The following is a 72,089-nucleotide window of genomic DNA, read 5'->3' as shown; positions in this document are numbered from 1 at the left end:
ACTAACCATTTATTTTAACTGTCTGCACAAAACCCCTCCAGCTAAACACTTAGCTTCTGTTTAAACTGCTTCCAGCTGCTTACTCTGCAAGCCCTCTCCCCAACCCCATAGCTACTAAGCAAGATTCCAGGATGAGGTTTCTGTCTTTAAAATTTCTGTGTTCAGAACACCTGGAGGCCATACCTAGGTCCCTGAACACTTCAGTGTGGTCCCAGCTGGCTGCAATAAAGACTTTCAACTGGCTATAAACTCTCTTTGAGTGATCATCTCTAGCCAACTCCTAGTAATAACATGAAACATTTTGTCTCTGCTGTTAGTCTGCCTCCTTCATACTGTACTTGGAATTCAACCTCTCTTGTGACTTTAATCTTTCTGCAACAACTAACTTTTAATTTTTTTAGTTTTCCTTTGTTCTTGAATTACAGGAATGAACCAGTCACAACTAGCACATTATATCAAGCTTTTAGATGAGCCATGCCTACTGGCACAGGGTTGTGTATAAAATCAGGTACTCAGGAGGGTTACAAAGGAGGGCTACAAATTCAAGGCTTGTCTGAGCAACTTACACTCTGTTTCTGAAAAAAAGCAAAAATGAGACCAAGGATAGAGTTCAGTGGTAGAGTACACATGTTGAGGCCCTGGCTGCAATCCTCGATACTGAAAACAAACAAACATACAAAAACAAAAACAAATGGCCATGATGAGTACCTTCAGGTCATATTCCCCTAATGCATTAATTTTGGGGGTGAGGATTACTAGAGGCAGCAGAAACTTATGATGCATCTCTACTAGGTTAGAAACTTGGTCTTTTTAAGCATTTCCTTTGTTGCAAACAAACAATGGCAAAATAACCCTGAAGTCAAGGATGAATTTGTTGGCATAGTACCCTTAATATTTAGATGTCATTTTTATGGGCACACAATTTGCTAGGTATTTCTCCCCTCTTTTTCTTATCTGAGTCCTGTTGGCTTGCCATACTTTGGTAAATCTATTCTCATCTCTTTGGACAAGAAGTATGAAGAGGAGTGAGTATCAGCTGTTATGAATAAGGAAGAGGTATAGAGTTACAGTGATATGGCTGTAGATGGTGGTAGAGCACTTGCCTACTTTGCATGAAGCAATGGCTTTGATCTCCATGCCCCCAGAGCTTCCAGATTATGATATTTAATTTTGTGTTTCTCTTTTCATAGCTATCTCTTTGAAGAAGCTTGGAACATACAAATTTCAATTCTCTTTCCAGAAAACACATCATTTTCCACCGTAGAAAATTATATTCTCTGTTGATAGACAGATTTCATTTCTTTGGAATTTTTATTAGCATTATATTACTTGTATAAAACAATGTGTTTCCTTCCTTCCTTCCTTCCTTCCTTCCTTCCTTCCTTCCTTCCTTCCTTCCTTCCTGTGTTTCTCCTGCTCCATTTTCTGAGAATTGTTTTTTATTATGAATTCCTAATTGACTGGATACTCACTGTGCAGCTGAAGCTGACCTCAAATTTGTGGCAATCTTCCCATGTTAGCCTCCCAAGTGTTAGTATCATAGATATGAGCCTATGTCTGTATCTTAACAATGGGTTCCATTATGATATTTCAGATGTATATATAGTTTATTTTGATCATATTCACACCATTCCCCTTTCTTCTTTGCTAATCTTCAATTGTCTCAGAGTCCCACTGGTTGGCATCTCCCCCTTCTACTTTAATGTACTGGTTTTCCTTTAAGGAAACATTGAAAAATAATTCCCCCCAATCCACACAACTTTGAAAGTCTTGCCATCGTGTTTCAGTGTGTTTTCTTTGGGAGGAACAGGACTATAGTTCTGTCAATTTTAAAACTCAGTATCTGTTTATATTGCATGTAAAGGAGAGACAATGTGGACAGTTTGATGCAAATTGTCAATGCTATGTCTCATTAAAGGATTCATTTTTAATATAAACCACTACCTCATTTAGCTATGGTGTTTTGAATCATTTTTGTTAATTATTTGAATTACATCAGTGAGTAGACTAACCATAACTTGTATAGGTCTAATAAACTGAAGTGGAGAAATAAATACAAATACAAAAAAATACAGTTTTTTTTTGTGAACAATCACAGAGCAATTCAAAGTCTAATAACAGATCTGTAGATTCCAAGTACAAAAACATGACTCTGAAGAACTGAAAACTAAATGAAATGGGCACCAAGAGTAACACAGGGGTGATCCTGACTCACCTCAATTTGCAAATCTTACTGGTTCAATAAATACAAAATCGTGATTACTTTATTCATTCATTTATACCTTCAATTATAATCCTTGGGAGAAAGTGAGGCTGGGTTATGCAGTAGAGACAGGCAGAGAAGGAAGACCTATTATGTATTTGGGGAGGCCTTCCTTTACTATTTTTCATTGCTTTTGTTATTGACTTCCTTCAGAGAGTTGAGCCAGAAATTCTGTTGCAATATAAGTAATCAAAATACTTTTCCTCTGATAAGAGTTTGCCCTGTGATGGTTTAATATGTACTCTAAATAGTTTTTTTTAACCAGTAACAGCCTAGGCATTCTACTAGCTAAGAATTCCTGGGCTTTATTGGTAGAGCCAATGGGATAGCATTTAAGAAAAAAATGTCATTATGTAGTTTTTAAGAAAAAAAATGTCATTATGTAGTTTGGTGGTAGAGTACTTGATTGAATTATGTGAAACCCTAGGTTTGATTCCTCAGCCATGTCCCACCTAAAAACTGTTCAGTTGCTTTAATGTTTGTGTTCTTCTATACTTTGTCCCTGCTCTCCCTCTGTGCTGTCATCCTTTCTTTCAATTTTTGCATCAATTTATGTGTAACTTTTCTAGAATTGAGAGAATTTGACTTTGAGATATAATTGACTCTTTGTAGGATAAAATTCATTTTTTATCCCATCTAGTCTGCTCTAGAGTCCAACTTAGAAAATATCTATAAGATGTCAAATGAGAGCCACAGGTAATAGCATTATCTTGTAATCCTAGCATTGGGAATACTAAGACAGGAAGACAATGAGCTCAAGGCCTTCCTAGGTTAAAGAGAACCTTCAAGGCCAGCCTAGCTCAACAACTGTAAATAAAATGGAAAATGAATAAATGGGGTTTGGTTTACATGGTACTCAAGGAAAGATATGAGTGAGATGCATTCATTTGTATCCACAAATGAATCTCTGCTTTTTACATAAGAGCTATCTGGTGGAGAGAAGCAGAATACAGGGCTAGAAGATGTTCTGCTGCTTATCTTTGCCCTTTCCTACATTTTCTCACAAGTGAATTATCAAAGATACAATTTGAAATTCTCATTAGCCATTTGTGGTAAATTCTGCAGCTGCTTTCTTTTGGAGAAGAATTGATATTGGTACATTAGAACTAACTGAGAAATGGGAGGTAAGGGGAAGAATATGGTGGAGAAAGAAAGTGTCCACTAGTTGAGCTTGGAAAGAAACAATGAAGACAACAGTTGGCCCAGTTGTGCACAGAATCAATGAGCAGCTACAATAGGGTAGAATTAGGAAGTGAAAGATAAGAGAATGAACTTTTTCTATGTAAACATTTGACTACAGAAGTTATTCAGGGACAATAGTCTGGTCATTGTGTCCTTGGTTGCCATGGCCTATTCTTATCTTGGCAACAGCAAATGACTACAGGCACTCTTGGAGAGCTCTGGGTTGGAGAGAAGAGCAGGAAGTTCTTGGAACCCAGCCAACAGAGTAGGGATGAGAGGGGAGGCAAGGGTAGATTCAAAAGTCAAGATGGAATGTACTTTCAGATTTTTGCCTGCTACAAAGCCCAAATCAATGCTACACTTTACCCTTGACTCCATCTAGAATCTTGAAATTCAGGGGAGTGTCACTCTTTGCTATAGATCAGGGATTCTCAGATATTCAAGTCCTATGTTTGTTTTTGTTTTGTTTTGTTTTTTGAGACAGGATTTCTCTGTGTAGTTTTGGTGCCTGTCCTGCATCTCACTCTGTAGACCAGGCTGGCTTCAAACTCATGTAGATGCACCTGTCTCTGCCGCTGGAGTGCTGGGATTAAATGTTTTGCTATCCATTTCATCATGCTGAGCCTACCCCTTCATTTTTCCAATGGAAGACATGCTGTTAGTACATTTATGATTTTTGATGATTTTCAAGAACATGATCAGTTGCAGAAAGGCTATTGGACATGAATGTAATTGCTACAGGGCATCAGAGTGATTTGTTGATATGTCAGAGAACCAGAAACAAAAGAAACATGGGGTTTTTCTGCTTATTATCAGAGGACTACAAAGGTTACAAATGGAAATTCAGGGGATGTAAGGAATGTGGGTGGGAGACAGTGTGTCACATGTCTCCCTGGACTCATTATCTTCCTACATAGCTGACTGTGTAAGAAGAGGGCCAATGCTAAGAGGTAAAAAGAAAAAGAAAAAAGAAAAAAAAAGAAAAAGGAAAAAGAAAAAGAAAAGAAAAAGAAAAAAGAAAAAGAAAGAAAAAAGAAAAAAGAGAAAAGAAAAGAAAAAGAGGCACAGTGAATGAGGCACAGGTACTGCCACTTCCCACTGAATTGGTGATCTTAGAAAATAAACTGAAATCCCTGAACTCAATTTCCCTTATGTGTGAAATGAGGAAGGTAATATTTGTCATCAGGCTTGGCTGGAGTTGCCTTTCCTTCATTGCAAAGTTATATTTTAAGATGAATATGTAAATGACCAAATATAGTATTATGAGTTGTAATTTTTGAAGAAAGTTTTGATTGAAAATAAATTAAAATTTTCCAGGGCATGTTTGATATAGTTTAATATCATTGCCATCTACTTGAAAACTGTGGATACTTTAGTCTTTAGTCTCACTGATTAAATGTCTTTAATTAGCCTTATATGACTAGCAGATGATTTCATTTAAAGTGTCAAAATGTCATCCTGAATTTTCCCTACAAATGTAAAAATTTTTGGAATCATACTAAGATTTGGAAGACCATTTTTATTTACTTGAGCAGAAGTTCGTAAAAATATGTGTATATTGTCTTGCTATAAAAAGTTGATCTTTGAGAATGCACAGAGAATTTTGTAATTTTGTGTGATGACTACCTCCTGTTCAATAACATTGTAAATACTAAGAGATCTAGTATTGCAGTTCTTGTGCAAGCATCTGATACTCAGACATTTAGCCCTACAGGTGTTTCAGTTCTTGTGTGGGACAAAGCAGTAGAGAATGTTCAGCCTTTCTCTGCGGTTAGACTTGCAGCTCCAAGGCAGGCTTGGGTATTGAAATGTCTCAATCCTTGGCAGGAGACCTTTATAGGTCTTATGTAGGCCTAGGAAGTAGGGGAATTTCTTAGCCATTAACACAAGCCAGCATTAGAGCTCTTAGCCAAAGCCTGGAAACAAAACCTCTGAAATAAAGACTTGACTGCTCTATGCAACTTTTCTGGTGTCCAGGGACAGTTGTTTCTTCTGTATGACACTTTAAAAGTCTTTATCCTTGTTCAGGCTCAGGTCTATTCCCACTCCTGTTGTGTTTCTTATTCTGCTCTTCTTTTTGCCCTAGCCACTCTTGAACTGTTCAGCTATTTATTTCCTGTAGCTGTGTAGAAAGCTGTCTTGCTGCTTTCACATTTCAATCTGTTGATACCTCGTATGTCACTGCTGCTCGGCTGCCTCTTCTGTAACTATCCTGCCTCTGAGGTTTATCCCTGGGTTATTATCTTATATTATGAAAAGGAGGCAAGAATATATCACTTGAGATAGATGGAGAAACAGTTCTGTGGTTAGTAATACTTGATGCCCTACCCTAATGAATGACCCAGACTTGATTTCCAGTACACACATAGTGGCTAACAACAATTTTTATTTCAAATTCTAGGAGATCAACACATTGTTCTGACCTCTACATATACAAGGCATACACATTGGTACACATACATACATCAGGCAAAAAACTTACATAAAATATTAATCAAAATATATACAATCACTTAAGAGATATCTTTTGTTTGGCCAGGTGTTACATACCAGGAAAGGCAATAACTTATGAATGTCTGCTTAGTCATTCATTAAGCCCAACTGCTTTGGTGTATAGAACAAGTCACAAGCATCAAGGCTCATATTTTAGACCAATTACAGCATTGCCACTTACCACCAATCATTCATCAAAGATTATGTTCTGAAAAAAAATCACAACGTTGACACTTAGGACCAATCATAGTAATTGAAGTTTTTATTTTTATACCAATCACAGTCTTGTTCATAACAGAAACCAGAGTCATTTAAATTTGTGTTTTGTCCAATCACAGTCTTGGACCAATCAGAGTTGATAGGTCTTATGTTCTCAACCAATCACATAGGACCTGTGCATTCTGTGGTAGCCTGGATACAGTAAACATAAGAGCAGTTGACTTCAACTCGGTGGTGAGGTAAGGTTAAGTCAACTGGTGCTGTGCTGTAAGGACAAATTATTGAGTTACTTTATGTTTAATGTTGTACCCTATCATTGAGACAGGGATGGTGACCTCACCAACTGTAAACTGTGGATTTGATAATAGCGTATTTCAGTTATATCAGTTTATAGTTTAGTCTAGTTATGTAGTCAAGTACATACCTATCTGTGATCTTTAAGCTTAGTTGTCTAACTTGGTCTTTATGAAATGGCTCTCATTTTCTCAAGTAATACTATTTATACAACAGTTCACTATCTCTGATATCCTCATGCCTTAAATTGGTAAATAGTACCAGACTGGCCTGTATTTTTAAATACTATCAAGTTTTATCATGAGTGTTAAATGGAACCAAAACACATGAAGGATGGCTAATGATTGAAAGGTGTAAATTATTGGTCAATGATACAATAATGATGGTTGATAATAGAAAATAGATGATAATGTATAGATAGTAGAAGATGAAGAACTAAGATAAAGAATAGGTGATAAATTGAAGAATGGGGGTATAGAAGAAAGAAGAGTGATGAAAGCTGGCTAGATATATGATAGAGACTAGCTTAGGGATAGTTAATATATAGATGGAAGTTAGAAAAAGGGTAGTTTGAGGATAAATGACAGATGAATAATAGTCATAGTATAGCTGGAATATAGATGATGGATGGTAGTTACAAGACACCTAGAGGAAAGGTGATAGATGGAAAACAGACAGAGGATAGCTAGAGGATGTATAATTTATAGATGTAAAACAAATAGTTGGAAGGTGGGCATAGATATGCTAGAAGATAAACCACAGGTTTAAGATATACAGAGGATATGTAGGGGAGAGGTAATAAAGGACGATTGGCATAGGTTATCTTGAGGGGGTATGATTGATAAATGAAAGACTAGGGAAAGATAGAGGCTAGATAGTTGATAGACAGATACAGGATAGCTGGGGGATAGATATTACATAAATGGAAATAGTCACAAAAGAGGATAGATGAAAAATAGATTTAGGAAGATATATGGTAGTTAGAGGAAAAACGATTAATGATAAACAAACAGGATAGCTAAAGGATAGATGATCCATATATGGAAGATAGGCTCAGGATAACTACAGTATAGGTGTTCCATTAATGGAAGATAGACACAGGATACCTACAGGATAGAGACAAAGACAGACAGTATAGTTAGAGGGTAGATAGGTAGATAGATATAGTAGAAGTACAGAATAGAGCTAGAAAGATGTAATATAGACACAGGATGTATGTATGACAGATTGTAGAAATTTGAGAGCTAGATACAGTGTAATAGATGACAGATATTGGATGATAGATACAGGATAGCTAGAGAATAGATGGTAGTGAAGAGGAAAATAATATTTGGAATAACTATTGAGAATAGGTAAAAGATGGATGACAGATTGAAGATAATAGATCTGATAGGTATACAGTATATGTCGATAGTTCATCAATGATAGATGAAAATTAGACATGGGATGGCAAGAATATAAATGATACATTGAATGTAAACACAGATTAGGTAGATGATAGATTAAAGATAGAAAATGGTAGCTGAAAGAAAGATACAGGTTTGTCAGAGGATAGATTATTGATGTGAAATAAGTGAAAACACATGATGGCTTGAATATAGTAGATAGCTCAATAATATGTATAAACCCATGACAGTTGTTATTTATAGCATAAAATACAGAAAATAGAAGATAAGTGATACATAGTACATAGAAGGTAGGTGTTATATAGATAAATGAGTGCTATATATATATATATATGGTAAACCCATAGCAGAAAATACAGAGGGGATTTATATACATATATAGACAAATGAAAGAGTATAGATAGACTTAATATCAAATAGAAGACAGCAGACAATAGAAATATAGTTCATGATAGAAGAGAGATAATCAGTTGTTAGATGATGCAAAATAGATGATGATATGTAGAAAATAAATGGTAGACAAAGGATCTTGGAAAGATAGATGGTAGATAGTTGAGAGATGACATATAGAAGAGACAGATTTTAGATGAGAGAAGATGGGATAAATGGAGCATAGAAAGTTGATAGGTACTAGATAAAGCACAGGTAGATGCTACAGATTGTAGAAACATGATTACTACATAAAACATTGGTCTGATTTAGTTTCCATCTATCACCTTTCCTATCTACCTCTACCTGACTGCAAATGGAATGAGAGCAGCAACCAAAAATGAAGAGATAGGAATGCACAACTGTTGTACATGGCAAAGCCTTGTGCCCTGCCCCCTGTTTTTAGATGAGAAGAAAGGGTTGAAGGTGAAAGTCTGGTAGAACATTTGACTAGTATATGCAAGGCCCTAGTTCAATTCCTAGCATTACATTTAAAATAAAGTAAATGGGAACAAACTAACCCATCTTTAAAGAGAAGTATTTTCACTGTTGGCCATCTTGTTGCTTGCATGTAACTTCATTGATAAGTTTGAGATGATGGGTTATAGCTCATTGTTTTGGGAATGTACTGTGTTACAGTACTAGTATCTCACAATAAATTATTTTTTATAGGTAGGCTGCTTACTCTGAGGTATAGAACAACAGTAGGAATAAAATTTGCTGTAGCTGGAAGTTATCCTGTGTCCCAAACCACCAGTAGTTGGGACAAATCTCTCCCACTTGTTTTCCCCAAGTAAACACACAGAGCCTTATATTAATTAGTCCTGCTTGGCCATTAGCTCAGGCTTATTACTGACTAGCTTTTACACTGAAATTGACTCATAATTCTTATTTATGTGTATCCATGTGGCTTGGTACCTTTTCTCAGTTCTGCCTTGACATCTTGCTTCATCTGTGTCTGGCTGGAGACTCCTGACTCAACCTTCCCCTTCCCAGAAATCTCCTTGTCTGCTTATTCCACCTATACTTCATGCCTGGCTACTGTCCAATCACCATTTTTTTTTATCAACCAATCATAGAAATACATTCCCAGCATAAACAGCAATATCACCCATCATTTCCCCCTTTCTTTCTCTTTAAAAGGAATGTTTGAACCTCAACATAGTAAAATTAATATAACAAAACATTTATCAAGCAAGAATTATAATATCCAGTCTTTTAGTATAAGGCCATATTAAAGAAAATATTCAATCTATCTTATATTTGTGAGTCTAAAGCTTCATATCTAATTTATCTTATATCATAACCAAGGAAAATTATAATGTAGTCTTCAACTAAATCAAAGACCTCAGAAGAATACAATATTACCTAAGTAAACAGCAAGAGCATTGCAAGTAACTTCCAAAAATCTGTAATGATGGAGACAGCTGGCTGACTGGACATTCATCCAAAGTTCCTCTGCAACCTTGGGGCATCCATTTTCAGTCCATAGTTCTATTCTCTCAGTCATTTTTCCCTCTGTGTACTATAGCATTCCAAAATGGGAGGCGTAATTCACTTCAAGTTTAGGTAGCCATGCTCCCTTCTGACTCTGGGAAGCAATGTGTCAGTGTCTCCATCTAGTAGCATATAACCCAGAGACTTTTTTTACTAGCAAAATACAAATCCATCATGCAGCATACTGTTTAGCTTGGAGATGCTTCTTTGTGACATGGCAGGAATCTGCTATCTTATTTTACTCAAGCCTGTGTACTGTAAGCCTGCCACAATCAGGGGACACAACATTGTACCTAGGCCTGGCATGAGCAACATTTACTAGGAAGGTGTTATTTATGTGTATCCATGTGGCTTGGTACCTTTTCTCAGTTCTGCCTTGACATCTTGCTTCATCTGTGTCTGGCTGGAGACTCCTGACTCAACCTTCCCCTTCCCAGAAATCTCCTTGTCTGCTTATTCCACCTATACTTCCTGCCTGGCTACTGTCCAATCATTTTTTTTTTATCAACCAATCATAGAAATACATTCCCAGCATAAACAGCAACATCACCCATCATTTCCCCCTTTCTTTCTCTTTAAAAGGAATGTTTGAACCTCAACATAGTAAAATTACATATAATAAAACATTTAGCTGGGCGGTGTGACACACACCTTTAATCCCAGCACTCAGGAGGCAGAGGCAGGCGGATCTCTGTGAGTTTGAGGCCAGCCTGGTCTCCAAAGTGAGTTCCAGGAAAAGCACAAAGCTACACAGAGAAACCCTGTCTCGGAAAAACAAACAAACAAACAAAAAAACCCATTTATCAAGTAAGAATTTTAAATATATCATCTAGTTTATTTGTATTTGGCAAAATTAAAGAAAATATTCAATCTATCCTTTATTTGTGAGTCTAAAGTTTCATATCTAATTTATCTTATATTATAACCAAGGAAAATTATAATGTAGTCTTCAACTAAATCAAAGACCTCAGAAGGATATAATATTACCTAAGTAAACAGCAAGAGCTTTGTAAGCAACTTCCAAAAATCTAGAATTACAGATACAGCTGGCTGCCTGGACAGTCATCCAAAGTTCCTTTGCAACCTTGGGGTATCCATTTTCAGCCCATAGGCCCATTCTCTTAGTCATTTTTTCTCTGTGTCCTATAGGACATCTGGCTGTTTCTTCTGTGAAGCAGAAACCTAAAGGATCATTTTGTCTTACAAAGTTCAGTGGTCACCTTCGTATGGGACGTACATGTGAATTTATATGACATTTTCTCTAACAATCCAGTCAAGAACAGTTTCTTGCCCAAATGGTTAACTTTTGCCATTAACAATGTAAACGCCATATGGCATGTCTTTGATACCCATCCTTCTCTTTAAAGTAAATCATAGCTACCAGGAGCATACAAATCTCACTGTCCAGAAAATCGAACTTTTAAATGCAATATTCTGTAGGTGTTTGAAGAGTTTGAAGATTACCTAACTAATTGAATTGTATCTATGTTTACCTAGAAAACTCATCATGACTGCAACTTTGCCTATAATAGAAGACTAATTATTAATCTGTGTTTCTTATCCATTAAAATTTAAATGAGCTGCACAAATGCAATACCTTAAACAAGAGTAGAAATATACATAGAGCATAACAAAATTAACACTTTTTGGAACAATAAACTAAAATCTGTTCTGATATAAAACATTTTAAACAAGTTGCTCTTTAAAAGTAGGATCAATATTTCTATCCTTTTATCCTATCAAATCTGTATCCTGCATTTCCATATCATGTTCCCCCTTCTGTTAGAAAGATATTTACTATGACCAATAACAATTTGTATCCAACAACCTAAACAAATACAAGCATCCATAATCCATTTTTGAGAATGTGGGCATAATTTTCTAGGCTGCTTGATACTGATAAAGAGCGCTGTATTCTTATAGGGATACAAAGAAAATTTTAAGTTTATGGTCAAGTCCTGACTAGAGTAGTCTGAGAGTCTGTCTTTTCTCAGCCAATTGTCTTAAACTTGAATTTGAATGTTGGATGATCTGGGCCATAGTGTCATTGGAGACCTTTCAGGACATCTTGGCTGGTTAAACCACATTAGCCATGAATCAACACACAAGTTCTCATCTTCTGTGGAAACAAAAGCCGAACCTCTTTTCCAAAGTAAAATATCCTTAGAAATAAAGTTTGAAGTCCGGATTCCTGTTATCTAGATAGACAGATAGAGATAGATAGATAGATAGATAGATAGATAGATAGATAGATAGATAGATAGATAGATAGATAAGGCATAACTCCACAGCTTTTACAATCAAATGTCTTTCCGCAGTTAAAAATCCTAAAGACAGTATAATCCAGACTCTGTATGGTTTCTTTCTTTACATGGCTTGTTTTTTTTTTTTATATTACCTCTACTTTCTCTTTAAAGACTTTATTTTTTCATACTTTCTATTTCTTTATATAACTGTCTATATTCCTGTTCCTCTCTCCTTTAAAGCCTACACATATTTTTAGACACATTGTAAATCATTTAGTGTTTTATTTTATCTGAATCTCATTTATTCTGAATCTATTGCTTTAAACTGCAGCATTATTAGGACTAAAATAGCAGCTTTGGCTACTGGCTCTACCTACCTCAGCATTCCAACATGGCAGGGGCAATTCACCTCTAGTTTAGGGAGCCATGCTTTCTGCTGACTCTGGAATCCAGTTCATCCATGCCTCCATCTAATGGCATATAGCCTAGAGACTTTTTTTTAAGTAGCAAAAGGTCATTCCATCATGCAGCATTCTGTGTGGCTTGGAGATGCCTCACTATACCATGGCAGGAGTCTGTTATAACAGTTGGCTCAAGCCTGTGTGCTGTAAGCCTGCAAAAGCCAGGGGACACATCATTGTACCTAGGCCTGCCATGAGCGACATGAACTAGGAAGGTGCTCTTTGCTACATTTATTATCTCTTCTTAAGGTCTCTCAGGTTTTAGGTAGAAACTTGCCACCACATGTGGTTGTCATTTGTAGTTGAAAGTTTCCTGTGTCCTGTCCAGTCCATGGACGTTCAGACACAAATAAACACATAGAGGCTTATTTTTTTTTAACTATGGCTATGGCACACTTCTTGCTAGCTATGTCTTATATCTTTAACTGTTTCTGTAAATCTATATTTTGTCTCATGGCTCATGGCATACAGGTAGTTTTATATTTTGCTTCTCATGGTGGTGCTTGGCAGCATCTCCTCTGCTCTACTTTCCTCTTTGTCTGTCTGTTTGGATTTCCCCCTACATTGCCATAGGCCAAAAGGCTTTAATAATGAACATTTCAAATCAGTACATATTCACAGAATACACAAAGATATTCAGAAAAAATTGCCTCTTTTTTAATGGTATAAATGTCAGAATTATAGTTATTTTTACTATGCATAAAAATTAATTTTATGTATAGATCTATTTCTATGTTTTCACTTCTATTCCATTATATTTTACATGTCTTCATTGTTTCCCAACTCCTGATTACTGGTGCGTTATAATAACCTTTGATGGCTAGTAAGTAAAGAACCACTCTATTTTACACTCTTTTTCTTAAATTACTGTGAGGAATAGGTGTTCTTTATTTCCACAGCTACATGAATGGTAAAAACTTCAAAATTATTCATAAAATATTGGGCTGGTGATATGACTCATTTGGGATGCCTCTCAGTCATGCAGAAATAATTTATGGTGGCAGCAAACTCTATTCCATTTACTTCAAAATTAGAGGCAGGAGGATCAAGAGTTTAAGGTCCTATAGTGAGTTCTGGGTTCAGCTAGCTTACAAGGCATACTTAGTCAAAGCAAACACATAATACAAAAAATAAAAATATCAACAGTATATGACAAGCAGGAAGTGACCCCCTCCAGTTTTACAGTTCTTGTACAAGCCTCTGATATTGAGACCCTTAGATGTTTCAGTTCTTGTGTGGGCCAAGGAAGTACAGAATGTTCAGCCTTTCTCTGTGGTTAGACTTGCAGCTTCAAGGCAGGCTTGGATATTGGAATGTCTCATTCCTTAGCAGCAGAAAATAATAGGTATTATGTAGGCCTAGGAAGTAGGGGAATTTTTTAGCCATTAACACAAGCCAGCATTAGAGCTCTTAGCCTAAGACTGGAAGCACCTATTAACTAAAGACGCAACTGCTGTATAGAACTTTCTGGTGTCCAGGGACAGTTGTTTCTTCTGTATGACATTTTAAAAGTCTCTCTTCATCTTCAGGCTCAGGTTTATTCCCTTTCCTGTTGCATCCCTTATTCTGCTCTTCTTTCTGTCCTAACAACTCTTGAACTGTTCAGCTATTTATTTCCTGTAGCTATGTAGACAGATGCCTTGCTTTGTTCACATTTCAATCTTTTGATATTTTAGCTGCCACTGTTGCCTCTTCTGGCACTATCCTTCCTCTGAGGTTTATCCCTGGGTTACTATCTTATCTCATATTATGAAGAGGAGGCAAGAATATAGCATTTGAGAAGGATGGAGAAAGGGTTCAGTAGTTAATAACACTTACTGTCCTAATAAATGACCCAGGTTTGATTTACACTAACCACGTAGTGGATTACCACAATTTACAAATCAAGTTCTAGCAAATCCAACACATTATCTGACCTCTACATACACAAAACAATCACATAGTACACATACATACACGCAGGAAAAAAATTTATATATAATAGTAACTATATAGTTTTATATATATATACATATATGTATATATGTATATATACATACATATATATGTATATACATACATAAATATATATATGTATATACATACATATATATATAACTATATAGTTACTATTATATATATATATGATATTTTATGTTTGGTCAGGTGTTACAAACCAGAAAATGCAGTAACCTATGAATTTCTGCTTAGTTATTCATTAAGCCTAAGTGCTTCCTCTTATAGAACCAGTCACAGACATAGAGGCTTATATTTTAGACCAGTCACACCCTTGCCACTTACCACCAATCATTCATCAAAGATTATGTTTTGAACAAACCAGAACATTGACTCTTACAACCAACCATAGTAATTGAAGATTTTATTTTAAAACCAATAACAGAATAGTCTTCTTCTTAACAGAAACCAGAGTCATTTAAACTTGTGTTTTGTCCAATCACAGTCTTGGACCAATCAGAATCCATGGGTCTTATGTTCCCTACCAATCACATAGGACTTGTGCATTCTGTAGTAGCCTGGATACAGTAAACATAAGAGCAGTTGACTTCAACTCGGTGGTGAGGTAAGGTTAAGTCAACTGGTGCTGTGCTGTAAGGACAAATTATTGAGTTACTTTATGTTTAATGTTGTACCCTATCATTGAGACAGGGATGGTGACCTCACCAACTGTAAACTGTGGATTTGATAATAGCGTATTTCAGTTATATCAGTTTATAGTTTAGTCTAGTTATGTAGTCAAGTACATACCTATCTGTGATCTTTAAGCTTAGTTGTCTAACTTGGTCTTTATGAAATGGCTCTCATTTTCTCAAGTAATACTATTTATACAACAGTTCACTATCTCTGATATCCTCATGCCTTAAATTGGTAAATAGTACCAGACTGGCCTGTATTTTTAAATACTATCAAGTTTTATCATGAGTGTTAAATGGAACCAAAACACATGAAGGATGGCTAATGATTGAAAGGTGTAAATTATTGGTCAATGATACAATAATGATGGTTGATAATAGAAAATAGATGATAATGTATAGATAGTAGAAGATGAAGAACTAAGATAAAGAATAGGTGATAAATTGAAGAATGGGGGTATAGAAGAAAGAAGAGTGATGAAAGATGGCTAGATATATGATAGAGACTAGCTTAGGGATAGTTAATATATAGATGGAAGTTAGAAAAAGGGTAGTTTGAGGATAAATGACAGATGAATAATAGTCATAGTATAGCTGGAATATAGATGATGGATGGTAGTTACAAGACACTTAGAGGAAAGGTGATAGATGGAAAACAGACAGAGGATAGCTAGAGGATGTATAATTTATAGATGTAAAACAAATAGTTGGAAGGAAGGCATAGATATGCTAGAAGATAAACCACAGGTTTAAGATATACAGAGGATATGTAGGGGAGAGGTGATAAAGGACGATTGGCATAGGATATCTAGAGGAGGAATGATTGATAAATGAAAGACTAGGGAAAGATAGAGGCTAGATAGTTGATAGACAGATACAGGATAGCTGGGGGATAGATATTACATAAATGGAAAATAGTCACAAAAGAGGATTGATGAAAAATAGATTTAGGAAGATATATGGTAGTTAGAGGAAAAATGATTAATGATAAACAAACAGGATAGCTAAAGGATAGATGATCCATATATGGAAGATAGGCTCAGGATAGCTACAGTATAGGTGTTCCATTAATGGAAGATAGACACAGGATAACTACAGGATAGAGACAAAGACAGACAGTATAGTTAGAGGGTAGATAGGTAGATAGATATAGTAGAAGTACAGAATAGAACTAGAAAGATGTAATATAGACACAGGATGTATGTATGACAGATTATAGAAATTTGAGAGCTAGATACAGTGTAATAGATGACAGATATTGGATGATAGATACAGGATAGCTAGAGAATAGATGGTAGTGAAGAGGAAAATAATATTTGGAATAACTATTGAGAATAGGTAAAAGATGGATGACAGATTGAAGATAATAGATCTGATAGGTATACAGTATATGTTGATAGTTCATCAATGATAGATGAAAATTAATCATGGGATGGCAAGAATATAAATGATACATTGAATGTAAACACAGATTAGGTAGATGATAGATTAAAGATAGAAAATGGTAGCTGAAAGAAAGATACAGGTTTGTCAGAGGATAGATTATTGATGTGAAATAAGTGAAAACACATGATGGCTTGAATATAGTAGATAGCTCAATAATATGTATAAACCCATGACAGTTGTTATTTATAGCATAAAATACAGAAAATAGAAGATAAGTGATACATAGTACATAGAAGGTAGGTGTTATATAGATAAATGAGTGCTATATATATATGGTAAACCCATAGCAGAAAATACAGAGGGGATTTATATACATATATAGACAAATGAAAGAGTATAGATAGACTTAATATCAAATAGAAGACAGCAGACAATTAATAGAAATATAGTTCATGATAGAAGAGAGATAATCAGTTGTTAGATGATGCAAAATAGATGATGATATGTAGAAAATAAATGGTAGACAAAGGATCTTGGAAAGATAGATGGTAGATAGTTGAGAGATGACATATAGAAGAGACAGATTTTAGATGAGAGAAGATGGGATAAATGGAGCATAGAAAGTTGATAGGTACTAGATAAAGCACAGGTAGATGCTACAGATTGTAGAAACATGATTACTACATAAAACATTGGTCTGATTTAGTTTCCATCTATCACCTTTCCTATCTACCTCTACCTGACTGCAAATGGAATGAGAGCAGCAACCAAAAATGAAGAGATAGGAATGCACAACTGTTGTACATGGCAAAGCCTTGTGCCCTGCCCCCTGTTTTTAGATGAGAAGAAAGGGTTGAAGGTGAAAGTCTGGTAGAACATTTGACTAGTATATGCAAGGCCCTAGTTCAATTCCTAGCATTACATTTAAAATAAAGTAAATGGGAACAAACTAACCCATCTTTAAAGAGAAGTATTTTCACTGTTGGCCATCTTGTTGCTTGCATGTAACTTCATTGATAAGTTTGAGATGATGGGTTATAGCTCATTGTTTTGGGAATGTACTGTGTTACAGTACTAGTATCTCACAATAAATTATTTTTTATAGGTAGGCTGCTTACTCTGAGGTATAGAACAACAGTAGGAATAAAATTTGCTGTAGCTGGAAGTTATCCTGTGTCCCAAACCACCAGTAGTTGGGACAAATCTCTCCCACTTGTTTTCCCCAAGTAAACACACAGAGCCTTATATTAATTAGTCCTGCTTGGCCATTAGCTCAGGCTTATTACTGACTAGCTTTTACACTGAAATTGACTCATAATTCTTATTTATGTGTATCCATGTGGCTTGGTACCTTTTCTCAGTTCTGCCTTGACATCTTGCTTCATCTGTGTCTGGCTGGAGACTCCTGACTAAACCTTCCCCTTCCCAGAAATCTCCTTGTCTGCTTATTCCACCTATACTTCCTGCCTGGCTACTGTCCAATCACCATTTTTTTTATCAACCAATTATAGAAATACATTCCCAGCATAAACAGCAATATCACCCATCATTTCCCCCTTTCTTTCTCTTTAAAAGGAATGTTTGAACCTCAACATAGTAAAATTAATATAACAAAACATTTATCAAGCAAGAATTATAATATCCAGTCTTTTAGTATAAGGCCATATTAAAGAAAATATTCAATCTATCTTATATTTGTGAGTCTAAAGCTTCATATCTAATTTATCTTATATCATAACCAAGGAAAATTATAATGTAGTCTTCAACTAAATCAAAGACCTCAGAAGAATACAATATTACTTAAGTAAACAGCAAGAGCATTGCAAGTAACTTCCAAAAATCTGTAATGATGGAGACAGCTGGCTGACTGGACATTCATCCAAAGTTCCTCTGCAACCTTGGGGCATCCATTTTCAGTCCATAGTTCTATTCTCTCAGTCATTTTTCCCTCTGTGTACTATAGCATTCCAAAATGGGAGGCGTAATTCACTTCAAGTTTAGGTAGCCATGCTCCCTTCTGACTCTGGGAAGCAATGTGTCAGTGTCTCCATCTAGTAGCATATAACCCAGAGACTTTTTTTACTAGCAAAATACAAATCCATCATGCAGCATACTGTTTAGCTTGGAGATGCTTCTTTGTGACATGGCAGGAATCTGCTATCTTATTTTACTCAAGCCTGTGTACTGTAAGCCTGCCACAATCAGGGGACACAACATTGTACCTAGGCCTGGCATGAGCAACATTTACTAGGAAGGTGTTCCTAGCTACATTTATAATACCTTCTTAAGCTCTTTTAGGGTTTAGGTGGAAACTATTGCAACCACATGTGGTTGCCAATTGTAGTTGAAAGATTTGCTATGTTCTCCCAGTTCCATAGCCACTCAGACCCAAATAAAAACACAGAAGCATATATATACATATATATATATATATATACATATATATATATATATATATATATATATATATATATGTGTGTGTGTGTGTGTGTGTGTGTGTGTGTGTGTGTGTGTATTATATTATTATAACATATTATACTATGACTATAGCAGCCTTCTTGCCACCTAGGTCTTATATCTTAAATTAACCCATTTCTGTAAACCTACATTTTGCCTCAAGGCTTATGGCCTACTGGTACTTTTATATCTTGTTCCTCATAGTAATGGCTGGCAGCTTCTCCTCTGCTATCTTTTCTCTTATCTATATATTTGTATTTCCTGCACGAATCTAAGCTACCTTGTCATAGGCCAAACTGTTTATTTATCAACCAACCAGAGCAACACATATTCCCAGCAAACACATAGACATGCAGAACACTTTGCCTCTGGTTTTAATGGTATTAACTTCAGAATTATAATTCTTTTTATTATAAATAAAATTAATTTTATGTATAGATCTATTTTTATGTTTTCATAAAATAATGATAATAATAACTTCTGTTTCATTATATTTTACATGTCTACATTTTTTCCCTAAAGCCTGATTACTGGTGCTTTATAATAATGATACCTAGTAAGTAAAGACCCATTCTATTTTATACTGTTGTTACTAAATTTCTATGGGGATTAGGGATTTTTTTAAATTTTTCACAGCTACAGAAATGGCAAAAACATCAAAAATTATTAATAAAATATTAGGCTGGTGATATGACTCATTTGGTGTAGGTAGAGTTTTTATCTCCAGGTCCCACCAAGCCCTGCCAGTCCCACAGCTCACTTATAAAATAAACAAAAAGACCCTTACATTACTTATAAACTGTATGGCCATGGCAGGCTTCTTATTAACTATTCTTATATCTTAAATCAACCAATTTCTATTCATCTATAAGTTGCCAAGTGGCTCATGACTTACCGGTATCTTAACATCTTCTCATGGCAGCAACTGGCAGTGTCTCTCTGCCTCAGCCTTCTACTTCCCAGAATTCTCTTTTCTGCTTGTCCAGCCTATACTTCCTACCTGGCTCCTATCCCATCAGTGTTTTATTTATTAGTCAGTCAGAGCAACACATTTAACATCCCACAGCAATTTGGAATCCATCTCAGCCATACAGAAATTGTATGAAATTGTATGTATAAGGTGGCAGAGACTTCTAATCCATATATTTGGGAGATAGAGGCAGAAGGATCAAGAGTTTAAGGTCCTATAGTGAGTTTGAGATTCAGCTAGCTCACATGGCATCCTTTGTCAAAGCAAACAAATAATACAAAAAAAATAAAATTTAAAAATATCTACAGTAATATGAAGAGCAGGATGCAAGACTCTCTAGTATTGCAGATCTTGTACAAACCTCTGATATTGAGACCCTTAGCCCTATAAGTGTTTCAGTTCTTGTGTGGGCCAAGGAAGTAGAGAATGTTCAGCCTTCCTCTGTGGTTAGACTTGCAGCTCCAAGGCAGGCTTGGACATTGAAATATCACATCGCTTGGCAGCAGACATTTATAGGTCTTATGTAGTCCTAGGAAATATGGCAATTTCCAAAAGTCAGCATTAGAAATCTTAGCCCAAGATTGGAAACACCTCTGAACTAAAGACTTGACTCCTCTATGAAACCTTTCTGGTCTCCATGGACAGTTGTTTCTTCTGTATGAAACTTTAAACGTCTATATACTTCTTCAGGCTCATGTCTATTCCCTCTCTTGTTGCCTCTCTTATTTGGCTCTTCTTTTTGCCCTAGCCACGCTTGAACTGTTCAGCTATTTTTTTCAGTATCTGTGTACAGAATTTATATTTCAATGTGTTGATACCTTTGCTGTCTCTGCTGCTCTGCTGCCTCTTCTGGAACTATCCTTTCTCTGAGGTGTATCCCTAGGTTCCTATCTTAATTCATATTATGATGAGGAGGCAAGAAAATATCACTTGAGAAAAATGGAGAAATGGTTCTGTGGTCAGGAACACATATTGCCCTAGAAAACAAGGCAGATTTGATTCCCAATACATACATATTGGCTCTCAACTATTTGTAAGTCATAGGACATCCAACACATTGTTCTTACCTCTACATATACCAGGCATGCACATCGTACACAGACATACATGCAGGCATAAAACTTACATAAAATAATCATCAAATATACGTATACATACATATACATACACACACACAAATAAATATAATGTATATATCACTTAAGAGATATCTTTTATTTGGCCAGGTGTTACCAATCAGGAAAAGCAGTAACTTGTGAATGTCTTCTTAGTTGTTCGTAGAACAACTGACAAGCATGGAGGCATATATATATATATATATACCAATCACAGACTCGCCACTTCATCAAAGTTCATGTTTTTAACAAATCACAATGTTGACACTAGGACCAATCACAGTAATTGAAGTTTTTATTTTTATACCAATCACAGTCTTGTTCTTAACAGAAACCAGAGTCATTTAAACTTGTGTTTTGTCCAATCACAGTCTTGGACCAATCAGAATCCATGGGTCTTATGTTCCCTACCAATCACATAGGACCTGTGCATTCTGTGGTAGCCTGGATACAGTAAACATAAGAGCAGTTGACTTCAACTCGGTGGTGAGGTAAGGTTAAGTCAACTGGTGCTGTGCTGTAAGGACAAATTATTGAGTTACTTTATGTTTAATGTTGTACCCTATCATTGAGACAGGGATGGTGACCTCACCAACTGTAAACTTTGGATTTGATAATAGCGTATTTCAGTTATATCAGTTTATAGTTTAGTCTGAAGTTATGTAGTCAAGTACATACCTATCTGTGATCTTTAAGCTTAGTTGTCTAACTTGGTCTTTATGAAATGGCTCTCATTTTCTCAAGTAATACTATTTATACAACAGTTCACTATCTCTGATATCCTCATGCCTTAAATTGGTAAATAGTACCAGACTGGCCTGTATTTTTAAATACTATAAAGTTTTATCATGAGTGTTAAATGGAACCAAAACACATGAAGGATGATATATGATTGATAAGGGATACATTATTAGTCATTGATACAAAATGATGGTAGAATATAGACAATAGATGATAATGTATAAATAGTAGAAGATGAAGAACTAAGATAAAGAATAGGTAATAAATTGAAAAATGGGGGTATAGAAGAAAGAAGAGAGATGAAAGTTGGCTAGATATATAATGGAGGATAGCTAAGGGATATATGATAGATAGATGGAAGATAGACACAGGATAGTTAGAAGATAAATGACAGATGAATAATAGACATAATATAGCTAGAATGTAGATGATGGATGATAGTTACAGAATAGGTAGAGGAATGAAGATAGATAGAAAACAGAGGATAGGTAGAAGATATATAATAGATGTAAAACAAGTATATGGAAGTTGAGCATAGACATGCTAGTGGGTAAAATACATGTAAAATATATACCCAGGATAGGTAGAGGAGAGGTGATAGAGAAAGATCAACATAGGATATCTTGAGAATAAATAATTGATAGATGAAAGACAAGGGAAAGCTGGAGGCTGGATAGATGGTAGACAGACACAGGATAGCTGGGTGATAAATGCTACATAGATGGAAAATGATAAGTGAAAAATAGACACAGAAGAGGATAGATAAAAGATAGATGGAAGGAAGATATATGGTAGTTAGAGGACTAATAATTAATGGCAAACATACAGGATAGCTAGATGATAGGTGATTTATATATGGAAGATAGACTCGGGATTGCTACAGTGTAGATATACACAGGATAACTACAGGATAGACACAATGATAGACACAGGATAGTTAGAGGGTATATAGGAAGATAGCCATAGTAGAGCTACATAATAGAGATAGATGGAATTTAGACACAGGATGTATGTATGACAGATTATAGAAATTTGAGAAATAAACAAAGGGTAGCTAGATGACAGATGGTGGATGATAGACACAGGAGAGCTATAGGATAGACAGTAGTTAAATGAAGATAATAGATGAATCAAAGTCTTAGAATAGGTAGAAGATGGATGAAGGATGAAAATATTGGTCTCTTAGGGATACAGTATATATAGTTAGTTCATCAATGATATACAGAAATTAGAGACAGACAGCAAGAATATTAATGGTATATATAATGAAAGCACAGAATAGGTAGATGATGGATTAAAGATAGAAGATAATAGCTTAAAGATAGAAACAGGTTTGTAAGAGGACAGATTATTGATGGGAAATAAGTGAAAAACAGCATGGCTTGAATATAGTTAATAGCTAGATGATCAGTATAAATCCATGACAGATGTTATATACAGCATAAAAGACAGGCAATATAAAATAAGTGATACATGGTAGATAGAAGATAGGAGGGCTGGAGGGATAGCTCAGCCGTTAAAGGCTAGGCTCACAACCAAAAATATAAGAAGGTAGGTATTAAAAAATGAGAGGTACATATATGATAAAAACATAGCAAATAGAGAGTTCATTTATATACATAGATGATAGAATTTAGACAGATTTGATAGATAATAGATGATAGGAGATATGTGATAGAAATATAGTTCATGATAGGAGAGAGATAATCAGTTGTTAGATGATAGAAGATAGATGATGATATGTAGAAAAGAAATGTTAGACAATAGATGATGGAAAGATAGATGGTAGATAGTTGAGAGATGACATATCAAAGATAGGTTATAGAAGAGAGAAAATGGGATAAATGGAGGATATAAAGTTAATAGGTGATAGATAAAGCACAGGTAGATGCTGTATATTGTAGAAAGATGATTACTTGGTAATACATTGCTCTGATTTGGTTTTAGATTCCACCTATACCTGACAGAAAAATGGAGCGTGAACAGCAACAAAAAAAGAAGTAAGAATTCATAACTGTTGTAGATGGCAAAGCCCTGTCCCCTGTTTTTATTTCAAATCTAGCCAAATAGACTTTCTGAGGAAACCCTGGCTCTCTCTGGAGAAATATGGCCTCTTTCTTGGGTTTTCCACTCTGTTGCACTCAATTGCATTGGAACACCTAGTCAGACTTATTGTTATTAAAGCAGGTGAAAACAGATGTAAAGCAAAAACCATTACACTCAAGTGAATTTAGGTTTATTTCAAGTAATTGCTAAACTACAGCTCCAGGCATGGTGTCGGACTGTGCTGAGGAGACATAGAAATAGATTGGTCTCTGCTTTTAAGAGCCTCACCATCATTTCATTATTTTAAATAGAATTTTGATTTATTTGTTTTCTTGTTCATATATTATTTATTTCAAAGCCTAGCTCATGTGACTTATCCCAAAATTTACCTCAAATCCTCAATCCTCCTGCCTTCCCATCTGAGTATTGGGATTAAGGCCATTAGCTGACATATTCTGCTACAGTAGTTATTTTGTGTATTGAAGACACTGGATGCTTAATTAATGCAAAAGTCTATCTTTCTGTCATCTTAATCCTATTGAAGCACCATGTGAATAATTTGCCTCAGCCTTACTCTTCAGGAAGCTCACTCTTCACATTTCTGTTTATAGAGTGTCCTTTAAATGTACCCAGAAGCCAACACAGGAGGATATTTCCAATTTGATGAAGAAACTTCGGGAAATGATGGATAAGGTTGGAAACGGACCATCTAGTCCGAGAATCAGAACACGACCTGCAAGATGTCAGGCAACTATTGCCTCTGCATCTACCTCTTCACCTTCTGATCCAAGAGGTTTGACACAGGCCCATTTCTTCCATGTGCCATTGCTGACTTGAAAGCAACACAACCCTCACCATGCTTCAAGTGTCTTAGGGAACAGAGTATTGGTTGGAGGAGACCTTGAAGTACTTTTGGCTACACAGTTTGTTTCTCTCCATTCACAAGGCTTTGTTTTGATGTGTTTCTTTTCTGCTCAATGCATAAAATATTCCCGAGGCTTGTGCAAGAATGGAGCTTACTAGAAGCATATATGGAAAATAGTAATGTCCATTTCTGTGGACCTGTAAGATGAAACTTATAGCATCGGGCACATTTAGTTAAGAACATGAGATGGCTTTATGCCCATAAGCAGATACTCTAACTCTCCTAATCTTAAGTGAAACAACTATTTTCCTGACTACATTATTCCTCTAGGAGTTTCTCTGTTTCTATTCCCTCTCTGTAGTTAAACTTCCCTTAATATTTGTTAGGCCTTGTGTCCACTCCTTCACATTGCATTAATTCTTCAGCACTCTTCTACAATGCTATAGCTGCTACCACTCTTCATTTACTTCACTGAAGCTACACACCCTGTTCTCATTGCCTCTTTAGTGAAGACACTTGAGGTATTCTTCCCCCCAGAATATTCACCAAGGGCATGCTGTGAGACTCCTGCCCTAAAGTCAGAATCACCAAGCACAAGGGTTGTATACCCTGAGTCTTTCTCTTTTTCTTGTGTGTAGAGGAGCTAATTCTTATGGATGCAAAGCATGGAGATAGGAGGTTGTGTTGCTGAATTGCTTTGCTGATTCATATCAAGGAGGAGGGGTGGTAGGGCTGTGAGGAGGAGGAGCAGAAGACAAGTTCAAGTGTGCTGCTCATTGAGTAGACCTGGAGATTGGGAGCAAAACAGGGACAATTGTTGAGGCTTGAAGATTCTCCAGTGAAAAACCTTTGTCCAGAAATGAAAAGAATACAGTTCCAGTTTTTAGGTAGCTACTGGTAGTATGAGTCTATGAATAATTCTTAACTTGACATATTATGGATCGTAAATTTTGACAGAACCAAAAGGAAACCAATAACTTGGGTGATTTTCAGTTGCCTCATTTCTTTCTTTATAAGGATTGGTACTCCAAAGTTGGAGTCTTTTTGATAATATTAATTATAACTTTAGTCTGGCAAGATGGTTCAGTGGTTAAATGCACAAGGCATGCAAACCTGAATACTTGAGTTCCATCCTCAGAACCCATATAAATGTGAAAGTACAGAATCAACTTCTAAAAGTTGTCTCTGACCTCCACATATGAGCTATGGAACTTTCCTCCAACATACATTCACAAAATAATAAAATATTTTCCTAAATTATAAGTTTGAGGAATATAATATTGACTGCTAATTATCTTAATACAATACCTCTCCATTCTTTTCTGAAAAGGAGTGTTAAATGTAAGAACCAACTTTGACCAATATAAAGTTCCCGTCTTCAATACCTATGAAGAATTTCATAAGACAGTTATTCAGGTAAGGGTGCTTTTGTTTGTTGGTTACTTTACATGTAAATCACATACAATGCAAGATGCACTACAGCACTTTTCTTTTTTTTCTTTTTCGAGACAGGGTTTCTCTGTGTAGCTTTGTGCCTTTCCTGTAACTCACTTTGTAGCCCAGGCTGGCCTCAAAATCACAGAGATCCACCTGCCTCTGCTTCCCGAGTACTGGGATTAAAGGCGTGAACCACCACTGCCCGGCTACTACAGCACTTTTCAAAGAATAACTGGAAGAGTTATGCATATGCTTTCAAATAATGCAACAAGTGTTATAACAATATATGTTCTTAGATGAAACCTAAGCCACATGGGGACATTTTATGTCCTTTCAAGCACTTTTATTAAAAAGAAATTTTTGTTGATATACTGAAATTTGTATTGTTAAGAGGCCTCAAAATATATCACTTGAAATCTTTCAATAATTTTATGAAACAAAATGCATGCTTGAACATTGTGGTTTGTGCTGTGAAACTGGGATAATTCCTTCCTCTCATACATATAAAACAAAAATATTTTTAAGAAGATTGTGCTTTTCACTTTGCAAATCACTTCATCAGAGGTTTATTACCAGTATTGTTCTTTTCAAATAATTGGACATTTTACTTTCTTTTTTAAGGGTCTATTGTACCTTTACATTTTGCTCTTCACTTCCATTCTGTCTCTACAAATTTGATTATTTTAGAGATTTATTTATGTCATAAAATAGAACCTTACATTCTTCTTTTTCCGGGTGGCTTATTTCACTCACTAAAATATTTATGTGATCCATTCATGTTGTAGCTGATCACAGAATTCTCTCTGAAGGCTGAATAATAGTCACTTACATGTTATATAACATTTTGCAGAGGCTTTTATCTGTCAGTTGCTTGGAATATGTGTTAATACTTCTCTGTGGCTAAATCAAATAGTTGAGTTAGAGAGCTATATGAAAACAAGAAGCTTGATGTCGCATTGGTAGTGTAGTGGTTAGCATAGCTGTCTTCTAAGAAATGAGGCTTATTTAGCTGCAAGTTGAAAATTGTGTCCTCTTTTAATGGCCTCTTGGCTGTATCATTTGTGAGATGGCTTCACAGTGGAACTGGCTTCACATGTGAGAGGGAACAATCATACTGTAAATCAGAAAGCCAGATCATGGGGATTAATTATCAGTCTTCTTCTGTAACAAACACCTGTTAGGAAACAACCACAGTCTCATAAGAAGTAAATCAATTACTAATGAGGGAAGTATCCTCAGTGTCCTCCCACTAGGCCTCTCTTTTTTTTTTTTCAAGACAGAGTTTCTCTGTGTATCTTTGCACCTTTCCTGATTCTCACTCTCTAGTCCAGGCTGGCCTCCAACTAACAGAGATCTACCTGCCTCTGCCTTCTGAGTGCAGGCATGAAAGGCATGTGCCACCACCGCCCGACTAGGCCTCTCCTCTTAAATACTTTACCACCTCTCCCACTGTACATTGAGGATCAAGCTTCCAGTACGTGAATGCTTGGAGGACTGACCATATCCAAACCATACCAGATTGCTTCCAACTTTGGCCAGTGTGAATAATGCTGCTGAGAATGTGGATGAACACAGCCATTTGAGGCTCTGCTTTCAACTCTTTCTTCTGTTTGTCCAGAAGTAGAAACACTAGAGTCTATGGTGTCCTCTAATATTTTGAGGTATGGCCATATAGTTTTTTACAGCTTCTTCATTTTAACCTCTCAGTGACAATACACAGGGATTCACATTTCTTCACAATCTTCTCAAAGCTTGTCGTCAGAGTCTTGTCTTCAGTTCTAGTCCTTTTCCATTTGTGTTTGCTTTGTATTTTGTTACTGGGCTTGGGTACCAGGGCCTTGAGCATATGTACTCTACCAACATAACCACATGCCCAAGCTATCCGGTTGTGTTTTACTGTGCAGTTTAACCTCTGCTTTGATGTTTTCTTTCCCCTTATGCTGAGGATAGAACCCAGGGCCTCATACATGCTAAGGAAGTGTTTTGCCACTGATCTACAATCTCAGCTCCTGAATTGATATTTTTATGATAATTTCATTAGAAAACCTTTTGCTTATGTTTCACATCTCTGACCAGTTTAGTGTCTTGGGTTCACTCAAATTTTTTAAAACCCTTGTCGTGTGTGTTCCAATATTCAGCACTCTTTTTGTGCCTTAAAACTCCAATTTTTTTAATCTCATCCTTCATTTTACTGTTTCTATACACTCTTCATTTATAATAGATTTCCATTCCCTGTGTTTGCTATTTTGTTTTTACTATGAGATCCTTTATTTGTAACTTATCTGTCTGCATGAATTCTGTGAGCCTGTTTCTTAAAATAAACATTTTATTGCAGAACAGGGCTAAGGACTGCTTTGAATGACATATTAGATTGGAGTTGTTGAAGATCACACATGCAGTAGCTGGATTGTAGGTAGCTCTATTAAAGTGAATATGGACATTTGATTAGTACTTGCTAAAACAGCCCATCTTTAGTTATCCTCTTCTTAGAATTGAAACTGAGGCAGGCACACACATGTCCACATCACCTTTGAACAATCTTTTGGAATTTCCCATGCTCTAGATAACACATTTTTGGAAACCTGGCTTCACACCATGGTTTCTGACTTCCTGTACTATCTGTTAACACACCTTTGCTTTATTCCCAAGCTCTAAGACATCTGTGATGGACAGGTTTCCCAAGTCTCTAACATTCCTTTATGTCCTAGTGCCCACATTCATACTAGTCTGAGGTATGTTGTTTCCCTTACTTTACTATGAGCTTGGTCCTAGTATTGAAAGCAAGTTCATTATTTTATTAGCATACATTAATTGTATGAAATAGTCAGTTTCACTATGACATTTTATACATTTATACAATGTATTTTGATGAAATTTGCATCCCATTACCCTCTCTTGTCCCTTCACCTTCTCACTGACCGCTTTCTACCTCCCACATACTCTACCCTTCTACTATCATAACTTGGAGGAAAAGGATTTCATGACACCACATATTTCCCTGAGAATTAATAGTAAACAGAAGCTAAGGGAGAGCAGATCATGAGTCCTCAGCTCTTCCTAAGGGTTTCTAGGCACTTATTGGTTGCTAAAGGAACAAGAGACATTTTCTTCAAGCTGTAGCCACTGGAAATGTACTCAAACACCTACACTGAACCCCTTACCCATGCTCCTGTTAGCAGCCCTAATGAAACGTATAGAATCAATCCTGAAAACATTTTTATGGATTAAAAAATTCATTTAAGTGTTATAAACAAGGAAGTATTTGTCTACATATTATATCCATTATACAGAAGAAAAGGGATGGCAGTAATCATCTTTATAAGTAGATAACAAGACTAAGCACAAATGAAAGTGCCCTTAAAAATTCTTGGTATTTAAAATTAAATATACTTGAAGTGTGCCAATCTAGACACAGAACTTAATCTTCCTAGCTTGTGCTGGAGAGTTTAGTGTTTGTTGGGTGTACATTGAAATTTGTTTGTCTAAGTGACACATCATTTGATAAGTATCTCATGCTTAAGATTAAGTAGATTCTGTGTAGGAGGCAGAATAACAGATTTTTTAATTAAGTATATGTCCACTTCATTGATATGTAAGCAATACACATTTTCAGTATTCTGTTCACATTATTTATAAACTTATAAATAAAGCTATCATTTTATAATTGTTGCACTATTTGATTATGTTATTATTCTCTTTACTAGTCATTTGAAAACATTTCAATTGTGTTGAACATAGATGGAAAAGTTGTTTTTATATCGCAGAATGTGTTACCTCTTCTTGGCCATCGACCAGTAAGTATTTCCAGCTTTTGGGGAAAGGGTCTTTCTGGTGTGCTGTCTTGGGGGTATTTCTTTTTAGCTTCATATAACTCAATGATGTCCAACTATGCCCATTTAATTATGGCATTTATCATAGGTCTAATTTTTCTGTATTTAAATTCTTGTTTAATTTATTTTAAAAAACTTAAATATATTTATTTTATGTGTATAAACATTTTGCCTAAAGTTATGTCTGTGTACCCTGTACAAGCCTGGTTACTGGAGAGGGCAGAAGAGGGCATTGGGTCCCCTAGATTTGGAATCACAGACAGTTGTGGGCTGTTATGTGGGTGCCAGGAACTGAATCCAAGTCCTATACAAGAGTAATAAATACTGTTAGTAGCCAATCTATCTCTCCTGCCTACCTCCCTTTCTGTAAAAATACATCGTAACTACTAAGTAGTTATACATACCTTTACTTTTTTATTATTTATTTTTAATTTTTAATTTTTTGTGTATGTGAGAATATATATGTCACACATGTGAAAAAGCCTTCAGAGGGTTTTGGCTGCCATGGAGCTGGAATTGCAGACAGTTGTGAGCTGTCTGACACAGGTGCTGTGAACTCAACTGGGATCCTCTGGAAGAACACTGAGTGCTCTTAACTTCTGAACCATCTCACCAAGTCCCTCATCTCTATCTTTATATTGAAGAGTAAATTATGACTAAATCAGCCACTATCCCATTAGTTACTGCTAACTGTTTACTAATTCTCAGGGACAGGGGTAAGATCTCATGAGTGCCTCCCCTTAGCTACTGTTAACTATCTGTAAACCATCTGGGAGGAACAGGGCCTTCAATTACTCTTAACTACCTGTAAATTCCCAGGGAGAGTAGGTTTTCATGAGATCCTCCCTCCAGGATATGATAATAGAATTGGAAGGGGTTAGCTGCAAGGAGGAAAAGGGTCAGTGAGAATGAGAAATGGTAAGAAAAGGTAATGGGATAATCTTCCTCAATAAAATCTGTGTCATTTGGTGGTGTTGTTATTCATATCTGAGTGGTTTTCACTGTATATTCCACATTACACAAAGTTGCCTTCTCAACCAGAGAGCTATAGCACTTGGGCTTAAAGCATGGGAATCAATAAAGTTTAACAGATATACAAAAGTTACATTGAAAGTAGATTAGAAACTACTCTACAGCAAACTCCAATATTGTTCACTTTTTTCCTAATTAATTAAATGAAATTCATTATTAGCTGAAATTAGTAGTTACTTCTTCCTACTACATGAGGATTTCTTATACTAAGAGTGCTAGATATAATATTATTCTGATTGTTTTATGTAATTTGTCCAGAAGTTTTATGCCCTTTACTATCTGTGGTAAAACACTTACACATATATATGCACATGCATGCACACATATACACACATGCACACACACATATACACACACATATGCACACACATGACACATAAGGTAAAGTATCTGGGTATGTGTTTTTAAGCAGAGGCCTTAAAGAATGTGTACTTGATTACTTGAGACTTGTGTGTATAAAAATAACAGTATAAAACTGAGAATTCAGTTTAGTTAGTACAGGCTCTGATTTTGATCCCAACACCACATAAACTGGGAGATGAAGACTGGAAGGTGAGAATTTTAATCATTTATGTCTATGCTATGAATTTGAGACCAGCTTGGGATTCATGAGACAATGTCTAAAATACATAAATAAAAATATTTTTATATAAACACTAAAAGGGAATGAAATTGTGTTATGTTTATCAGACAGGGTTGAGAAAGTATACCTGAAGCACTATTTTATTATTTTATGTGCCTTTTCAATAAATCTAATTGTTATACATTTTTCATAATCAATTAAAATCTGAGAAGTTACACAGAGTCGTTCTCCTGGGTAATCCTTAAGCAAACAGACCTTTCCATACATAAAGTTCATCACGGGAAGAGTTTCTCAGGCTTTAGATGTTTTGAGACAGGAGGTCATGGCATTGAAGAAGATTGGCCTCTGTTTCCAACCTGGGGCTCTTGCAGAGATTCATACCCTTTCTTGGGCCTTATCTGCTTTTCTGATGTATGTGTACTATGAAAAAAAAAACATGTTTCTTGTCAAGATTCTCAGCAAATAACACTGAGCAGGGTAAATTCCTTTCTTCTTGTGGAATGACTGAGACAAAACTGTCAAACAGAATGTGTTGAAATAGCTATTCAAATTTCTCTTTTGAAAACCTTCTCATTTATTTTGCTGTTATTTCTTGCTTCATAAACCTTAAGTACCTTGAACTTTCTGCCCTGTGTAATGAGAAGACTGAATGCCAGAGATAGAAAAAATAAAATGAGTCTAATCTTTGCCTCTTTATTCTCTCCCTCCCCCTCCCTCCTTTCCTCACTCTCCTCCCAATTTCCGTGTATTCGTATGCATACACTCACACATGGTTCAATGCTATGATTGCTAATATCCACTATTTTGGTTGGTGATTGATCATATCTCTTATTGCAGCCCAGGTTGACCTTGAACTCATGATGATCATTCTACCTTGCCTCTAAAATGCTGGGGTTATAGGTATTAACCAGCACGTATCTAGCAGGGATTTGTGTGTGTGTGTGTGTGTGTGTGTGTGTGTGTGTGTGTGTGTGTGTGTGTGTGTGTGTGTTAACAGCAATTGAAAGCAAGGCCTTGTCCATACTAGGTGAGTATAACTCCTACTGAGCTAATCTCCAGCTCTCTGAATTTTTTATGATGATATCCCCATTTCTTCTACTAATGCAAGTGTAAGTGACACCACTTGTTTTATATTTCACATCATGTTTGCTGTGCGTATCATTTTGAAATTCTCAGTTTTTTGTAAGTTTAAAAAGTTAACATACAGTCTAGTTATACTTTCCTTTGCATGTAATGTCCACTTATGAGTGAGTACATACCTTCTGAGTCTGAGTTACCTCTCTCAGCATGATATTTCCTAGTTCCATCCATTTGCCAGCAAATTTCACTGTATCATTGATTTTTACTGCTGAGTCATACTTCATTGTGTATATGTACCACATTTTCTTTATCCATTCTTCGGTTGAGTGGCATCTAGGTTGTTTACATGTTCTGGCTTTTACAAATAATGCTGCTATGAACATAGTTGAGCAAGCATCTTTGTGGTATGATTGAGCATTCCATGGGTATATACCCAAGAGTGGTATTGCTGGGTCTTGAGGAAAATTGATTCTCAATTTTCTGAGAAACCACCACACTGATTTCCAAAGTGGCTGTTCAAGTTTGCACTCCCACCAGTAGTGGAGGAGAGTTCCCCTTGCTCTACATACTCTGCAGCATAAGCTGTCTACAGTGTTTTTGATCATAGCCATTTGACAGGTGTAAGATGGTATCTCAGAGTCATTTTGATTTGCACCTCCCTGATGACCAAGGATGTTGAGCAATTCCTTAAATATCTTTCAGTCATTTGAGATTCTTCTATTGAGAATTCTCTTTTTAGATTTGTAGTCCATATTTAATTAGATTTTTTTGGTATTTTGATATCTACTTTCTTGAGTTCTTTACATATTTTGGATATCAGCCCTCTGTCAGATATGGGGTTGGTACAATTTTGGCTTCTTTGTCGAAAATCATATGTTCATAGGTGTGTGGATCATTGTCAGGGTCTTCAATTCGATTCCATTGGTCCACATGTTGGTTTTTATGCCAGTACCAAGCTGTTTTTATTACTATAGCTCTATAGTAGAGCTTGAGGTCAGAGATCATGCTGCCTCCAGAGGTTGCTTTATTATACAGGATTCTTTTAGCTATCCTAGTTATTTTTCCATATAAAGTTAAGTATTATTCTTTCCCAGTCTATGAAGAATTGTGTTGGGATTTTGATGTAGATTGCACTGAATTGTAGATTGTTTTGGTAAGATTGCCATGTTTACTATGTTGATTCTACCTATCCATGAGCACAGGAGATCTTTACATTTTCTGATATCTTCTTCAATTTCTTTTTTCAGAGACTTAAAGTTTTTATCATACAGGTCTTTCCCTTGCTTAGATTTACCCCAAGATATTTTATATTATTTGTGGCAATTTTAAAGTGATGTGTCTCTGATTTCTTTTTCAGCCCATTTATCATTTGTATATAAGAGAAATACTGATTTTTTAATTAATATTGTATCTTGCCACAGTACTGAAGGTAATTCTTTCCTGGTAGAGTTTTGGAGGTCACTTATGCATACTATCATATCATCTTCTAATAGCAAAAGTTTGACTTCTTCCTTTGCCATTTGTATACCTTTGATCTCCTTTTGTTGTCTTATTGCTCTAGCTAGAACTTCAAGTACTATATTGAATAGATATGTGGAGAGTGGAAGCCTTGTCTTGTTTCTGATTTTAGTGGAATTGCTTTGAGTTTCTCTCCATTGAATTTGATGTTGTCTGTCAGCTTGCTGTAAATTGCTTTTATTATATTTAGGTATGTTCCTTGTACTCTTGATCTCTCCAAGACTGTTGCTAGAAGGTTTCTCAGGTCCCTCCTGGCCCCATTGTCCCTCAGCCACTTATAAAATAGTCATTCAGAAGTACAATATTAATTACCAATTGCATGGCCTATGTAAGACTTATTGATAGTTATTATAACTTAATCCATTTCTATTAATCTATAAGTCACCACATGACATTGGCATTGCCAGTCTGCTGGCATCTTTCTATTCCTTGGGTGGCAGCTAGTATCTCCCTCTCATCTTCTTTATTTTCAGCATATATCTGCTTGGATTTCCTGACTGCCTGTAAGTTGCCCTGCCATAGGCAAATGCAGCACTACTTATCAACCAATAGGAGTAACACATATTCATAGGACACAGAAAGACATCCCACAAGACAAGACCTTTATCATAAAGGGGTGTCGGATTTTGTTGAAGGCTTTTTCAGTATCTAATTTGATGAACAATTTGTTTATATGATGAAATACAGTGACAGAACTTTAGACCAACAGCTGTAGTACCTGCATGGGACAGGACTAGACCCCATCCATAAGCGAGACAGTTGTACAGCTTGGTCTGTTTAAGGAGGCCCTGACAGTAGGATCGGAATCCATTATAGTGCATGTGCTGGCTTTTTGGAGCCCATTACCTATTTTGGGATACTGTGCACAGCCTTGATGCAGGGGGAAGGGCTTGGTCCTACCTCAACTGAATATACCAGGATATTCTGATTATCCATAGGATCCTTTACCATTTCATAGGAGGGACTGGGGTGTGTGTTGGGGAATAAGAATAGGGGGGGCACTGGAAGATTGATGAGATGGGGATCTGTGGTTGGTATGTAAAATGAATAAAAAATTTGTTAAAGAAAAAAAGTTAACATACACAATAATTTTATTTCATTATAGCTTGCGCTCTCTCTCTCTCTCTCTCTCTCTCTCTCTCTCTCTCTCTCTCTTTTCTTCTTTTTTGGAAAGATAAAGTAGTATTCTACAGTTCAGGCTGCCCTGAGACTCCAAATGTAGCTCGGGTTGGTTTTAGACTCAGGGCATTCCAATTGCTTTAGTGTCCTGAGTCCTGCAATTATAAGTATGAGTCTACTTCTAGCACATTAGCACATTTTGTATGCATAGACATACTTTATTCTTATTGTACTCCTGAAAATTATAATTCATGTAATGTTCATCTTTGAAAATGTTTACTCCCTGCAGAAACATTAATTACTTCTTATGTAATATCTATAAGTAAGAATGTTCCATAGCACATTTAGTAGGATGAGTAAAAGTTGGATCTGAGACAGTTGTGGTACAATGAAAAGAACAATAATCATGAGTAAAATGGAAAATAATTCTTCATCTTATAGGGAATAATGAAGCTGCACTGTTTGTATATATTTAGACAGTATCTGTAAGGTGATTGTTTAATCATTTGTTGGATGTGAAAATCAATGAAATTCCAGATTAATCAGAGATAAATTAGTTTGGGTATTTGAATTGTATATTTATAAAAATGAAAACATTTTTATTGAAAAATAAGTGTTTCTTTATGGTACTGGGGATTGAGCTTTCCCCACCAAAATGAACAAGGCCAGATTTAAATGTGGAGAGGGCTTTGGACCCAAGCGTGAGGAAGAGAAAGGATTCACATTGAAGAGTGAGGAAGTGTGGGGTTTTCCATCCACATTCTGTTTCTCGGACACTATGGACAAAGAGTTGAGATTTTTCCAGGTACATAGTACAGAGGAAAAGAACACATGGTAATGATTACAAAAACATCGGTTGTCTTTGAGATGGCTAGGGAAGACTTCAACTGTTTGAGAGAAACGATGTAAAAAAAAAAAAACTGTATCCAGAATAGATTGTAGCAAGCAGTAACTGCTGGAAGGTAATGAAAACTGACTGAAGCACAGTACCTATAGCCACAAATGGTCAAGAGTAGAGCTAAATTAGTGTAGAAAACAAAATCTGTTCTCTCTCTTTCTCTCCAGGAAGATATTATGGGAAAGACTTTATTAAATATTCTTCCTGAGGAGGAAAAAGAAGAAATATCTCAGAAGGTCGTTCTTAATCTTCCTTTGGCACAGTCAGGTATGTTCATATGGTTTTATTTTGTTTTAATTTAATTTTGAAGTTTTGAGTGACAAGTAACACCCAGTTGAATAAATTCTTGCTCTCTTAAAACTTAATAATTTTTGAAAAAAATATTAGTCAGTGTAGCTGCTGATCATATATTCGTTTAAGTTTATAGCTTATAGATTCAAACACCTCCTTTCTAACATTTAAAAAAATTCTCTTCTGTGGGGGAGTGGGGAGGAGCTCATGTGCCCTCACCCTCAGATGAGGAGCTAGGAACAGTTGATGTATACTGGGAGAGGTAAGTGGGTTTTCTTCAAGGATATGGCCCCTGGCAGGCTGATCATGATCTAGTAGAGCGGTTCTCAATCTTCCTAATTCGGTGACCCTTTAATATATTTGCTCATGTCATGGTGACCCCAACTATAAAATTATTTTCATTGCTACTTTATAACTCTAATTTTGCTACTGTTATGAATTGTATTATAAATGTCTGTGTTTTCTAATGGTCTCATATGACCCCTGTGAAAAGGTCATTTGTCCCCCAAAGGAGTTGCAGCCCACATGTTAAGGACCACTTCTCTAATGAATGTTTGCTTTCAGAAGTGTATGAGCAGCACAAATTGAAATTGTATGGTTTTTTGGCACAAAGTTAGGAAGGAATTACTGGGAATGAGGAGCTGGTGGGAGTGGGGCATGAACATGATCAAATTATACCACATGCATATATGAAATTCTCAAAGAACTAATAAAAATTCTTTATTGAAAAGTCATCCCCAGCCCTGTTTTTTGTTTACTCTAAACCCTTATTACAGCAGTATTTTTCTAATTGTAGTAGTGTTATGTAAATTTCAGTGTATTATATTCTGGGTGGTACCCTATTCTACAGTTGATAGCCCTATGAGTACAGCATTCATTGAAAGAAAATTGTGTTCTTTAAAATGTTGTCTTGAGCCCGGTGTGGTGTAGCACATCTTTAATCCCAGTACTTAGGAGGCAGAAGCACTCGGATCTCTGTGAGTTCAAGGGCAGCCTGGTCTACAGAGAGAATTTGAGGATAGCCAGGGCTAGATGGAGAAATTCTCCCCCCCCCAAAAAAAAAGTGTTGTTTTGACTAAAGAAGACTTTCATTGACTGAAATAATCCCTCTGACTATACAACATAATTTGTATTGTTCTCTCTTTAGTTGGCAATCTTATTGAATTTTGCTGCTATATAAGAAAAGGAAATCCCAGCCAGGCTGCGCTGGATACACATGATTACACGAACATGTACGAAGGCAGGGACACATATGAGTATGTAAAATTCATCTTGTACCTGCAGGATTCCTATGACGGTAAGCAACCCAGCTCCAGCCCATGATTTTTAAATGATGTACAGGAGTGGTGTATTCCTAATTGGTAGCATACATGTTTTTGTATTATTAGTATTTACAAAATCTTTGATACCCCTACACTAACAATTTCTGGCTACGCCTATTAGGCATTAAAAATAATAGTAAAATTTATAAGTTGGAGTCATAGAGAAATATGGTGGATTAGATTGATAAAAAAAATGGCTGTCTCATCTTACAAAACAAAATAAAATATAAAACCAATCCCTAAAGTTTAATGCACTGCCAAGCTTAAAGGGAACTCCATGAATACCCAAACTTACAAATGGATTTTATAGTTTATAAATCATACCAGAGATTGGATTACCTGGGGTCTAAACTTATAACATCCTATCAAAGACAAATATATAAAATATAAACACTAAAGTTCTGTACACTAATATAGGAAAAGAAGTTTGTGAATTATGTAATGTCTACTATGAGGCTTGGTGTATAATTTTTAAGATTTAAGGAAGTACAAGCTGATAAATAAACATACATAACTAAAATTAACTGCTTTGGAGCCATAAAACATTTAACATAATCAGAAGCAAGCTATACTTTGTGCTTTAGGTACCCAAGTACTTGTTAAGACTTTTCTCATGTTTCTTAGAAGTTACAGTTAAAATATCTTTAAAAAAAACTTGGATAGATGCATGTACATTTATACTTATACACACACACACACACACACACACACACACACACACACACACACACACACCATGTTTTTTTAGAGACTACCACAGCAATACATAGGGCAACAGCAAAAGATTGACATCAGCACAAATTCACATTTGATTTTCTGTATGAGTGTCTCATATTTTGGTGGTGACCATCTTGGGAGCTGGTTTGAAAGGGAAGGAAGACCAGGAAAATCCCATGGCTCAGAATATTGAAAAATGACAACAGGATGGTAAATAGCAATGTGATGTGGCATTTGCCTGCATCCTTGCTTATCTTGTATATCTTTTCATTTAATTGCCATTGTGTCTGTCACCCTTAGAGTCATTTGTATTTTTTGGAAATTATGGTCCAAATAGCAGAAACATTTGGTCATCAACTCCAAGGCTGTTATGGGAGCAACAGTACTATCTTGTGGGAACCATTTCAGTTCTTCGTACAAAGGATGAATCAGTGAGTATGGTGTCTGTGGTTCCCACTTTGAAGGGCATATCATTTTCACTTTCAGCCTCTGGACATCAGTGCACAAACATTTAATACTCAGTAAAGAACAAACAACTTGTATGCTTCTGTTAGTAAGTGAATTTCCATGTAACAACAGCTCTGTTTTTTTCTCTTGATTGTTTGTTTGTTTGTTTGTTTTTTAACCTCTCAAAGGAAAAGTGAGTTTTTAGAATCCAAGTGATAGGAAGAAATTCCTTTAGTTTATTCTTTCAATAACATGGGACAATTTTCATGTCCCAGATGTTGTGTTAAGTGCCAGGGGAATACACAGAGGCTGACAATAAACAAAGCATTGATGAAAAATGTCACAGGGATGAGAGTTGGTAGGGTATCTCTGGTGATTTCTGTTTGGAGCACAGGATGCCAAGAATGATAAAAAAAAAAAAAGGCAATCTGTGCAGAGAGTGCCTTGACTCCACTTTGGATAATTTTAAGGAAAAAAAATGGTTATGTGACTTTAATAAGGGGAAAATGGTAAGGGGACAGTGGAGGCAGGCAGGGGACAGATTGTACAGAACTTCACTATCTGTACTAATGCTTACGAAATTTATGCTAAATACACTAGAATGTAGAGGGGTAGTATGATATGGACTGAAATCACCAGGCTGCTTTATAGGTGGATCATGAAGCATAAAGAGACAAGAATGGAGCTAACCAGATGTGGATGGCAGGTCTGGACTGATTGTAGTCATGGGGATATAAATTTCAGGATTTGGGATGAATGGAGGCACTATCAGCAGATACAGACAGGACTAGAACATTGTAGACTGTGCAGTATTGGTGGCCCAGATGAGGAGCTCCATTTGGCCTGTGAACCATGCTCCTATTGTGATGGCAGAGTAAATGATTCCTACATTCAGTTTTAAAATAAACCACTTCTCAATATTGAAGATAGTAAGGAAAGTGGGAAAAACTGAAGGAAGTTGGTCTAATTTGATTGCCTCATTCATTCTTCCTTTGTACTATCCCTCTGGGACCTGAATTCCATTATCTGCCATGAGAATTCTGTCTTTTAATATGTAGGACTCAGCCCCAAGGTCTATTTGCTCTCCTGGGAAAGAAAAAACAAATCTTTCTTGGTTCACCCATATTTCACTAGTCTCCATCATGACACCAGGAAGTTTTTTGTGATTTCCTCCAGTTTTTCTTTCTGGGCCTCTAGAATATTGTTTCAATATCAGTGGATATTTTGGAATACATATCTCAAGAGAACAGAGGGATAGTGGTCAAATTAGTCTGTACAGTATGATGGTATAAAATAGTGAGAACTTGAGTCAAAGTGAAATTCATCATCTGGATCTACTAGTATTGGGTTAAACCATTGTATGTGTATACCTCGTTTTCATACCTGTAAACCCAGTGTCCTCCTCACACTAACATGTGGATCAGTTGTATCTTGAATATGTAATGTATGTGATAAATGTCATGCAATTTTTAGTATACACATACATTTAAATGGCAATTAGGGGGCTGGGAGAGGGTATAGCTCTACTCTGCACAAGGCTATATAGGTTTGACTCAAAGAAATGCCAAAATGATGATGACAACAATGGAAACAAATATGCTAATTTTTCTTCAGGAACGTCCTGTTAAAATTCAATCCACTGTTATAGTTATTGAATCGGATGATGATGACACTGATATACAGTACCGCAGGTAAGACATATCATGGCTGTAAGTAATTAAAATCAAAGCAATAGAAAGATCATCTAAGGATTTTAATGAATCTAAAATGACCAATTTGTTGGTATGAACCTATCTCATCATTTAATATAATTTATAGTTTTCCCATAGAATACTCATAATTGCCTTTTTACATTTTAAAATTTTTAATTATCTTAAAACTGCAGATTTTTCTTGCCTATCTGTGTGTCTGTCCATCTATCTATATCTATCTATCTATCTATCGTCTATCCTTATCATATATCATCTAACTCTTTGTGCATTTGTGTTTACCACCACTTCCAGCTTCCAGTTCTGTGTATTTTAATGTCTGTAAGTGGTTATGTAACCAGTGTCTATTGTGCTATTTTCTTGATTGGTCCAATAATAAGCCTATAAAAAATGACAGAAAAAAACATATAATATACATCTGAGGATGTGACCCCAACTCTTGGGATCCACATGGTGGAGAGGCCTGATTCCTGAAACTTTTCCTCAGTCCTTCACACAAGTGTCATTCATGAATGAACACATGCACGCGCACACACACACACACACACACACACACACACACACACACACACACAAAATGAAGAAATAGTTTTTTTAAGCAATAGGAATATTGAAAAAAGACATGGTAGCATTTAAGATACAGAGTAAGAGAAACAGTAGCTCAGAGTTATCTTGGCTATCCTGGAACTCACTATGTAGACCAGACTGGCTCAAATTCACAGAGATCCACCTGCCTCTTTCACACAGCTGCTATGATTAAAGATGTGGGCCACTGTTTACCGCATGCAAGATAATTTAAAGGCAAAATGTTGCTTTAAGATTTTACGAAAACACTATGCTTACCCTTTAAGACAGTTTGCCTGGCTAAGTCATTTTAAGATGAAAGATTAACATCTGAAGTATTTGGGAGACCCAGAGGTACCAGGCTGTTTACTTCCTAAAAAATTCACAGTTGAGAACAGATGGATAAAAAGTAACAATATTCTGCAGCTAAGACACCAAGCTGAGAAAAAGTTGGGGAAGGCTTGAAGTTTTCAGTCTTCTATGATTGGTTTAAAATGAGAGATGGGAGGTGTCTGGGTCTAGTACAGTTGTCTGTTGGGCTTAAATGAGGGATGGGAGGAGTCTGGGTCTAGTACAGTTGTCTGTTGGGCTTGCAACCAGACGCCTCTGAAGCTGGTCAAGAAGTCAGCCAAGACAGACTTTTAAATTCCACTCATTTGTAAAGAGGCAATGGAGAATTCTACAGAGACTGAAAGTGGATTAGTGGTTGCCTCTGGCCAGGTGTTGTATGTGGATGGGGACAGAGGGGAATGATTGCTAGAACAGTATAGTTTTTTTTTTTTCCTTAGATAAGAAAATGTTCTTAAATTCTCTAGGGGTTGGGGATTTATCTTAGGGCTTTGCCCAGCAACTGCAAAGTCCTGAGTTCAGTCACCAGCATATAAACAAATATGTAAATACAAAAAGGACTAAAACCCCCAAGGGAACTAAAATTACTCCAATAATTGTATGATCTGAATGTGCCCAAAATCGTTGAATTTAAGGCTTTAATTGAATTGTATGAAATGTAAATTTGATGTATAAAAAGCTCTGGGGCTGGGAATGTAGTTCAGTTGATAAAGCATAAACTTGGAGGAGTTGGTAGTACGTGCCTATAATATCAGACTCCAGAGGTGGAAGTAGGCAGATCAAGTTTTAAAAACACATTATGTGTGTGGTGCTTTGCCTGCATGTATGTCTGAGCACCACATGTATGCAGTGCCCATGGAGGCCAGAGTGGGGTGTGAGACACCAGGGAAGTGGAGTTACAGACAGTTGTGAGCTGCCACAAGGGTGCTGGGAAATGAACCCCAGGCCCTCTGAAAGAGCAGCCAGTATTCTTAACTGCTGAGTCATCTCCCCCACACCCAGATTACATATGTAAGGTATTCTATGGTAACATACTAAGTTTAAGGCTAGTCTGGGATACATTGATTTCCTGCCTCCAAAAGAAAATCAACATGGATGGATGTGTGTGTGTGTGTGTGTGTGTGTGTGTGTGTGTGTATGTGTGTGTGTGTGTGTGTGTGTTTGCTGTCTTAGAATTTTCTTTAAGTATTTAGATATTATAAATAATACATGACATTGTTTATGTTTAAATTATTTCACATTGGAAATCAAACCAGTAAGAGTAATTATTATCCAGGCGGTGGTGGAGCACACTTTTAATCCCAGCACTTGGGAGGCAGAAGCAGGTGGATCTCTGTGAGTTCAAAGCCAGCCTAGGCTATAGAGTGAGTTTCAGGACAGGCTCCAAAAGCTACACAGAGAAACCCTGTCTTGAAAAACCAAAAAAAAAGTAATTATTAAACATTTTATGTACAAATCAGATATTCAAGTGCATGCAATAACTCACTGACTGGCTTTTTTCCCCTATTTTAGCTCTTCTGAATGCACTCACAATTTCCAAGGTGTCATTTACCACATTTACTGTTAGGTTATTTTGTTTGTTTGTGTTTTTAAAGTCATATTTATTAAGATAATTCATCCTCTTATATTTTGGAGTGATGGAATTTTTCTGTTGTTTCGCCTCTCAAACTAAACTCTGTTTTTTGTGTCTGTGTGTTTTAGAATGTTAGGGATAACCAGGCTTATACACATATTAGCTAAATGTTCTTCCACTGAATCACACTTCTAATCCTAAGACACAGTATATTTTAAAGTTAAGCATACAAAGTAATGGGTATGCATTATGACATTTCCATACTTATCTATCATTATATAAAACAGATTTTTAATATAATATCCTTATTAATTCTTTGAGAACTTCACACGATATATTTAGATAATACTCACCCCCAGCTTCTCTTTGTAATTCTTCCTAGATCCATTCCCTCACATTCCACCCCTATGCCTCCCAACTTCTTGGCCTCTTTTTTTTTACATATTCCACTGAGTCTGATTTGTGCTGGCTACATACTCATGGATTTGGGGCCATCCACTTAAACTTGTTCAGCCTACCAATGGTCATAGTCTTAAGTCAAATTGATGCTTCCTTCCCCAGAAAACACCAACTGTCAACAGCTTCCCAAATTAGGAATAGAGACTTATGAGCCCCTCCCCACTCCATTCTGGAATGTTGACTAACCTGATCTTACATAGATTTCATGCCGGCCATACCACTGCCATGAGTTTATGAGTGCAGTGATCCTGTCATGGTCAAGATGACACTGTTTCATCCTTGATCTCCGGTCTTACAGTCTTCTTGCCCTATCTTCTGCAATAGTCCTTAAGCCTTGTGTGGCAGGGGATCATAGATTTACCATGTAGGACTAAACACTGCAGTAACACTTATTCTCTGCACTTTGACCAATTGTGAGTTTCTATGTTAACCACCAAATACTGCACAAAGAAACTTCTTTGATGAGTTCTGAGAGCTACACTTATCCATGGGCATAAAGATATTAATTTAGAGGGCAGTTTGATACCATGTTATTTAGCAAAATAATGGCAAGTTTATTCAACCTTGCGGCTGGTGAGCTTGTCAGCCTTGTGTCCTTTGTCAGATTTATGGTGCTAGTCATCTCTTCTTCCTCCTGTGGTGGGTCCTTCAATCTATTCAGAAATGGGTTGTTTGTCCCCTTATCATTCATGCCACTATTTCAAACATGTGCATATCTTGCCATGCCAATCATTATTGTTGATCACAATGTTCACAGCTGGTAAGACCATTGATGACTTTTCCCTCGTTCAGCCTAAATAACCCTTCCAGTACTTTGAAAGCTTGCCAGCAGAGAGGAAGCTTCCTGGTCAGTACACAAAACACATTTTGATAATGATTTCTTTATGATTTTATTAAGGCTTCTAAAACGACGCAAGAAGAAGGGAATTCAAAGAAAGTGCAAGGCTGAAAATTTGAATGCGGAATATCCTGAATCAGTCAATGAAGTATGTACATTGACAGTCACTAAGTAGAACCCTCTGTCTTTACCTTGTAATGCTATTATTTAGTTAATATGTGTTGTCAACATGTAAAAACTTTCATTTCAGTAACTGTCTTGTGAGCATGGCAGTGTCCTATAGTATGCTTTTTTCTTACTGTAAGTAATAGCCATGCTTAGAATAGTCTCTGTGATAACTTAGAAAAATATCAAGCTAAACTCGTTTTCAGACATCATTTAAAGTGGATTTTTTTTTGTAATTTGTAAGGAAAGTTTGAAAGTTGAGCATCTTGACTTATGGCTGTATTGTTAGAAATTGGGGTAATGAGGTAGGAGGATGGCTGCAAATTTCAGGCCAGCTTGTGCTACACATGAGTTCCAGGTGAACCTGGCCTGAAAAATGGGACCTAGTCACAAAAAACAAGTTTATCAAGGCATGAGGAGATATTTGGTGGGTAATAGAGCTTCCTGTGTGAGCATGAGCACCCAAATTCAAATCCCCAACACCCACATAAAATTCTAGGAGTACATGCTCACACTTGTAACCCTCACCTGTAGAGCAGTGGTCCTCAAACTTCCTAATGATGAGGGTAATAAAATTCCTCAAATTGTGGTTAACTACAACCATAAAATCATTTTCTTTGCTACTTCATAGCTGTAATTTTGCTACTGTTATTAATTGTAATGTAAAATTTTTGGAGATAGAGGTTTGCCAAAAGGGTCATGATCCACAGTTTGAGAACCACTGTTGGAGAGTGTGGAGACGAGCTAGGGCTTGCTGAGTGCCAGACCTAGCTCTAGGTTCAGTAACAAGTTTTGGCTCAAAGGAATTAGATAGTAATAGAGCAGGATACCCAGTGTCAATCAGAGGCATATGTACTTACACACACACCACACACACACACACACACATACACACACACACACACACACATGGTAAGGGAGTCTATTGATCTATTTGCTGCTCTGGGTTCTATAAGGAAACTTCAGACCATATTACACATCCCTTTATGGATAGTGCATGATCCCTAACTAGCTTTGCTTGTTCCTATCCTTTCCTTAAGTCATTTCTTCATTATCATTCATTATTCATTCTTCATTGTTTACTGGAGTAAATCCAATAGGCATAGACATTAATACAAATCTAAAACCTGGCCTTCCTCTTGGTGATCTGAAACTCAACTCTAATACAATATTACAATTTTAAGAAGGGAAGTATAGAAGAACAAGCATTTCCCACTGATGCTTAGTGAAGTTGTCCCTCCTTCCCTGCCACTGCATGTTGCATGTAGCCTAGGTGATATTATGCACAGATGGATGCCTTCTTCTGATCTCTGTGGGTAGTAGGCACATATATGGTGTACAGACCACAAACATGTGAAATTAAATAAATAAATGCATTTTTAAAAGAAGGGGCTTATATGTAAATATCATACTCCCAGCCTGAGGTTGTAGCCGAGTGTTAAGCACTGACCTAGCATACTGACACAAGCACAACAGAGTAAGAGCTTCTGCCTCTGAAGAAGTACTTATGCTGAACCTAGCATTTTGTTCAGAAAAAAGTATGAAACAGAGGGAATTAGATAGAAGACTAAGTAGAGATATAGAAGACAGAGAGGGGACAAAACTCAACTCGAACTTTAAACAAAATGACCCTGAGCAAGATGAATAGCAGTCTAATATCAGCTCAACAGATTATCGTTCTAAGTAATGAAAAGATTGCCATATTTCCAAAAATGCATTAATTACAAATAAGAGGACACTTAAAAAGTCAGGTTGTTGCCGGGCGGTGGTGGCACACGCCTTTAATCCCAGCACTCGGGAGGCAGAGGCAGGCGGATCTCTGTGAATTCGAGGCCAGCCTGGTCTCCAAAGTGAGTTCCAGGAAAGGCGCAAAGCTACACAGAGAAACCCTGTTTCGAAAAAGAAAAAAAAAAGTCAGGTTGTTCCTGTTTCCTGAAGTTGAAATGCTTCATATGATTCAAGAAACAAGTTTCTAAAAGAAAAAGTGCCATAGATATGTCTTGGTAGCTAACCCTACCCAACCAAATGAATTACCTCCGTGAAACCAAACTTAATGTTTAGGCAGGGATGAAGAGGATTTGACTGATGAACATATTTTATATGAAGAGTGGTTCATATGCTATTCAAAATGGATCAGGTTATTAAGGAAATAGAACTATACCACTCTTTAGGAATAAAATATGCAAAGTCCTAAATTATTAAGCAAGGTCTGGCATGAGATTTTTTTTTACTTTTTGAATATCATCAAAATGGTGACCATGAGAGTCTGAGAAGATAGCTTAGTCCATAGAGTGCTAGCCTTGCAAAGACAATGACTTACAATTATCCTGAGAACCCACCTCAGTATGGTGTACATAATGACATGATGATGTACACTTATAATCCCAGAGCTGAAGAGGCAAGAACAGGCAGATCTCTGGGGTTTGTTGTCCAGTCAGACTAGTTTGGATAGTGTGAGAGACTCGACACATGTGCTTGTCATGTAGCTTCCAAATGCAAGTTCACATGTGCACAAGCACCAGCACATACACATGTGTACACACACACACACACACACACACACACACACACACACACACACACACACACACATTATTTGTAGAAACAATTCTTTTAATTTTCAATTTAAGTACATTCTAAGCTGATGGTAGCCTGTTTTATATACCCTTACAATGCTGAACAATAGACTGCTCTGTTCACTCTTGCAATTCTGGGCTTCCACAGAAAGCAAAAACTCCCATTTGCCATATGGTCATGAGCCACCATGTGGTTGGTGGGAATCAAACCCAAGTCCTCTGGAAGAGCAGCCAGTGTGCTTGAACACTGAGAAATCTCTCCAGTCCCCACCAAATTGCATTTTAATCTTAGAGAATTTTCTATTTAAGGCTAATTTCTTGGTAACTAGCCTAATTCCAAGTTGAGCATACATAAGTGTTTTAAATTAGCATTTGACTAAAACACAAGCAGCCTAAGGGAAAATGACAGCAATGGATTCCTTTACTACAGCCAAAATACTCTTACTGATATCATCCCACTTAATCAACCTAAAATATTAATCATCTCTTACTTGGCTTTCACTTGCTTGAAGCATACTTTGCATGTGCAGGAACTCTGGGAAAACTCACTGGGGTCTACTATCCAAAAGATGTTGAAGCTTAGTAACTTAAAACAATATTTTAAAGGATATATATATATATATATATATATATATATATATATATATATATATTGGATTTGTGTTGGCTTTTCAAGTGATTAAAGTTACATCTAAAGTTTGGGTTCCTGCTTGTGTTTCCATTTATTTGCATCTTATTCTATCTGGTTAGTGAAATGTGTTACCTTCTTTTGGAAATTCAGGTTGAGTTTATAGATATTCAACTGGCCAGTGAACAAACACCATTTGAATTAGTTCAGATCAGGCCACCGTCTCAATCAAGTACATGCACAATAATAAGTGTAGATACAACCGTGAGCACGACCACAAGTATTTCATCCACAGAATTTGCAGCAGCAGCATTTTCACCCGGTAGGTACAACCAGCTATTTGGATGTGGACTAAATAAATGGAATGGCATTTGAGGTGGTTGCAAGGTTTAAAACAAAGATAGTGTGTGGTTTATAATGGTGTGAAATCACAGATGTCAAGTACAATATTGCTCATTTTCTGTGAATTTTTTCCGATGATGATTTCAGAGCAATAAAGTAAGAATCTTCTCATAGATTCAAGCAATCAGGACTCTTACACACTTTATAAATCCAAACAATAAATGTGCAGACTTTCCTCCTTTCTGCTGAATTAGTATTATTCAGCTGTTTTTTATTTTAATACTACAAACATTGTGATAGACCTGTCTTTGATGAAATAATGTTTTATCATTTGTGTCCGTGTAGTCTAGTCTATTGCAGCAACATGCTTTCATTGTTTTTTGTTGATGTTTTGAGACAGAGTCTTGATGTATAATTCACCCTGTCTTAGAAGTCATAGCAATTCTTTTACCTCTACTCCTGAGTGCTGGGATGACAGAAACACAAGCATGTGCTTTGCTAGGAATTTTTAATAGGAGTAGAGGCAAATAGGTTAATCCCTCAAAAATACTGTTGTTCCTTTTATGTGTTTCAATAAAGGGCTAATTACAAAATTGTACAAAAAAAACTGAAACACTTGAGAAAAGGATGGGTATCCATTTACCACGTTATTGTAGAGCTTTGTATTGTGGAATTTTCAGGTATTGTGGTTAATCTTTTTTAATTCTATTTTCTCAGTTCCAGATGTAGTTTTAATGTTTACATAGTTTTTAGTAATATCACTTCCATTATTTTTGTAAGTTTCATAACTCTATTTCAAACTATCCATTGAAAACAGCACAGGTATGTGTGTGTGTGTGTGTGTGTGTGTGTGTGTGAGAGAGAGAGAGAGAGAGAGAGAGAGAGAGAGAGAGAGAGAGAGAGAGAGAGAGAGAGAATTTCTTACATTTGCATGAGCAGTGATTGCTCATAACCTACATGTCTGGATTTACCTTGTAGGTTTGTTCTGAGGAATTATATTCATTACTGTTAAACCAACTGTGGACAAATCCTTATAAGCTCTTACAGCTGTCTTTTCCAGTCAAAAGAGCACATCAAGATATCTAGCAACAAATGTTGAATTTGAAAAACTTCTGGGTTCCTGGCTATGGCTTACTGATATTTATTTGGTCTTTTTTTACATTTGGTACCAGAAAACTGCAAACATACTATTATGGTTCAAAAGTGATTTGAAAGTGTTTGATAGTACAAGAGTTTAGTCAAAATTCTGAACACTGAAACTATCAAGAAACTAGAATTTTCCAAAATGACTAAAATGGAGAAACTGAAACTAATATATTGATGGAAGGGTAGTTTGCTTGTATTCATAGCATTGTGGTGAGATGTGCATCCTCAAGTTGAACAGAGAAGTTGGGAGGTGCCTGGTGGGTCACTCTGCCTGATCCTGATGTTTACATTTTGTAATTTTTTTCATTTTGTAATAATTTTGGACTTAGAGGGAAATTTCAATGCAGTACTCAGAAGGTAGAGGTACAAAGATGAGGCGTTCAAGGCCATTCTTGTATACACAATGAATTCAAGGCCATCCTGGAATTCATGAGATCCTGTAACAAAAAAATAATTTGAGTTGAAAGAACAGTACAGAGAAAAATGAACAAAGGAGAGAAATTTTAGCCATTTTATTTTGATCCCCCTAATGCCACACATTACATACGCAAAACACCACTGGGTTTCATCCCTATTCCTAATGTGAAGCCTTTTCCACCTGGCTTCTTTTACGAAGAAATGTACAGTTAGAAACTTTCCATGTCACAAGAGGAAACAATGATCTACTTCATTTTATTGGACTTTATGAATATACTACAGGATTTTAGTCTATCCATCAGCGGAAGGACATCTGGGTTGCTTTCAGGATTTTGCCGATTGTGAATAACGTTGTTACAAACATTTTCCCAAAAGTTTTGTGTGGAACTTTAAGTTTACTTGGGTAAATTCCTGACTGTGAGACTACTAGGTCATATAAGAAGTATGTCAAGTGGATTTTCCAAATGATGTCAGAATTCTTCATTATTGTCTTTTCTCAGCTATTAAAGCAAAGGTGTATTGTAACATCTTACAGAGTTGTAACTTATTTCAGCTTTGTTATTATAGGACACCAAATATTCTGAAGTAGAGCCCGCAGAATGTTGCCATGAAAGGTTACTAACAACTGGGCTGGATTTAAGCACCAGTGTGAACTGGGAGGTGGACAGAAATTCAGACATATTTTACTTGTCCTTTACTTTCAAATATGAATGACTTTTAAAAATACTGTTATCTGAATGATTCCTAGCACCTGGCACATCTCATTCTTAATCATAAAATTAATCCATACTGTCCTGTTGTATAAAGCTGGCATATTTTACCGTTATATTCATGCTCTCCTTTGTGCTTCCTTCCTCAGCTTCTTCCCCTGAACAGGGCTCTACCATAGATCCAAAGTCCTCACTAGAGCCTATGGATATGGAATTTGAAGCAGGTCCAGAATTTCTTCAAAATGACATCCAGGATGAACAGGCCTCCCCAGAACAAGGAGAATGCAATGATGAGGATGTAAAGAAACCCTTGGAAGAGGCAACAAGCTCAAATCCTAAAAAGGAAGTTATTGAAGTTTTTGATTCTTCTTCAGATGAAGATTACTGTGTAATAGTAAAAGAAATTAACGTTAAGAAAGGCCCTAAAATCCAACAACCCATCGTGGACCAAGGACAAGAACATCAAAAGACAGTTGAGTCATCCCCAAAGTGTCCAAGCAGAGAAGTACAGTCTCCTCGCCCAAAGGCAGTGGTGAAACCTATGGTGCGTGGAGATTTGCCAGCCTGTGTTATAGCTGAGGTACATCTGAAAGTCTTTCAAAATTAATTTTTCTTTTTCGTGGACCTCTACCATCATTGAGATTAAATTCACTGTTTACTCAGGTTTGCCTTATAGAAAGCATGATCTCTATTTTTCAAAACCATATATAACTGTGATGTACTAGCTTTTCAGAAACACATGAGAAGAACCCTTGAATCTTTACAAACTGGGAGGTTGGATGTTCTTTGAGGCACACCCCCCCTGTTTCTCATACTGTTAAATATACAAGGATGTTAAATACTGGTGAGAAATTTTGAAGTAAGTGGGAAATTGAGCTGCTCTGAAAACAGCATTTCTAAGGGTCCTGCTTTTCATCAGTTGTGAGGCAATGCTAACCATCTCAAGAAAAGACAGCTTTCTTGACAACTCATCCCACCCTTGCCCTCAGCACATACCACAACAAGCTATGCTGCTTCTTCTTCTTCTTCTTCTTCTTCTTCTTCTTCTTCTTCTTCTTCTTCTTCTTCTTCTTCTTCTTCTTCTTCTTCTCCCTCCTCCTCCTCCTTCTTCTTCCTCTTCCTCCTCTTCCTCCTCCTCCTCCTCCTTCTTCTTCTTCTTCTTATTCTTTTATTCTTATTCTCATTCTTATTCTTATTTTTGTTTTGGATTAATACACAATTAAACTCTTAGTTCAGGTATGGTCATAAATTCCTAAAATAATTGGTGATGGTTCTGCAATCTGGCTGTGTACAGAAGCTGAGGAGAGCCCAGCCAGCTCTTAGCAGGGGCCAGTGCAGCTTCTAAATGTTTGGGCTTGGGTGAACAATCCTTCTTCATGTTCACTGTGTTCTGTGCACTAAGGAAAAGCATGAAGTAACAACAAGACCTTTGTAATTTTTTGTCCTTCCAATTACAGCCAAGAAGACCACATCAGCAGGGTCCACTTTTGGGGGAAAGTGTTGACCAACGCTGTGGCCCAAGAGTGATGAGAACACAGGTCTATGATTTGACTATAAGTAGATCCTTCTCTGAGGAACCACCTTCTTACCAAGAAATTGAAGAAGAGGTATGGAAAGTTCATTTTTATTTTTATAACTGAAAGGTGATTCCATTGCATAAGAAGTTTGATTGGCTTGGTTTACTTGGCTCAGCCTACCCCATAGGCTGCAATTGAGTTGCCCCAAAGAATTAAAAATATCTGTGCTAACTGGACCTGTATACAGGCTCAATGACAAACATATGCTTGTGCAGGTGTTATGAATTCTCAAAAGTCTGTAACTCAGTGGCATGTGTGTGTGTAGACCAACAAAGGTTTCCTAGTGAGATCTGAGCTTGCTTTACTAGGCAGGGATGCATAGCAGAATGATTGGACCACAGGCATGTGGTGTTACCAGGTGTTTGCAAGGGTCTGCACTTGGCTGTGTGGTATGCTTTGATCTAGCAAGGTGAAGGTCTTTTGCCCCACCCCTTGGCATTGTTATTGAAAGGCCTTTGAAGTGACAGAAGGGGTTGGTGGATTTTGATCCAGGTTCTCTTGAAACTATCATGTGTATTTGTCTGTCTCTTCCCCACTATCAATCTAAAAGATTTTTATTCCTCTCTCTCCCTCATAGAACCATTTAGAAAGTTGGAGTTGGCCTCCCACACATGTCTGTGACTAGTGTGTTTCCAAAGCAGCCAGTAGTTCCCATACCCCAGTACGCAGAGATCAGACATTCATTATTTTCGGATTCATTTGAAGGTTGTTCATTTCTAGCAGGGGTGCTTTTTCAGATATCAAAGTACTTTTATATTTGTTTCTGATGCATCAATACCTGTAGGAAAGGGAACGACAACAATATGAATATGCCTTGGCTCAACGTATTGAGATGCTTCGCAATTTACCATGTGAATGGCCGATGGCACAGCAACAGATGGGGCAAAGACGAGAAATTCAGGTATGCCAGCCATAAGATCAGGTACAGGAGTAGTCAGAGCCTAAGATGTTGATAAGATGATGAGTGGCATACTGTATTGTTTTACAATAACTGTTGGTTTTGTGCAGGTGATAAACCTTACTAATGACCTGGAACAACTTCCCATTAATTCCTTTGGGAATGATAACTCTGCATATTCACGAAATGAGACACAGAGGTAAGAGACAGACAGATTGGGGGAAAGGGGGGAGGCCATTTCTTTTCCCCTGTTCCTGACTATATAGTGCCTATCTCAGGATCTGTTGATGAAATGGAGGGTGTTCCACACAGAAAAGCTAGATAAGACAGCCTAAAAGCTAGAGATTTCACATACAAACCTTGAAATCATTTGGGCTTCATTGCTCAAGTCCAGCCTCTCAGCACAGGGTGTTTGCACAGAAGTCTTTAGTGACCACAGCTGAGTAACTTCAGAATTTCATGTCCATTTTTCAGCTTCTTTGGAATGAAGGCATTGACCATGAAAACCATGGAAGTAGATGTAAGATGTTTGTTACATTCTGTGAACAGGCAACAGCATATAAAGGCTGAACATGGATCATGTAGTATGATGGCATGCATACATTCTAGCCCAATAATAATGTCTCTCACTTCAAATACCAGAGAGAAAAGGCTCCTCCTAGCATGTATTTAACATCGAATAAGTGCTTTTAAATGAATGCTTTCTTACTGAAGCAGAGTCTCAAAAAGCTATGGGTATTTCCATCTGCCCTTACACTTAGTGAAGTGGGTCAGTGTCATGTTATGTAATGTTTCTCATCATCAGAGCCTACCTTAAGAAAGATTAAAATAAAGATTAATGGTCTTTGGTAAGGCTTTGCAATCCATATATTCTCTGAATTGCCCAAGCTTTTGGTTGTGAAAGAGCCCTGGATTTGATGTTAGGAAATATGCCTTGCAGGTAGGTATTACTCAGCCACCAGATCCCTGAGGTAGTTATTTTTAGCCAGATGGAATGGCATACATAAGGCCACAGAGAGCACAGTCATGGTGAAACTGTTTATGTGACACAAAAGAAACCAGGTGAGTCAAGTTGACTTGACTGTAATTTATCTCAGCATCTGTGTTCCCTTTACATTGGCAAGTTCTTATACTGAAAACAAATGTGCACCAAGCAACACTCAAGACCAGGAGAATTCTTCATGGTACATCATTCTTTGACCTATGTAACTGATCCAAATTTCTTCTTTTTCAGATTTTATGATGATAATGCCGATCATACTCCTCCCCTGCTGCATTGCCCATTGGCAAGGTCACGTCAAACAACACCAGTGCCACATGAACCAGCAGCAGAGACATATCAACCTCTTGCAGCAACTGATCACCCATCAGCAGCAGTGTCAAATCCTTCATCTGTAAATTCACAACACCCATTAGCAATGTCACAGGTAAGTGATCCCATATCATCTGAAAGTCTTGATTCAAACACACGTGGACAGGGGATCTCAGAAAATTTCATGTAGCTATGGATGAAATAATAATTTTCACAATGTTATGAGCCACATTACAGAACATCATAATTTACTAAGGGTCAACAACCCTTGGCTTTACAGACAAAGAAAATGGACATGATAGAGATATCCTATAGCTTTTAACTTTTGGAGCAAGAGGGCTTCTGTGCCTCTTTTTCATAAGGAGGATACCTCAGGAATATGCACTGTGTTTGAAATACAGACTAGAAAGCATTATCAGTTTGAAGAAAATTATACATGTGGTGGTAGAACTCACTGCTGAGTAAAATCATTGTCTACTTGGATCCTTATATAACTAAGATCCAAATATGATTCTTAAATACAACCTAACTTTCAGTCTTCCACAGCATAGATTACCTAATAAAAGTGAGACACAAATCATTTTTAATGCCAAACTCATTGCTGAGTCCAGATTGCTTTCTGGACTTACAGATCTTATAATCCTCCAATGCAGTCTAGGTCCTACCTTGGGGGTGTCTCATTATATTGAGAAAATTCATAAAGTTCACTTGGCTGATTGTGCTTTAACATCAGGCATCTATGAGGTGCCTTATGTTAGACAGGTCAGACACACTTGGGGGCCATCTGTTGGGGCTGGGATTGCAGTATAAATGCTGGTCCAGATGACAATAACACAGAAGAATTAGCTCCTCATTTAAAGTCCCAGCTAGCCCTATGAGAAGCAGAAATATAAAATCTGACAAATTAAAAATCCATATAAAAATGTTTTCATCTGACAACACAATATACCATAAACAAAAATAGTAATCAAAAGAATGATTATATACTCTAAATGTTTAGAAATTCCAAGCCGCTTAATGTGTGATATTTTCAAACACATGCCATGACCAACTGAACCATCAGTGTCATTAGAAATTCGGTCCTGATGAGGGACTGCCTATATAGAGATCAAAATGAGCAAATGATCTGATGGGGCTTTTAGCAAAGTAGACTTCAATAGTACCTCATTTCTTGCCTTTTACCAAGACAATGACACCCTTGAATGGGGCACTAATAGTGAGAGTTGTCACCAAGTTGATCTGATAGTGCAGGCCAGTGAGGGTAGGGATTCAGATAGCTCATTTTAAGAGAAGTAGAGTAGGAGCATTAAGGGCTTCACCGTGAGGCCACCCTCTGAATCAGCTCTCTGCCTTCTGGTCATTCCTGCTCTGACTGCCGTAGTCTTCAGCTGTCTGCCCAGATTGGAGCCCAGTACCTACTCCATTTTTTTCTTACTCACCTCATTATGTTCCACTTACTTGGTCCTATTTTCATTTCAAAATAGAGTCAATAAAGAGTCCTACAACAGAAATCTTGATAACACTGCCTTTGTGCTTGTCCTCCTCCACTCCCTGGTGGGAGCTGTCATCTCTCCTTCCACTCTGGAAATGTAGAAATGCAAGTCCAAGCCTAAAGGTAGACTTTGGCTAGGCCTGGTTGCACAAAAGTTGAGGAACAGACACACATGCTTTAGCTTAAAAGGCAATTTTGAGATCTCAGGACTGCCACTAAGCCAAGAAGAAGCTGGAAGAAGAAATGGGACAGTCCTCATGTCTTTCCCAGTTCTCTCTCTCTCCTACTATCACCCTGTAAGCCCCTACTGCAAAGGAATTTGTCAATTGCTCTCTAGCTTGAAATAAAAGGATCCTTCCATAGCCACAAAATGGGCCAAAGAAGTATAGCAAAATATTTCACTCTATCACCCCCCCCTCTTTTTTTCAGCTTGCCTCTTCTAACCGCCAAAGAGAGAATGGGACACGTTTGATTCCACCTGGTCAAGAAAATTCAGGTTGTTTTCAGGCTGAAGAGAATATTGATCCTCATCCATGAGGGGAAGATGAGGCAGAAGACAGACCACCATGGTCTGTGTGGGAAAGGGACATACAAAATGGGCAGAGTCCCTTTATGGGAGAGGGAGGGTGGGTTATTTTTTTCTCTTTTCAAAAATTGAGTTTCTGATGATTTTTAAAGCATAACCAGTTTATTGGAAATGATGCTACAGAAGGAATCTGTCACATCCGACTTTGGGTGTGATAGCAAGTATTCACTGGCCCCTACTTGCCGCAAGCAATTTCATGAGGCAAGCTGACTTCAATGGACATATGTTCAGGGGACTTTTTTGCCACAATAAAAAATGCCACATAAGTTTGAAATACGGAAAAAGCCACTCCACCATGTCCTTTTCCCAAATTCTGGGGTCTTAATCTTGATTTATTCCCACATCCCTTCTGTAGCCCTATAACCCTGTTACATTGGGTAACATATGTGAAATAGATTTCCAATTGTGAGAAATTAATATCTGCTCAAAATAAGGTACATCTTTGCTTAATAAACACTGTGCTTTACTGTAAGTCTTGTGTCTGTGTGGTTGACATTGAGATCATAGGAGTATTACTGACTTGGTGGACCCCTGCATATGTCCTGATGAAGAACCCATGTTCTAGAGCTAAACATCTCACACAGTGCCTGTTCCTAGCATATCATCCTATTTGTCAAACTTATAGATATCAGTGGTGGCTGCTACCCTCCTGTGTGGCAATGAATATAGGCTCCTGCTCTGTGCGCAGCCTTTTTGTTTGGTTTGTTAGCATTTGTGTGTCTGTGTGTTGTCTCTATCTAAGTTTTTAAGACAGAGTCTACCACTGAACCTAGAGCCCACAATTAGACTAGACTGGCTGGGCAGTGTGCTCCAGGGATCATCTCCCCAGCAATACAGCCTAAAAGGTGATATTGCTCATTGTTCTAGCACCAAGAAGAACATATCCCCTATTGCCCACACAGTGGTCGAAGTAGGAGGGGTTTTTATTGGTGAAATTATTAAGCCACTCCTTTTAGTTAAAAGGGAGGTTTATTTTGTGGGATAATTTACAAGTGAAGGGATTGGTTACAGGGTCTAGGAAAGGTGTAGCACTTTCCGGAGGTGTTTTCTGGAGAACACTGCTTGATCTACTCCTGCATTCAGGGTCCAGGAACCAAGAGAGCTCGCCCATCTGGATCTCGGGTCTTCAGGGTCCTCTCTTGGCCTTTTAGGATTGACAGTTTCCCTAGCTTCAATGGGGGTTGGAACTTCCAGATAAAAGCTGAAATGGCTACCCACTACAGGTTGGGGCATGGATAGTCCTGCCAGAAATTATCCCATGTTTTTTGTAAAGCAATGAACTATAATCATAAGAAAGCAAAGGAAACAGCCAAGAGTGTTATGACATATCTCGGGCCATATGATTTATACTAGGGTGTAATAAAAGGAATGTTTGTATGCTCCTAAATTCATCAGAAGCCATAACCTCCAATGTGATGGATATGGAGATGAGGTCTTTCAGAGGTGAATAAGGTCCTGAGGCAGCAGGAGGATGGTAGTAGCATGTGGGCTTTTGATAGGTACTCAACTGCCCTGGTGCCAGCGTGACTTTAAAGTTTACTCAGTGGCTTTCTGGACAGCCATAGTTCTTACAATCATAGGTAAAGCTCTGCATTTGGAAAGTCATTTTAGTTTTTGGTCTTCAGATGGAGAATAGAATGTTGGAGAACAGAGCACTTTCCTCACAGAGCAAAGGACTGCTGGATGAAGCTGTAAGATTGAACAAATCTTAGAGGGAGGCATGGGAATTCCAGGAGCCTGGAGGACACCTGTGTGGGAGACTGCTTGACATTACTTTTTAAAACGTCACTGTTCTTGATGGCAACCTCCTTTAGCAGCCCTGGAATGGCTGAGCACAGTGGCCCTCACATTGTTAGGAAACTGAGTAATGTTGACATGGCAGAGTTTCCTGGTTTGTCTGTTTTCCTCACTTCATATGCTCAGCCCATACCAGTTGGGGGGAAGTAGAATCACAGAAAAGTTCTCAAGAGTTTCTAAGCACAGAGTTCCACAGCTGGAGCTGACCTAATATGGTGATCAAGGAGCCCCACTGCCCCACCACTGACACACACCACAGGAATGGCTGTCAGAGCCTGTACATTGGAGTGACTGAATAGGAAACACCAGACCTCAGACTTCCCACACACTACAAAACACAGTAGTCAGTAGCCTGAGTTTCAAAGCAGGCATATATGATCCCTTCTCAGGGGCTTCTCTGCTCCTAGCAATGAAATCAATAAGGTCGCCCCAAGATGAAACACCTTACTAGAACCCTATGAGACCTGGGATGCTAGAGTCATTTTGAGTTTTTTTATATTCTCAGCATGAGACCAAGTTCAATTCACTTATCTGGGAAGGCTCTGGAGTTGAATGTCTGCGTGGCTTGTGGAGGTAAAGAGTAAACACACCAGAGTTTCTAGACAGTCACTCTAACCACACACCTGCTTATTCCCATGTAGACATGAGAAGGCTTGACCTGTATGCAATGCAACATTCCATTCACAGGTTTATAGCTGCATATTCAAACATTTATAAACATTCCTATTCCCAAATGCATTTTACAATAAAGAAAGAAGAGTGTTATTCAAACTATCAGCCTCAGTCCATATCCTTCCTCAACATTTCACACAATACCACACAGCACCAGGTAATACCCAGGAGTATATATTGAGCAATTTATTAAAGTGTGTCTTGACAACAAAAGGGAAAGTATCCTTGGAACATCCTAGCATGAGTACTGTTCATCCTGATTTAGCTGTGCACTTATTCTACAGTAATCACCATCCCAACTGCTGTGATTTTAAGACATCTGAAGACTTCCACCTGAGGCCCTGGTGCACTCCAAGGGAATTCTTCACTCCCTTTACCTTATGGGATTCTAATACTATCTGATCAATGCCTGTGCTGAGTGTTTGTGCATCCTACTAAAAATCGTCACCTCAGGCTCTTTGGCATATGAGTTATGGGTAAATGAAGCAAGAGCCTGCTAGCTTGTTTGAGGTTTCATTGGTGTGGTCAGAAGTCACACCTTGCCATGAACTAGGATGGTGTCTTCTACCCCAATTACACAGCACCACTGAGTGGCCCCTAGACTTTAAACCTTAAACTACATTCACCAATGTTAACAGAGGGATACTAGGAGAGGGGCAGTTGGTTTTCCTGGGATTCAGCTTCTCATAGACTGTCCATGTTCCAGTGAATGGTCCTACACCCATGCACATACTGGCTGCAATAAAGAGACTCTGGGTATTTAAATGGGTACATTAAATTGGTGGGGACTGGTGGTAGGAAGGGAAATGTGAGGAGTCAGAGGGGAGGAATTAGGGCATTATGATCAAGCAGACCCAGGTAGGCCCGCGGTGGCGGCCCGCAGAAGTAGACGGGCCAGCAATGGCGGCCGACAGGGACATTCAGGCTCAGCGGCAGCCAGCAGAGACATACAGGTCCCCGGGGTGGCAGCCAGCAGAGATGTACAGGCCCAGCGGCGGTCTGCAGAGGTAGACAGGCCTGGTGGTGGAGACAAGCAGAGGCAGGTAGGCCCATGGCGGTGATCCGCAGAGGTAGACAGGCCCGGCGACGGTGGCCTACAGGGATATACAGGCCCGGCACCAGCCCGCAGAGGTAGACATGCCCAGCGACAGAGACAAGCAGATGCAGCTTGGAACAGGGACGCCTATAACCCCAACACCCGGGGAGGAAGCTATCTCTGTGGGATGGAACCAGAACGAATCTGAACACTCCGTCTGAGGACAACCAGGGCCCAGGTGCTGATCCTGCAAAACCCAACAACTTGGAGGTGTTGATGAGACTACCCCGCTCAGCTGAAATCCATCTGAGAGAGGATTCAGATGCCTACAGTTTGAAGTCTGAAGAAACAAGATTAGCTGAGGAATGAACAAAATGTGACCTGGGAACACAGAAGAAGGCGCTGCTCAGTCACCAAACCAGATCACCAGAATCATAAGTATATACTTCACCGACTGAGATCAGCTGCCCCTGAAGAAACAGACCAATAGCACCAATTTAACCAAGAATTCCTACTGAACCAAGACTAAAAATTAGAACAAGAGAGGCACCCTCAGACACAGACACCACGTGCACTGAGCAGAGGAAGAGATGAGTAGACACCAGTGCAAAAATGCAGGCAACAACATAAAGACCTATATGGCAACATCAGAATGTAGTGATTCTACACCTGCAAGACCTGAACATACCAAGAGAGAAGAAACAGAAGAAATCAACCTTAAAAATGACTTTAAGAAGATGATAGAGACCCTTAAAGAAGAAATAAAACATTCCCTCAAAGAGGAAACAAAAACTTCCCTTAAAGAAGAAATGAAAAACTCCCTTAAAGAGGAAATAAAAACCTCCCTTGAAGAGGAAATGAAAAACTTCATTAAACAGGAAATAAAAACTTCCCAAAAAGAGGAAATGAAAAACTTCATTAAAGAGGAAATACAAATCTCCCTTAAAGAAATGGAAGAAAAAAATGAACAAAAAATGGGAAGAAATCAAAGAAAGCCAAGAAAAAGCAATTAAACAGATGAAAGAAACATTCCAAGATCTGAAAAATAATTTGAGACAATAAAGAAAACACATACCAAGGGAGTGCTGGAAATAGAAATCCTGACTAAAGGAACAGGAACTACAGAAAAAAGCATAACCAACCGATTGCAAGAGATGGAACAGAGAGTCTCTCACACTGAAGACACAATAGAGAAAATAGAATCATCAGTCAAAGTAAACACTAAAGACAAAAAAAGTCATAACACAAAACGTCCAGGAAAATTGGGAAACCATGAAAAGACCAAACCTAAGAATAATAGGGATAGAAGAAGGAGAAGAATACCAACTCAAAGGCACAGAAAATATATTCAACAAAATCATAGAAGAAAACTTTCCTAACCTAAAGAAAGAAATACCTATGAAGATACAAGAAGCTTACAGAACACCGAATAGGCTGGATCCAAAAAAAAAGTCCCCTCACCACATAATAATCAAAACACTAAACACACAGAACAAAGAAAAAATATTAAGAGCTGCAAAGGAAAAAGACCAAGTAACATATAAAGGCAAACACATCAGAATAACACCAGACTACTCAATAGAGACTATGAAAGCTAGAAGATCATGGACAAATCTCATGCAGACACTAAGATACCACAGATACCAACCCAGACTATTATAGCCAGCAAAACTCTCAATCACCATAGGCAGAGTAAACAAAATATTTCAGGATAAAACCAGATTTAATCAATACCTGTCCACAAACCCAGCCCTACAGAAAGCACTAGAAGGGAAAATCTAACCCAAAGAAGCTAAACACATCCATGAAAAATCAAGCAATAGATAAACCCACACCAACATACACCAAAGAAGGACAACACAACACAACCACAAAAAATAACAGGAATTAACAATCACTGGTCATTAATATCCATCAAAATCAATGGTCTCAACTCACCTATAAAAAGACACAGGCTAACAGATTGGATAAGAAAACAGGACCCATCCATCTGCTGCATACAAGAAACACACCTTAACTTCAAAGACAGACACTACCTCCGAGAAAAGGGCTGGGAAAAGCCTTTCCATGCAAATGGACCTATGAAACAAGCTGGTGTAGCTATCCTAATATCTAATAAAATAGACTTCAAACTAAAATCAATCAAAAGAGATCAGGATGGACATTACATATTTATCAGGGGAAAAATCCACCAAGATGAAGTCTCAATTCTAAACATTTATGCTCCTAATACAAAAGCACCCACATTCATAAAAGAAACACTACTAAAGTTTAAAATGCACATCAAACCATACCCATTAGTAGTGGGAGATTTTAACACACCACTCTCACCAAAAGACAGATCTACCAGACTGAAACTTAACAAAGAAATAAAGGACCTAACAGATGTTGTGTCTCAAATGGCCTTAATAGATATCTACAGAACATTCCATCCTAACACAAAAGAATATACCTTCTTCTCAGCACCCCATGGAACCTTCTCAAAAATTGACCACATGCTTGGCCACAAAACAAATCTCAACAGATACAAAAATTGGAATAAGCTCCTGTGTTTTATTAGACCACCATGCCTTAAAGTTAGACCTCAACAAAAACAAAAATTATAGAAAACCCACAAACTCATGGAAACTGAATAATGCCCACCTGAAACATTAATGGGTCAAGGAAGAAATAAAGAAAAAAATTAAATATTTCCTAGAATTCCATGAAAATGAAAGTACAACATACCCAAACTTATGGGACACTATGAAAGCAGTGCTAAGAGGAAAATTCATAGCTCTAAATGCACACATAAAGAAGATGGAGCAATCCAATACGATTGAATTAATAGCACAACTGATAGCTCTAGAACAAAAAGAAACGAACTCACCCAGGAGAAATAGGAACAATATAAAAAAATCAATGAAACAAAGAGTTGGTTGTTTGAAAACATCAACAAGATAGACAAACCCCTAGCCAAATTAACCAAAAGGCAAAGAGAGAGCACCCAAATTAACAAAATCAGAAATGAAAAGGGAGCCATAACAACAGACAACGAGGAAATCCAGAGAATCATCAGATCATACTTCAAAAACCTGTACTCCACAAAAATGGAAAACCAGGAAGAAATGGACAATTTTCTGGATAAATACCACATACCAAAGTTAAATCAAGACCAGATAAACCATTTAAATAGACCAATAACCCCTAAGGAAATAGAAACAGTCATCAAAAGTCTCCCAACCAAAAAAAGCCCAGGACCAGATGGTTTCAGTGCAGAATTCTACCAGACTTTCAAAGAAGAACTAATACCAATACTCTTCAAAGTGTTCCACACAATAGAAACAGAAGGAACACTACCAAACTCTTTTTATGAGGCTACAATTACCCTGATACCCAAACCACACAAAGATGCAACAAAGAAAGAGAACTACAGACCAATCTCCCTCATGAACATTGATGCAAAAATACCCAACAAAATATTGGCAAATCGAATCCAAGAATACATCAAAACAATTATCCATCACGACCAAGTAGGATTCATCCCAGGGATGCAAGGATGGTTCAACATACAAAAATCAGTCAATGTAATACACCATATAAACAAACTGAAAGAAAAAAAACCACATGATCATCTCCTTAGATGTTGAAAAAGCCTTTGACAAAATCCAACACCCCTTCATGATAAAGGTCTTAGAAAGATCAGGAATACAAGGGACATTTCTAAACATAATAAAAGCAATTTATAGCAAGCCAACAGCAAACATCAAATTAAATGGAGAGAAATTCAAAGTGATACCACTAAATTCAGGAACAAGACAAGGCTGTCCACTCTCCCCATATTTATTCAATATAGTACTAGAAGTTCTAGCTAGAGCAATAAGACAACAAAAGGAGATCAAAGGGATACAAATTGGCAAGGAAGAAGTCAAACTTTCACTATTTGCAGATGATATGATAGTATACATAAGTGACCCCAAAAACTCTACCAGGGAACTCCTACAGCTGATAAACTCCTTCAGTAAAGTGGCAGGATACAAGATCGACTCAAAAAAATCAGTAGCCCTCCTATACACAAATGATAAAAGGGTTGAGAAAGAAGTCAGAGAAACATCACCCTTTAAAATAGCCACAAATAATATAAAATACCTTGGGATAACACTAACTAAACAAGTGAAGGACCTTTTGATAAGAACTTTAAATCTCTAAAGAAAGAAATTGAAGAAGATATCAGAAAATGGAAGGATCTCCCATGCTCATGGATAGGTAGGATTAACATAGTAAAAATGGCAATCTTACCAAAAGCAATCTACAGATTCAAATCAATCCCCATCAAAATCCCAACACAATTCTTCACAGACTTGGAAAGAAAAATACTCAACTTCATATGGAAAAACAAAAGACCCAGGATAGCTAAAAGAATCCTATACGATAAAGCAACCTTCGGAGGCATCACCATCCCTGACCTCAAACTCTACTATAGAGCTATAGTAATAAAAACAGCTTGGTACTGGTATAAAAACCAACATATGGACCAATGGAATCGAATTGAAGACCCTAACATTAATCCATGCACATATGAACACCTGGTTTTTGACAAAGGAGCCAAAACTATACAATGGAAAAAAGAAAGTATTTTCAACAAATGGTGCTGGCATACCTGGATGTCAATATGTAAAAGATTACAAATAGATCCATATCTGTCACCATGCACAAAACTCAAGTCCAAGTGGGTCAAAGACCTAAGCATAAATCCAGTTACACTAAACTTAATATAAATGAAAGTAGGAAGCACTCTTGAACGCATTGGCACCGGAGACCATTTCCTAAATAAAACACCAACAGCACAGACCCTGAGCAGAACAATTAATAAATGGGACCTCTCAAAATTGAGAAGCTTTTGCAGGGCAAAAGACACAGTCAATAATACAAAAAGATGGCCAACAGAATGGGAAAAGATCTTCACCAACCCCATATCTGTCAGAGGATTGATCTCCATAGTATATAAAGAACTCAAGAAACTAGACATCAAAATACTGAACAGTCCAATTAAAAAATGGGCTAAAGAGCTAAACAGAGAATTCACAAAACAAGAATCACAAATGGCTGAAAGATATTTAAAGAAATGCTCAACATCCTTAATCATCAGAGAAATGCAAATCAAAACGACTCTGAGATACCACCTTACACCTGTCAGAATGGCTACAATCAAAAATACCAATGACAGTCAATGTTGGAGAGGATGTGGAGCAAAGGAAACACTCCTCCACTGTTGGTAGGAATGTCAACTTGTACAACTACTGTGGAAATCAGTATGGCGGTTTCTCATAAAATTAGGAATAGAACTGCCTCAAGACACAGCCATCCTATTCTTGGGCATATACCCAAGGAATACTGATTTATACCATAAAGATACATGCTCAGCTATGTTCAAAGCAGCACTATTTGTAATAGCCAGAACCTGGAAACAACTTAGATGCCCATCAATGGAAGAACGGATGAAAAAAATGTGGTACAATGGAGTACTACTCAGCAGAGAAAAACAATGAAAGCATGAAATTTGCAGGCAAATGGATGGAACTAGAAAAAATCATCCTGAGTGAGGTAACCCAAACCCAGAAAGACAGTCATGGTATGTACTCACTCAGAAGTGGATTCTAGATATAAAATAAAGAACAATCAGACTACAACCCATAGAAACATGGAGGCTATATATATATATATATATATATATATATATATATATATATATCATGGAGGTCCCTAGGACGACTGTGGCTTATAATAAATTTCCATTTTACTCAATTATTGAAAAAACATAGCCAAATGAATGGAAACACATGAACTATGAACCAAAGGCTGAGGGGCCCCCAGCTGGATCAGGCCCTCTGAATAGGTGAGACAGTTGATTGGCTTGATCAGATTGGGAGGCAACAAGGCAGTGGGACCAAGTCCTGTGCTCATTCCATGAGCTGGCTGTTTGAAACCTGGAGCTTATGCAGGGACACTTGGCTCAGTTTGGGAGGAAGGGACTGGACCTGCCTGGACTGAGTCTACCAGGTTGATCGCAGTCCTCAGGGGAGGATTTGCTCTGGAGAAGGTGGGAATGGGGGGTAGGGTGGGGGTAGTGGGAGGGGGTGGGAGGGGGGAGAATAGGGGAACCCGTGGCTGATATGTAGATCTGAATGGTATTGTAAAATTAAATAAAAAAAGATATGGAAAAAAATAACTCTCATGTTCAGAGCTAGTGTCAGATTAAATATGCCACAGGTGATGTTAAATGTTGGACTTTTCAGCATTAATGGGTAAGCAAGTCACTGCTGCATGATCATCTATTCCTATTCAGTGCAATCCAAGTTCTCCTCATTGGTCCTATCATTTCCTTTACTCTGTAGTTGTATCTTTCCTCCCATCATACACTCTGCCCACAACTTGATGAAACAATTGGGATTGATTCAAAAATTCTGCCCCTTGCCAATATTCTAAACACCACGAAGTTCCTTCCCTCCTGTTTGTGCATCTCCAAGCCTTGCCCACAATGCAGAACTCAGGCAGGAAGAGCCCCTGGCTCTCTTCAGCATCTAATGTATGTGCATCACCGCCTCTACTAAACTGCCTCACAACTGGTAGAAGTTGGATCAGCTCTTAGATGTGCCTTTAACTCCCACAACTCAAGGCCGTGCAGAACTTAACTGGCTTTCCACAAATATTCAAGGTGAATGTCTTCATGAATTCTGTGCTTAGTTGACACTAGGAAAATGTTTCACAAAGAAAATCAGTTGCTTGAGACAAGAGCAAGTGGGAAATCAAGACTAGCTGGAACTACTGCACAGAAACTGAGAGCATGTAGCAAGAAAGTGTTCCACATCTACTCAATCTATCTGGCTCAAGTGTACTTAGCCAGTAAATGGGCAGCCCTTCCTGCTTCCTCCTTCATCAGTGCTCTGGCCTCTTGCGATAGCTACAGTCTGATGAAACCAGGTAGATAATTGGTAGATGAGACAACTCAACACCCTATCAACATTTTGGTGGCTCCAATTAGCATCCGGACATTCCTCCACAGCACACATATTTCCTGACACTGCAGAGAGATGGGGCTGATGAATGCGTGAGAGGCTGACAATGACAATTAAATGCCAAGACGCCTGAGACTTCTGGAGCCATGGATGTTTCCTGCACAATAGTCAAAGGGTAATTAACCACATAGTTATCTTGTTGATGAAACAAAAGCCACAACACTATGGAATCAAAATATGTCAAGTGCAGAGAGGCAAAAGATAGCAGACAGAACAGACAAATTGCAATATTTAGAACAGTGAATTCAAGTGTTTGTGTAATCCAAGTCCCAGCCTGTGGGGCAGGTAGTTGGGAGAGGATCTAGAAATTCATATGACTTGGTATGGGGTGTGACTTCAGCAAGGAAATAGGCTCTAGTTTTTTAGGTGACAGCCAGTGTCATGGAATGATTTAAACCTGAGCCTTTGGGCATATGGTCTGCTAGGCAAGTCTGTGTGGGATACTTGTTCACAGTAAATTCCCCAAGACAGGTTTCCTGGCCTAGTGGTGCTCTTCTATTCCACCTTCCTCACCTGCCAATGGTCAGTGTCCACCAATGTCCATCTGAGGTTTATGGTAGAGAACCAAGGCAATCCTTTGATTTTTCAACTGAACACATGTGATGCCCTTTGTTGACTCATGGGATTGCAGGAGTAAGGAAAACACAGTTGCTTGACAGCAGGGGTTTCTTCTGTACTCCAAAGCTCCCGAGGATCCTGGAAACAAGGAATAAATGAACAAATTAGTCATCTCTAAGTCAGCCTGTGGCCTCGTCCTGAGCACTTATGAAGGCACAGAGCAGGCACTGAGCCTGTGCAGGGATGAGCATGTTGGAAGACTAGCCCTTCCTAAGTGATTGCACTTCTCTATTTTCTTGGTCTAGGTGGGTCTTTTTCTTGTTTCTCTATTCTGATCACTGCTGTGGGATGTTCTGTATGTCCTGTGGGAGCCCATTCTCAGGTTCTTTGTGGCGTTACCCAGCAGGTCTGTATAGAGGATGATTAGGACCATGGGCCTGAGTGCAGGTGTTTGAGATGGTCTGCACTTGGCTGTGCTGGGGGATGGTCTGTATGTCAAGTTGCTCTGATTGGTTAATAAATAAAACCTGATCGGCCATGGCTAGGCAGGATAAAAGGACAGAAAGGCAGAAGGAGACGCTGCCGCCGCCGCCATGACCAGAGAGGCTGCAGCCGCTGCCATGACCAGCAGCATGTGAAGACGCCAGTAAGCCACCAGCCACATGGCAAGGTATAGATGTATGGAAATGGATCAATTTAAGATAAAAGCACAGTTAGCAAGATAAGGACAGTTAGCAGGAAGCCTGCCACGGCCATGCAGTTTGCAAGCAATATAAGTGTCTGTGTTTATTTGGTTGGGTCTGAGCGGCTGTGGGACTGGCGGGTGACAGAGATTTGTCCTGACTGTGGGCAAGGCGAAAAAATCAAGCTACAGATCACTGTACATTCTTCTCACAGGAACAGCTCTTCTCAGCCTCTCAGTCACCAAGATAATACTCAGATATCGAATTGACTCTTCCCTTTCCTCCTATTTATCACCTAGAACAACATTTCTCAACCTATGTGTCATGACCCACTGGGGGTCAAATGACCCTTTCACAGGGGTCAGTCACCACAATATGAGGAACTGTATTAAACAGTCACAACATTAGGAAGGTTAAAAAGCATTGATCAAGAACTTGCCTGTTTGTCTTCTATCCTGAGATGCCTGAAGGAACAGGTAAAGAATAAATGAACAAGGAGATAAAGGCAAGAGTAAGGATTAGAGTTTATATTATCTCATCTACCCACATTCATCTTAGGTCAGGCCATGAGACATTAGGGAAGATTTGCTAGCTAATGGTTCCCCCTTTGATAGGAACATTTTTGGAAGACTGCACATTTGATTACAGGAATCCCTGAGGTCTGGGCCAGCTCAATTTGCTACATGTCATATTCCCAGTCTCAGGGAAAAGGTTTGATGAGTTTTTAAGGCCAGCATATAAATTAGGTTTCTTCTTCACACCAACTTCCCACAGTGTGGGGTGCCCCCCAAAAAACTCAGTGTCTGTTTCCTGTGGTTACTTTAGTGTTGGAGTCTTGCACAAAACCCACACATTGACCAGGAAGGATGCCAAGACATGTAAATAAAGAAGGATTTTCTAATTTCTTGAAGCTCATAGTTTCTTTTGTTCTTCCCTACCACACCACACCACACCACACCACACCATACCACACCACACCACACCACACCACACCACACCACACCACACTACATCACACCACACATCAGCCATTGTGTGGTGTCAGCAATGGCTCCAGTTTAGTAGGTATTTCCATGCACCTTCAAGTTCTAAGGATGCTTATAGGGGGCAAACAGGCCTACAGATGCTCTAGACACAAGAGCCCCAAGCCAGATGGGGCATAGTCAGACTCATTCCTTGTCAACTTTGGCCCCCTGGTGAACCGTTGCGGTATTGCAGCTATTCAGTGGCCTCTCTTGACCTCTTCTGTATGTTCTGTTTTCAGCCTTTTCAGACATTCTCTTCTCTCACCATAGTTGCTGCTTTGCTCTTCTTGCCTGTGCTCCAGTTGATTAGAAAGAAAGTAGCCAATTTTGGAGGAACCTATCCCTCTGCTCTCAGAGTCTCATATCTCAAGAGGGAATCACAAAATTTGATGAACAAATCGCATACCCTATAGGCTCACAACCTCAAGCAGTCTCATCTAGACACTCTTCCATGCTCAAGATGTTCATGTTTTGTATCATGCCAATTTGCTTTCTTCTCTGGCTCCCCATGCCTTCCCCTCCTTATATTCAATGTAGAAGTCAGAAGGATGGAACAGAAATTGCTTCAGAATCTCTTCTATGGAGATTCTTTTGCCTTCCTTTGTATCCAACCTTTCCCCATGCTAAAATAGAAGTTTCTTTCTTAACAGTGATACAGTTACCTATGTTCTGGATCAGAACTCATCCCATTCTATTTATAATTCCCCCTGCAGCATCATGAAATCCCCCTTTCTACTTAATCAATCCTATCAGCATGCAAGAATGGTGTTAATATCCCTCACCTTAAAATGTATAATTCCTTGACTTCTGTGTGTTCCCCTCTAGCAAGCACCACAGGTTCCTGCTCCATTTCTAAGCCCTTGTCTTCATCTAATTCTGTCTCCCTGCCCAGAATACTCAACACACATGTGCTGCCTTGTGCCTACCACTCCACAGAAACAGCTCTTGTCAAAGAGATTGAAAATTAACAGGTTGCCAAATCTCCCTCTCACTCCCATGTTCTATGGCTCTTGGCAATGCTGGTTCATTTGCCATCCATTACCTCTTCTGGCTTCTTCATTGAGAGGAACATTCAGCAAGGAAGAGCAACAAGGAGATGCTTGTGAGACATATCTCAATATTGAAGGGCATAAGACTGGGTACATAGATTTACTTATATAGTTTTACACCCTAGATGACCTCACACACACACACACACACACACACACACACACCTTTACTTAATAAAGACTAATACTTGTAGCTATTTACATTTTAACCCTAAAATATAAATATCTGCATGGCCTTTCAATTCTAATCTGCATGGAATTGAACTTCAACACCTGCCATTATCCTGCATCTTTCAGTGGATAGACCTGCCATCTTTCTAGTTACATTAGCTAGAAATATGGTGTCATGGTTAATAGTATCTTCACCACATGCCTGTGTAAAATACTAAGTGCCAGTATGTGGAAATTTGACCTTATTTGAAAATCAGGCCACTGTATCTCTACCGCATTCCTCTATCCACAGTGTAATTCCTGAAGACCCACAGCATATTCACGAAATCTTGGCCATTACTTGCTATAAAGTCAGTATGGTTTTACTGTCCCCAAAGCTTCATTTTTAAAACTGATATAAATGCTATACTCCCATCTGTGTGCATATGTGCGCACACACACACATACATAAATAAATGAAATAAATCTTATAAAGCAAAATAGGTTGTGTGTGTGTGTGTGTGTCTGTCTGTCTGTGTGATATGTCATTCTGTGTTCCTGAAATGTTGCTATGTTGTACAGCATTAATCTGTCCTTCCATGTTCTATTCCCAGCGCCTCTTTGTGTTACCATTCCTGTTGCTTTGGCAGGTAGCATGATAAATGTAAATATGATGGACGAAGGGATCATTTCAATCTTGCACAGAGATGGCTTGCACAGAGATGGCTGAATACCCTTATTGTCATCATGGAGACCTCATGCAGTGACTGATGGAAGCTGATGCAGAGATCCAAGGCCGGGTCACAGGCGTAGCTCCAGGAGTTCAATCGATGAGAGAGAGAGAGAGGAGGAAGCATTTTATGAGCAAGAGATATCAAGACCATGATTGAAAAAAATACAGAGACAACTAGCCAAACTAGTGGAAACACATGAACTGTGGACCAATAGCTGAGGAGCCCCTATGGTACTGGTTTAGGCTATCTGCATAGGTGAGACAGTTGTTTACCTTGAACTGTTTAGGGCCCCCCCAGGCATTTGGAGTGGACCCATCCCTAGTGAATGAGCAGTTTTCTTTTCTTTCTTGTTTTTTTTTTTTTTTTGAGCCTGGTACCTATGGTGGGACACTTTGTGCAGCCTTGATACAAAGTGAGGGACCTGGACCTGCCTCAACCAAATGTAACAGGCTCCCCATGGTAGACCTTGCCTTGGAATATGTGGGAAAGGGGGGTGGAGGAGGGAGGAGAGGGGAATCTATGGTTGGTATGTAAAATGAATAAAAAAAATCTCTTAATAATAATAAATAAATAAATAAAATAAAAATCTTTTGTGGGGGATGCAACATGGTTGAGGAGCAGATGTAGAGGGACTAAGAAAAGAGTGGGATGGGGGTACATGATATGAAATTCTCAAAGAATCAGTAAAGATTATGTTAAAAGAGGTTAATTATTAATTGTGGGAAGAAGCAAAGAGTGGAGTACCCCTTCACCCTCAGAACAATCAACCCGATGGAAACCATTATCTAAGGCTAGTCCCTAGAACTGCAAACAACACATTCCTCTCACACAAAGGCACTATCACAGAGTAAATTGTGAACCTCCCATTTATATGTCAAAACTGTAACTTCCAATGCTACTGTATTTAGAACAGGATCTTTGATGTCAGAAGAAAGGAGCCCTAATGCAGTAAGTAGGATGTGCACAGAAGAAAGCCACATTAGTACAGAAATATGGTGCTGGCTACAAATCCTAAT

General features: G+C 37.8%; 1 protein-coding gene across 3 annotated transcripts; it reads left to right on the top strand.

The window, feature by feature from the left end:
* Nucleotides 1–21,474: 21,474 nt before the first annotated feature.
* Nucleotides 21,475–56,786, top strand: LOC107400195 (uncharacterized). 3 transcript variants are annotated; one of them, XM_076561612.1, is made up of 17 exons: nt 21,475–21,539; nt 23,737–23,789; nt 24,447–24,628; nt 26,031–26,116; nt 29,842–29,931; nt 36,365–36,464; nt 37,636–37,785; nt 38,828–38,958; nt 40,589–40,665; nt 44,526–44,613; nt 47,988–48,156; nt 50,599–50,921; nt 51,907–52,056; nt 52,811–52,927; nt 53,035–53,123; nt 54,159–54,351; nt 56,158–56,786. In XM_076561612.1, exons 2-17 carry the CDS (start codon nt 23,761–23,763, stop codon nt 56,263–56,265), a joined length of 2,082 nt encoding a protein of 693 aa, XP_076417727.1. In that variant the 5' UTR covers nt 21,475–21,539; nt 23,737–23,760; the 3' UTR covers nt 56,266–56,786. The 3 variants fall into 3 exon arrangements, with proteins under 3 accessions (XP_076417727.1, XP_076417726.1, XP_076417725.1); XM_076561611.1 differs by having other exon boundaries at nt 50,599–50,993; XM_076561610.1 differs by having other exon boundaries at nt 50,599–51,029.
* The last annotated feature ends 15,303 nt before the right edge of the window (nt 56,787–72,089 follow it).

Source organism: Peromyscus maniculatus, chromosome X, assembly GCF_049852395.1.
Source record: "Peromyscus maniculatus bairdii isolate BWxNUB_F1_BW_parent chromosome X, HU_Pman_BW_mat_3.1, whole genome shotgun sequence".
NCBI classification, from domain to species: domain Eukaryota; kingdom Metazoa; phylum Chordata; class Mammalia; order Rodentia; family Cricetidae; genus Peromyscus; species Peromyscus maniculatus.
Note: the sequence above shows the minus strand (reverse complement) of the source record. Positions and strands in the feature narration are given on the sequence as shown.

Excerpts from the sequence above, each read along its gene's own strand:
- LOC107400195 (XM_076561610.1), top strand. The coding sequence starts at position 23,761 with ATGGAGCGTGAACAGCAACAAAAAAAGAA. Across the intron at positions 26,117-29,841 it reads TTCATAAGACAGTTATTCAG|TCATTTGAAAACATTTCAAT; the intron begins GTAAGGGTGCTT and ends TCTCTTTACTAG. Across the intron at positions 37,786-38,827 it reads CCTGCAGGATTCCTATGACG|AGTCATTTGTATTTTTTGGA; the intron begins GTAAGCAACCCA and ends TGTCACCCTTAG.